This window comes from Brachycentrus maculatus, unplaced genomic scaffold (assembly GCF_059751285.1).
Source record: "Brachycentrus maculatus isolate JH-2025_06_01 unplaced genomic scaffold, ASM5975128v1 h1tg001102l, whole genome shotgun sequence".
Classification (NCBI taxonomy): Eukaryota; Metazoa; Arthropoda; class Insecta; order Trichoptera; family Brachycentridae; genus Brachycentrus; species Brachycentrus maculatus.
This window is the reverse complement of record NW_028281806.1, coordinates 104,448-176,536: the sequence shown is the minus strand read 5'-3', so window position 1 is coordinate 176,536 and position 72,089 is coordinate 104,448. Positions and strand designations below refer to the sequence as shown.

Here is a 72,089-nt window from a genome sequence, read left to right as displayed (position 1 = left end):
TAAACAGGGGTGTGTAATGTCACCGTGGGTATTTATATATTCAACCACCTTACATAATTGTATATTAAACATCCACTATGACATTACACATCCCTGTTGAACACCTTGAGAGATGTCAAACTTACCCTAATGCATGTCCAAAAAAAAGGAAATTTATATGATTAATCGTATAAATCTCCAGTTTTTTAAAGTTAGCAAAAAAACTAACAAAATGTGTCTTGGTTTATGTAAGGGTATGTTGGTGACACATTGGTGACAATAACATACCCGCATGGTCTGCAAGGGCATTGTAGATTAGTCTCTCCTAGAAAACGGTCACTCACTTAGAGCTACCTTGTTTATAATGACCCAAAGTCAAATTACTAGAAAGTTATTACTGATTATGACATAACACATCCCTGTTTAACGCTTTTAAAGAATGCCAAACATAGACCCGATGCATGCAAAAGTGAAAGACTCTAGATCTTGGTTCATGAACGGCCTTGCACGCCAGTGGGAGAGGGGGTGGGGGAAGTGGGGGGGGGTCGGTACCATGATCTGGCTGGTATCCTCGCTGGTGTCGTTGCCCTCGCAGGCGGGGCCGGGCAGCAGCGCCACGTTGCCCAGGTGCAGCACGGCCGCCAGCACGGCGTACAGCTCCCCGCGCTCGCGCTCGCTGAAACCCAGCGTGCTCAGCGCGTGCTCCGTCTCCCGGAAGGCCGCCGCGTCGTCCACGCCCGCGATGCCCGCGTCGCCGCCCTGCGACAGGTACTGGAACGCCTCGTAGCTCTCTGCCAACACATTCAAGACACATTAGCCTTGTGGTATGGTGATGTAACACTCTCCTCATCATTCATCCTTCACTTTGTTACTAGAACGCCTCCTGGCTCTCTGCCAACACATGCCATAGCATAGCATAGTAACATTCCCGACAGGTACTGGAACGCCTCCTGGCTCGTTACATACAGACCGATGCTCCGGATGATTTCAGGATTATTGATCATAGCGCAACAATGGATAAAAATGCCTAATCAAATACACATTTCTTCCAGTGTCTAAACAATAGTAGCCGAGCATACCCTGGAGGAACTGGGTCGGGTAGAGCCGAGGATAACACCCGTACTCTCTCATATAGAGATAACTTAGAAACTTCATTTGGACTTTCTCTACCATAAGATGGTCTGATGGCATTAGGAGAGTGGTGGGCCTGCACTGGAAGAGAGTCACGTCCAACAGATAACTGTGCAAGTCCAAAAGGGAGGAGCTAGTTCAACACTGGACACAAGAAAAAGGCTGAAAAAGAAGGTCATATAGCTCGTATGTCTGAGGATAGATGGACGAAGCAGGCGCTCGACTGTAGGCCTAGAAGCGTGGGTAGGCCGCAGACAAGATGGTCCGCTGGCATTAGGAAAGTGGCGGGCCTACACGGCTGTCCAAACTTAAAACACAGTAAGGGACATTTTTTTGTAGTACGTTTTTTTAGCGTTTTTGGACTAAGTAGAATCTACTTAGTCCAAAAATGCAAAAAAACGCACTTAAAAAAAAAATGTCCCTTACTGTGTTTTGAGTTTGGACAGCCGTACACTGGAAGAAAGTCTCCTCCAACAGAGAACTGTGCAAGTCCAAGAGGGAGGGACAGTATTCTCTTCAATACTGGACACAAGGAGAAGGCCGAGTGAGGAGTCGCGGGCACTCACCCAGCATGAGGTGCGGCATGGAGTCGCGCACGGCGCAGAGCTGGTAGAAGACGTGGTAGTTGCGCTCGCCGCGCGCCTGGAAGACCACGCGCGACTTCTCCAGCAGGTAGGTGCGCATGGAGGCGCCCACGATGTGGAAGTCGCGGCCGAGGTGGAGCTCGATGAACTTGCCGAAGCGGGAGCTGTTGTCGTTGCGCGTCGTCTTGGCATTGCCCACGGCCTGGGGATGATAAACACACACATTTAACTAACTAACTGACCATCACTCCGCTTCCCCGCAGGGGTAGGCAGGGAGAATAGAACGCCACACCACTCTGTCCTTGCAAACATTCTTCGCCTCTTCCACGTTCATGCATCTCCTCATACATACCCGCTGATTGTTTTGACTCCTAACCTGACCACTTTCAAGTATTTGGCATACTTGATCGTGCCAAGGTTTTCTCGGTCTAAATTTATGCAAGTTCAAATTAAATTCATTGACTCATGTTTTAATTATTGAATTAATTCACGTTTAAATCAATTAATATTCAAATTTATATTTGAGTAAATTTATTTATTTAACTTTATAAAATTAAACAACTTTGTTTTAACTAATCTTTTTTATTATTAGTAAACTTTAACCAACCGGTTTTGACAAGAACCTTGTCATCATCAGGGTTTATGTAATTCTAAAACATTAAAATACTCATAGTTACATAGTTGCATACATTCCCTTACCAAAAACTTCCACAAAGTATTTGCGAAAAACATTCAAGAAATAATTTATTTCATATAAATTCAAATTAAATTAATTCAATTAGTCTTTCAAATTTATTAATTCAAGTTCAAATACATTCAAATTCATAAATTAAATTTTCAACAATCAAATAAGCTTAAATAATAAAAATGAAAATGGTATTTTCTGGCGTTTCTCATGTGTGTGAATATAATCCAGGATTCGGATCTCACATACTAATATAAGAGTTTCTGCTCAATAAAAAGCTTCTTTACATCTCACCAATAGATGTCTCTAGTGAAGTTCTAGTGATACAAGAACAAGGTTTCTAAATTGGTTCATGTATATAGAACTTCCGAGAATTTGAGTTGTGTGGTTGTCAATAATGGGTAGAATTGGTGAATGTTACACGTGTGTAAAGTGATCACTTAAACCAGCCTATGACGGTCGTCAGCCCCGTAAATGCCCAGACTTCCATATTCTTCTTCATTTTTGATGAGATATCAAAAAATAATGTAAATGGAAGGACGGCCAAAACATCTCGGAACAACCAAATCAACCAGAGTATGAAATCTGGTTGTGTCAAGAGTCTACTATATAGCCAGCTGCCTCCGCACGCATACGTCTACACTAGACGTGTGGGTGCGGAGTGTGGGGGGCGTACCTCCATGATGGGGCTGGAGGCGAGCACCTTGCGCTCCACCTGCGTCTCCGAGGAGCTGCCCCCGACGGTGGCGAAGTAGCGCATGGCGTACTTGGCCGACACCGTCTTGCCCGCGCCGCTCTCCCCGCTCACTGAAACACACAAACGCACGTCAGGAGAGACCCCTCACTGGAATGCACACACTCGCCAGACCAGAGCTGCCCACTGAAACACACAAACGCACGTCAGGAGAGACCCCTCGCTGGAATGCACACACTCGCCAGACCAGAGCCGCCCACTGAAACACACAAACGCACATCAGGAGAGACCCCTCACTGGAATGCACACACTCGCCAGACCAGAGCCACTCACTGAAACACACAAATGCACGTCAGAAGGAGCCTCTCATTGAAATACACAAATGCACATCAGAAGAGACCGCTCACTGAAATACACAAATGCACATCAGACCAGAGCCAAACAAATCCAATTCCAAGAAGGATCTTTTTAATTTATTGTCTTCTGCTAAAATCAAATATTTGTTGTTTATATTAGCACTTTTAACCCTTACTAGTCCAATGTGGAATCTCATTCGACATCGATTGTCTCCTTTTAGGTCCCATGTCGGATGTTATTCCACATTTTTTTCATCATAAGTATTATTTATTTAAATTCCAAGCTTACATTTTTGTCACTCGTATCTATTACAACAGTATGTGGAGCAGAGGACATAATTTTTTTTTCCAATTCAACACTCATGGTGTTTGATAATGTCTTAATAAGACGAAATGCGTCACGCATTAACATATCGCTCACTCCTTTCAAGAACGTCATAAATCAAAAAACTTGATTTTTCAGGAGAACGTTTTTAATGTTTAAAAATATAACACAATGTATTAAAAATAAATATCAAGCCACTTATTGAACTTTTTACTGTGCAACAGATCTTTTTAGGTAAAACCTGAAGGTTTTTCTCCATTTGAAAAATATTTATTATATTTAAAAAAATAATTAAACAATACCTTTTCTTCAAAATGCAAAAATAGCACTTTCTGCCCTGTAGCGGGTAAATATTAAGTTAAAAATATGCCGCTTTTGCTGGGATATAGTACATTTTCTGGGCATTACGAAAACATGCACAACTCAAAATTGACGATTTTTGATTTATGACGTTCTTGAAAGGGGTGAGCGATATACATAAATAAATGTAGAATTCAATCCAACAAACCTTGTTTTATTTTGGATATATTACCCAACAATTTTATACTTCTTCTTCTTCTTCTTCTTATTATTATAGGCCTTACGGGCTGTTTTTAAGAGGGATTAGCCTCCTGCGACGTCGATTCCCAGCTATCGACCCATCTCTTCGGTGGTCTGCCCGGGAGTCGTCTACCATGGGGTTGGCCGTGCAGTGCGATGTGGGGGAGTCTGGATGGTTCCATTATCCTCACACGCGCATACCATTGTCTCCTTTGTTGCCTTCCCCACCTAACGACATCTTCCATCTCGCATATTTCCAATATTATACAATTTATGTAAATCCGACAGGGACAGACTGACCTATGATGCTCTGGTCGCGGTGCTCTCTCTCCAGCTTGGTGTACGCCTCTTCAGCCACGGCGAAGATGTGCGGGTCCAGGTCGCCCATGGCCTGCCCGCGGTACGCCAGGATCGTCTCCTCGCCTGCGGGCAGACGAAAACCGTGTCAGAAAATATGCATGTTTTGAATATTGAAAGCATTTACTTTATGGATCATATTGATATATTATTTCGAGAAATAAAAAGACTTTGTGTTCTGATCCACTTACATTTTTATTAACCAACTAGTTTCGGCAACAGCCTGTTGCCCTCTTCAGGGTTCAAATTAAACCCTGAAGAAAGCAACAGGTTGTTGCCGAAACTAGTTGGTTAATAAAAATGTGAGTGGATCAAAACACAAAGTGTTTTTATTTCCCGAAATAATAGAACATATCCATGCTTAATTATTTATTTATATATTAAATTTTTTACTGTATGACAAAACACTTACACAGTTCACTATGTGTAATACCAATTACACAGTTTACTTTGTGTAATACCACTTACATACCATAGTTCACTTTGTGTAATGCCACTTATACAGTTCACTTTGTGTAATACCATTTACACAGTTCACTTTGTGTAACACCACTTACACAGTTCAACGTGTTCTTGTCATACCACTTAAAAACTCTACTTTGTGTCGGGTTGTGGTCCTGTGGTTAGTGTCGCGGACTCTTAAGCCAGAGTTTCTGGGTTCGAACGCACTTTACCACAATTTGATACCTATTAAGTAAATAATAAAAACACAAATATTTCTCTTTTTAAAAAAAATGGAACTTCAGTGAATATATATAGTTGGCATATGGTATTCTTAATCAGATGTTCGAATAGTGAAATAAGGAAGGAATGCAAAGCTGAGACAAGCGTTACCGATAAAATTAAGAAAGGTGTGTTGAGATGGTTTGGACACGTGGAACGAATGAGTGAGGAAAGAACGGTGAAACAAATTTACGAGGCGAATGTAATTGGAAAAAGGAGCAGAGAATGTTACACGTGTGTAAAGTGATTTAACTAGCCTATGACGGTCGTAAGCCCCGTAAATGCTCAGACTCCCATATTCTTCTTCATCTATGTTGAGTTGTCCTATAATTGGAGGTAATACAGATTTGGACGCACTCAAAATGTATTTTTTTTTTATTATTTACAAAAATACTATTTCTGTGAGCCTAAGCGGCTCATTATTAGAAATACATAGGTATTAAGTTGTGGTAGAGTGAGTTCAAACCGAGAAACTAACCACGGGACCACAACCCGACACAAAGTAGAGTTTTTAAGTGGTATTACAAGAACACATTGAACTGTGTAAGTGGTGTTACATAAAGTGAACTGTGTAAATGGTATTACACAAAGTGAACTGTATGAGTGGCATTACACAAAGTGAACTATGGTATGTAAGTGGTATTACACAAAGTGGACTGTGTAATTGGTATTACACATAGTGAACTGTATAAGTGGCATTACACAAAGTGAACTGTGTAAACGGTATTACACAAAGAGAACTGTATAAGTGGCACTACACAAAGTGAACCTTGTAAGTGGTATTACACAAAGTGAACTATGGTATGTAAGTGGTATTACACAAAGTGGACTGTGTAATTGGTATTACACATAGTGAACTGTATAAGTGGCATTACACAAAGTGAAGTGTGTAAACGGTATTACACAAAGAGAACTGTATAAGTGGCACTACACAAAGTGAACCTTGTAAGTGGTATTACACAAAGTGAACTGTGTAAGTGGTAATATATCAAGTGAACTGTGTAAGTCGTATTACACAAAGTGAACTGTGTAAGTGGAATTACACAAAGTGAACTGTTTAAGTAGTATTACACAGAGTGGAATATGGATATTTAAAAGGATTTTGACCTGTCTTAGGCTGGTCGAGTGATCACATTACACACGTGTCGGGAAGTCGGCTTACCATATATGGGAAGTTCGTCGTACGGGTTTATGGCTACCAGGACGATGCCGCAGTACGTGTAGATGGCGTTCAGATCACAAAATCTGCAAAATCAAATGTTACAAGGTAACATTAATATCTTAACAAAGACGAAGAAGTTTATCAAGACAGGAATGTGCTCGTGGAATAATATTCTCATTATGAACGTAAATGATGTTTGACCGATTGTTTCATTGATGTCTCGACATAGACAAAGAAGTTTATTGGAGTGGGAATATGGTCGAGGCATAGCGCACTGATCCGCAGTGCCCTATGCACCAAAGATGATTATATGCGCTCGTTATCAACATAATTGATTTCAACACAATATTTCATTGATGTCTACAAATAGACGAAGAAGTTTACAGAGGTGAGAATGTGCTCGAGGATCATTTATATTTTCATTATAAATATAAATGATATGTGACCAAATATTTAATTGATGTCTAGACATAGACGAAGAAGTTTATCGAGGTAAAAAAAAAAAAAAAAATGTGCTTATGGAATAGTATACTCATTATGAACATAAATGATGTTTGACTCAATATTTCATTTTTGTCTCAACAAAGACAAAGAAGTTTAATGGGGTGGGGTTATGTACAATCTTTATCAACATCCATTAGCGCAATTTATTTTCAAGTCACAATTTCATTTATGTCTCAACATAGACGAAGAAGTTTATCGAGGTAGGATTATGATTAAGGAATAGTATACTCATTTCCAACATAAATGATGTTTGACACAATATTTCATTGATGTCTCGACATAGACGAAGAAGTTTATCAGAGTGCGAATATGGGCAAGGAATACTATACTCATGAACAAGAATACTTGGCGCAATATTTCATTGATCCCTCACATAGACGAAGAAGTTTATCGGAATGTGAATATTGTCAAGGAATAGCGCACTGATCTGCAGTGCCCTATGCACCAAAGATACTTATATGCACTCGTCACGAACATAATTTATTTTTGACTCAATACTTCATTGATGTCTAGACATAGACGAAGAAGTTTATCGAGGTAGCAATATGAACCAAAGCACCAAAAATGTCTATATTTTTTTCTAACCCTTATCCGCCCTCAACGATGCATAGAGCATTGCACCGTATTGGAAGCAGTGTTATCTTGATCATGAAATACATAAAGGCCTCGCCTACACGCAAGTAAAGATCGAGACAACAGCGCATCGATATGACGCAGTGCCCAATGCACGACCGAGGGTTGGACAAGAGCGGGAAGGCGGGAGAAGAGGCAAAGAATATTTCCAAATACGGAGCGGTGTGGCGTTCTATCCTCTCTGCCCACCCCTGCAGAGGAGGGCTGTAACTGCCAGTCAGTCCGTTGATTTCGTCACACAGGCCTCTGCAGGCGTTCTCCTGCATCTTGCAGGAATTGCGAAGCTGCAGATCCGTCATCAAAAGAATCCACAGACATATTTACAAAATATAACAAACACAGCTGAATATTGCATTCTTGTTTTGTTTAAACAATTCATTGGAAATGACAATATGACAATTGTTTGTGATATTCGAAAATTGTGTAATAAAACAAATACCGAAAAATTATGCGAAAAAAACCAGTTGAATGTGGAGTTAGGTGTATTTGAAAATAGAGAAAAAACTTTGTTTGAATTACTTGTTTGAGGTTTGTCAAGATAAGTCTCATTTGACTCGTGGGTGAGTGCTTAAGAGAGTTAGTCTCATCTCAATCGCAGATTGAGAAATCAAGAGAGTATCATCACACTCACAGATTGAGTAACAGACAGAGTTAGTCTAATCTCACTCGTAGATTGAAGTCTCCTTTGACTTGTGGGTTTAGCACTAAAGAGAGTAAATCTACAGAGAGAGTAAATAGGGTGTTTCAAATTGATGCGGAATGAGTCGAAACACATATCACAATATATTTTAAGAAAAAGTAATATATACTAAGTAAAAATTAAATATAAAAATTAAGTAAATCTTCTGAAGAGATTCTTGTCTGACTCCAGGGATTAAACACACAATAGAGTAAGTCTTGCATGCGTTGATTAGCTAACAGAGATAGTCTTACCCCACTCATAGATTGAGCAACTAACAGTGTAAGTCTCATCTCTAACAGTGAGTAACTAAGAGAGTTGGTCTCATCCCACTCGCAGATCGAGTAACTAACAGAGTAAGCCTCATTTCACCTGCAGATTGAGGTACTAACAGAGTTAGTATTACCCTACTCATAGATTGGGAAACTAACAGTGTAAGTCTCATCTCTAACTAACAGTGAGTAACTAAGAGAGTTGGTCCCATCCCACTCGCAGATGGAGTAAGTCTCCTCCCACTCGCAGATTGAGTAACTAACAGAGTAAGCCTCATCTCACCTGCAGATTGAGTTACTAACAGAGTTAGTCCCATCCCACTCGCAGATGGAGTAAGTCTCCTCCCACTCACAGATTGAGTAGACCTCACCTGACGCGCAGATTGTGCAGCACGGCCGGCTCGTGCAGGTAGGAGAGCGAGGTGAGGTCGTTCTCGCCGATGAGGATGCGCGGATTGCGCAGCGGCGGCAGCGCGTCGGGCGGCGCGGGCACGAGCGTCGTGCCGCCCGACTCCAGGCGCACGCGCAGCGGCGCGCCCTCCTCCCAGTCCGCCTCCAGCTCCGCGCCCTCCCACACCGACTCCGCGCTCGGCACCCATACCCGCGCCCCCTGCCACAATAGGACGATAATATAAAATATAAAGCATGGAGTTGGCAACAGAAAGATGAAAGTTGACTGGATGCAGTCGGAATGCGATCTCTCAGTGCGGCAAAACCATGTATGGTAGTTGTTCCAATGGAGATGAGCAATATCCATCAAACTAAGGAAGGTGTGCTGAGATGGTTTGGGCATGTGGAACAAATGAGCGAGGAAAGAATGTAGACGGAAATAGTCCGTCATAGGCTGGTTTAAGTGATCAGTAAATACCCAGACTTCCCATATTCTTCTTCATCTTTGATGAGATGTCAAAAATTAATATGAAAATAACACCTGTAATTGAAGATAATCCAGATTTTGTGAACAAGTATTTGGACACACTCAAAATGTTGTAAATAAATTGTCTGGTCAAATTATAAGCTTAAATAATAAAAATGAAAATGGTATTTTCTGGCGTTTCTCATGTGTGTGATTATAATCCAGGATTCGGACCTCGCATACTAATATAAGAGTTTCTGCTTAGTAAAAAGCTTCTTTACATCTCACCAATAGATGTCTCTAGTGAAGTTCTAGTGATTCAAGAACAAGGTTTCTAAATTGGTTCATATATATAGAACTTCAAAGAATTTGAGTAGTGTGGTTGTCAATAATGGGTAGAATTGGTGAATGTTATAAAATTATAATAATCCCTTTCCGCACCCCAATGGTGCATAGGGCACTGCTTCATATAAAGGCAGTGTTATCTCGATCGATTACACATGAAGGAAAGGTGATCAGCCCTCCGCTTCAGGTACCAGTCCAGTGTAATATTGAATAAATATTAGAGTGAAAAAATCACTTATATTTATTGAACCCCCCTGGGAATCGAACCCGGGACCTCCAGAACGGTAGCCGACCATGGTGACCATTACACTACGGAGGCGGACATGTGTGTAAAGTGATCACTTGAACCAGCCTATGACGGTCGTCAGCCCCGTAAATACCAAGACTTCCATATTCTTCTTCGCCTTTGATGAGATGTCAAAAATTAATAAGAAAATAACTCCTGTAATTGGAGATAATCCAGATTTTGTGAACAAGTATTTGGACACACTCAAAATGTTGTATTTAAAATACTGGCCAGGTCAGGAGTCGTTATAATGAGCAGGCATGAAAATGTGAAAGAGCTGAAGAATGTTTGCAAAGACAGGGCGGTGTGGCGTTCTATTCTCTATGCTTGCCCCCGCAGAAGCTATGCGATGGTTAGCTAGATAGTTTAGACAATCGTATGTTTATTTATCTTTTCCATACATAGTTTAATTTATATATTTTTTAAATAAACCTTAACAAACGGACCTTATCAATTCCTGCATACAGCCGGAATTCATTTTCAAGATAAGACTCATTACTCATGAAACAATTATTCACGTTTGGTGATTCAGAAGTAAATGCCAGCTTATTTTTCAACCAAACTAACTAGCCACAATGATTAAGGTAACACCTGTTTTTATACCACTTGAGTTTATACTATATTAAAGACCACTAGTTTCGGAAGCTAAGCTCCCATCGTCAGGTCTGAATAATAACTAAAATAAGTAAGTAATAACTTTATCCGCTCCCTAGGTGGAGCATACGGAGTCCACAAACTGTCTCCAGGCTTTTCTGTCGGCTGCCAGCTCCCTCGCATTCTCCCAAGTCAGATCCGCGTCCCGAAGTTCTGACGAGAACTGCCGACGAATTGTCAGCAGTGGTCGTCCCGGGCGGCGCGAACCTGATGCCTTGTAAAAGAGGCAAGCTTGATTAAGGCTCTCAGGGGGCATGCGGAGTACATGGCCGAGCCAACTGAATCGCCTTTTCTTGACGACAGTTGTGACCAAGATTTGCTGCGTCCTACGCCTTATCTCTTCATTCCTCACAAAGTCAAACCACCGCACGCCTAAGATTCTCCGCAAACACCTGTTCTCAAAGCTTAGTACACGGCTGCTCTGGGCCCTTGTAAGGTGCCATGTTTCACAGCCGTATAAGAGAACAGGAGCAATGCAGGCATTGTATAGGCGGCATTTGGTCTTCACCGAGTATAAATCCGATCTCCAGACAGCCTTCATACTGTTAAATGCGGACTGTGTGAGTCCTAATCGCACTCCCAGTTCCTTTTGAAGGCTGCCATTTTCAGTCGCGTACACCCCCAAGTACTTGAAACTCTCGACCCTTTCGATGCGCTGGTTACTGGTTAAAATAAGTGGTACATAAACAAGTGTTTTCTTCAATCATTGTAACATGTCTTGCCACAAAGTTAATGCCGAAACAATAAATAAAACTAACGTTCATAATATGTAAAAATTGTGATTTCATACAAATAAAATATTTTTAATTTGTTTAACCGTTCTTTCTTCACTCATACGCTCCACGTGTCCAAACCATCTCAACACACCTTTCTTAATTTTATCGATAATGCTTATCTCAGCCTTACATTCTTTGCAAAATAGACTATTTCTCTCTAATATTGACTTTTGCTTCAAAATCTTTGAGAATTTCAGCATAAATTTCACCTTGAAGTGTGTACTTTCTCAGCATTTCTTCTCCATGTTATAATGGATAAATGTAAACGCTGTGTTTCACTCTCTCTCGCTGCTCGCTGATGGTGTGTGAAGGAGATGTGTATTTACCAGTGCTAAATATTTGTTATTTTATTATTATTTTATGTTTAAGACTTTTTGTTTCTTTATTAGTGTATTTTTATATTAGATACTGTATATTTCTAAAATAGACTTAGAAAGGAGAGTGAATGCTGGGAACAAAGTGAATGGTGCACTGAAATCAGTTTTAGCAAATAAAAACCTATCAGCGGAAGCTAAACTGGCAGTGACCAACGGAGTCCTGGTTCCAACTCTGATGTATGGAAGTGAAACATAGAGTTGGCAAAAGAAGGATGAAAGTAGACTGAATGCAGTCGAAATGCGATCTCTCAGAAGAATGTGCGACAAAACGATGTATGATAGATGTGCGAATAGTGAAATAAGGAAGGAATGCAAAGCTGAGATAAGCATTATCGATAACATTAAGAAAGGTGTGTTGAGATGGTTTGGACGTGTAGAACGAATGAGTGAGGAAAGAACGGTAAAACAAATTTATGAGGCGAATGTTAGCGGGAAAAGAAGCAGAGGAAGACCGAGAAAAACATGGCACGATCAGGTATGCCAAATACTTGAAAGTGGTCAGGTTAGGAGTTGTAACAATCGGCGGGTATGTATGAGGAGATGCATGAACGTGGAAGGGGCGAAGAATGTTTGCAAGGACAGAGTGGTGTGGCGCTCTATTCTCTCTGCCTACCCCTGCGGGGAAGCGGCGTGATGGTTAGTTAGTTTTTTTTTAATATTTGTATTATGTTAAAGGCATTAGCCGTTCAAAAAATAAATAAACTCGGTGTGTTATCGATGCGCCGGTGGAGTTAGGACTTAAGGATTAAGAAAGATATTTGAAATCGAAGGGAAAATACTTGTACTGAGGTGTCAATAATTGCATAATTGCAGTTTTAAATCAGGCAGACGTGCAAGCGACGCCTTTTTAGCAGAAAAATACATGAAAAAAAAGGAAAATATAAGCCTCTGAGGCTAAAGAGAGCGTGTGAAAAAAAAATAGAAACTAAACGAACGAACCTTTGTATACAGTTCTTTTGTAGTCATATTTGAAGGAATTCCACTTCAGCCGCTAAGTGCAACCGCGTAAACCCATCTCGGACATCAAAACGCGTCGAAACGCACTTAAATTTTTCAATTCAAAGCAACAAAACACATTTTACAATTCTATTGTCATCTTTCGTAGGTAGTGATGACAGCTGTCAAATTTTGACTGGGGTTTTTCGCGTAAATTTAGAATTTCGCCGTCGGACTTTTACGCCGGCGGTTTGATTGATATATCTGAGATAAGTGTGTAGGATTCGTTGTTGTTTTTTTTATATTTAAAATTAATTAATGCGAGCACATGGCGACACGGAACACTAGTTCAATTCGCGTCACGAATCACGAAATATCGCGAGTAGAGGTAATCGACTCGTGGGAAGTAGACGGGTTCACTCGCCAAAACAAGGTTGTCACCTTAACTTAAGTTTTTTTTTAAACATTTATCAACACATTTTATTTATTTATTTAAACTTCATGTACAGAAAATAAAAAAGTACATTGGCGGGCTTATTGCTAAAAAGCAATATCTTCCAGCCGCCAACCAAAAACAGACTAGTGATATTGATAAAAACGTTTGATACCATATATTTACAGCTGTTTGCAATCAGAGGGTAGATAGTACTTGAGCATTAAAAACAAACATAAATTACAAATTAAAATTTAAAAATACATTAATTTCAAACATGATAATAAGGAGGGCAAAGGAAAAAGGGAGTTTAGGGAAGAAGGTAGAGGGAAAAACTAAGGGAGGAGGCTTGATGGACAGTTAGGATACTAATGATAGATTGTAATGTCTCAGACGTTTCTTAAAAGTTATAAGAGAAGGTGCATTTGTTTACGCGGAGAGGTAATTCATTCCATAGTCTGGCCGCTTGGACAGAGAAGGAATTACTGAAGAATGATGTGTTATGGCGAGGAATGGAAAGTGTGCTTTCTTAGCGGGAGTGCAAAAATTGATATCGGACTTTCTCTGCAGAGTGGGTCCTTTTAAGATGACGAAAAAATTTTGTTTTTCATTAAATCGATGTATTATGAAGAAAGAAATTATGTTTAAAAAAATGAAGTCGTGAGACTTATTGAATTAAGAAATAAATCAAAATGAGAAATAGAAATTAATTATCTGGAAATTATAAATATGACTTATATATGTAATATGTTTTTTTTTAATAAATAAATTATATGTTGGGAGTGCCAACCCTACATTTTCATGAAATGTCAAACAATACAGGTAAGGTAAAAAGAGAACACTCCAGCAAAAGGTAAAATGCCTTTATTTGCTTTTATTCTGTGCTTAGTACTAACATTTTGTACTTTTTGATATATATTTTTATGACATAACTAATTAGTACGGATTACGCAAGCGCAATGCCTTCCTCGTGGCAATGAAAACACACTATCCGTTTATAAAGAGCGCTGCACACGGCCGATATGTAGCGGTGAACTCTGCCCCGAATACTGACGTTTCTGCTTTGGGGTGAATAGAAACGACGTTTGTGCTTTGGGGTAAATAGAAACGATTTTTTAATATCGAATTATGGCTTTATGTATAATTGATATGACTTTATGATCATACACAGATTTTTCGAGTCTACTAAGTTGTATTTTATTGCAAGGAAACACATAAAAATTATATTGTGACAGTTGTTTCGCCTAGTTATGGCATTTTCAAGCAAATGTGAAGTTCATTTACAACATTTTGAGAGTGTTCAAATACTTGTTCACAAATCTGGATTATCTCCAATTATAGGAGTTATTTTAATATTTTTTTTGACATCTCATCAAAGAATTCACATAAGAGATTCTACTTAATAAAAAGCTTCTTTACATCTCACCAATAGATGTCTCTAGTGAAGTTTTAGTAATTCATGAACAAGTTTCTAAATTGGTTCATATATAAAGAACTTCCAAGAATTTGAGTTGTGTCGCGAGTGTTTTTGCCTAGAATTTTCACTCATGAATTACATGAAATTACAGTAACTCTAAACATAAAGAGTAAATCCACTCACAAGTAGGCATAGGCTATGAAACTTATAAAGTTGAAGCCTGAGTAGGGACATGATAAACGGTGTTGCATAAGCCGTAGCTAGATTTCAGAGTCACTTGGACGTTAGGTAATTTTAAAAAAAAGAGTAGTGTGGTTGTCAATCATGGGTAGAATTGGTGAATGTTACACGTGTGTAAAGTCACTTGAACCAGCCTATGACGGTCGTCAGCCTCCTAAATGCCCAGACTTCCATATTTGTCTTCATCTTTGATGAGATGTCAAAAAATAATATTAAATTCAGATTCGTTTGAAAATGCCATAACTAGTCGAAAAAACTGTCACAATATCAATTTGTATGTGTTTTTATAAACAATAAAATACAACTTAGTAGACTCAAAAAATCTGTGTTTGATTTAAAAATTAATACATAAACTAAAATCTAGTCTGCCTCCGTAGTGTAATGGTCAGCACGCTCGGCTACCGTTCTGGAGGTCTCGGGCTCGATTCCCAGGGGGGGTCAAATAAATATAAGTGACTTTTTTCACTGTAATATTTACTCAATATTACACTGGACTGGTACCTGAAGCGGAGGGCTGATCACCTTTCCTTCGTTTGTAAACGATCAAGATAACACTGCGTTTATATGAAGCAGTGCCCTATGCACCATTGGGGTGCGGATAAGGGTTTTATTATATTATTATTATTAAAATGGAGTTCTACAAATTAAAAGCCAGATCAATAAATTAATTGAATTATGGCGTTGCGTCAAGTGGATGATTTCACTCGAAATAAATACTTTTGATCATTTTATTTTGAGAAATAAAAAGACTTTGTTATTTGATCCACCCACAATTTTATAAAAAACCAACTAGTTTCGGCAACAACCTGTTGCCCTCTTATATTATGTTTGTATATATTATATAATAATAATAATAAAACCCTTATCCGCACCCCAATGGTGCATGGGGCACTGCGTCATATAAACGCAGTGTTATCTCGATCGTTTTCACATGAAGGAAAGGTGATCAGCCCTCCGCTTCAGGTACCAGTCCAGGGTAATATTGAATAAATATGACAGTGAAAAAATCACTTATATTTATTTTACCCCCCTTGGGAATCGAACCCGGGACCTCCAGAACGGTAGCCGAGCGTGCTGACCATTACACTATGGAGACAGACAGGATATATTATAAATATAATATATTTTATGACTAAAGCCCTTTCCGGTCCATAAAAAAAAATGAAAAAATTCCATCAGGTCCACAATAGATTTACAGCATTACAGGGTAAAACAATACATCCCAAGTTTTTTTTTAAATAAAACTTCTACTACTACTCCTACTACTACCATCACGCCGTTTCCCCGCAGGGGTAGGCAGAGAGGATGGAACGCCACATTCCTATGTCCTGACATACACTCCTCGCCTCCTTCACATCCATACATCTAGTCATACGTGCCCTCTGATGACGCAGACTTTTGACACCGCCAGATTGTGAAACTTCTTGTGTTAAAAAATAATTTTTATTTTGAATGTATACAATCTTGTCTCTTATGATTACATTTTGTAGACATCTAATGTATGGTACCGGTGAAAACAGTCACCGATGCAAAGGCCGGGCTTTCTCTCGCAAGTGACGCAAATGTAACAGGTTTCATTCCTCCAAAACGGAACATCTCTGGATGGCCACACCTAAACGACAGAATTTGATTGATAACACGACACCACTCGATCTAAAGAGTACCACTACACCGGCCGTCAAACTGCTCGGCGTGTTCTTAGATTCTGATCTCTCCCTTGAGACTCAAATTAGCAAAACAACAAGTACATGTTTTTATCAGCTAAGGCAAATTAAAAGCATTCGCAAGAATCTGCCAGTTGATGCTGCCCGTCAATTGATAAATGCGTTTGTAATATCGAGAGTAGATTATTGTAACGGTATATACACGGGTCTACCAAACAATAAAATGACTCGACTGCAATCAGTGTTACAATAATTAAAGAAAACACTTCGTTTTTTACCACTTGAGTTTTATTATAGACTACATGTTTCAGAAGTTAAACTTCCATCATTCAGGTCTGTATAATAACTAAAATATAAAATATAAAATTTTTCTATAAATAAGGAGAGGGGAAAGTAAGGGGAAGGGGTTAGTCAAGGGACGGAGTTTGAAAACAAAGGAAAAATAGAAAGCAATGGCGAAGAATTTTGAAACAATATATTATTTAATAAATTGTTATTAGAATTCAGGTTTTTTTGTATTTCTAAATTTTCAAGATAATTCATAATTTGGCCTTTATATGGAACAAGGTGTAATAATTTTAATTTATGAGAGTGTTAAAGCAATCAGCGTTAAATGCAGCAGCGAGACTAATTTTCGGAATTTCTAAATTCAGTCACATCACCCCACTACTTCACAAACTCCACCGGTTACGCTTTCCCGAAAGGGTTGAGTATAAACTCTGCCTACTCATGTATAGATCAATACACAATATGGCTCCAGAGTATCTTAAGGAGCTGTGTATTCCAGATGAATTGGTTGATAGACGTCTCACGCTTCCATCGGCTACAACATCCATTGCAATGGGCAAAGTGATCTTACCGGCTCGCAACCAACGCACTAAATTTGGCGAGCGTGCCTTTGCTGTTGCAGGACCGACGGCGTGGAATGCTCTTCCACCAATGGTTAGAAATAGTGAGAGTGAGATGGTCTTTAGAAAAAGACTAAAAACACATTTGTTTGCTAAATCATTTCCACCATAAAATTTTGCCCAATTCATTCACAGTGAAGCGCCCTTGACGTATTTTTTTTACGAAAATGGCGCTATATAAGTTATCCAAATTTATTATTATTATTATTATTACTCTTTCCTACCTCCAGGAATTTTTTGCTGAGCGTAACATTTTTCCATACACGGGGGCTATTGTGGATGGAATCGTCATCACTGCTTCTCACGGGTCGAGTGTAACTGATGCCGGTAGCCGGACATCCGAGTGACGGTACCGAGCCAGCCCCCAAAACTAACCTTTTGTATCATTCTCAGGTAGAAAGTTGTGAACATTATAAACATTCTAGTGTTTATGAAAATCATTGAATCCTCGTCCCAGTATACCGCACATTAAATACGAGTGAGAAAGAAATATGTTTGCTTGTATTTTAACAGTAAACTGATGAAGAAAAAAATGTCGAATGACATTCGATATAGAACTCACCGGAATAAAGTCAATGTCAAATGACATTCGACATAGGACTGGAAAGGGCTAAACATACATAATAATAACCATATCCGCTCCCTAGGTGGAGCATACGGAGTCCACAAACTCCAAGCTTTTCTGTCGGCTGCCAGCTCCCTTGCATCCTCCCAAGTCAGATCCGCGTCCCGAAGTTCTGACGAGAACTGCCGACGAATTGTCAGCAGTGGTCGGGAACCTGATGCCTTGTAAAAGAGACCCCCTCCTTGATCCCCACCTTGTCGCGGTGAGGGGGCTTGCGTGCCTCAGTGATTCACCAGGCTATGGCGGCAGTCTTACTACCAGAAGGGTCTCCCATGCCGAGCAGGTTGGTGAAGAGAGGCCAGACAAAGCGGGAAACAAGGTTGAGCCGACCTGTTCAGGCCTCGGGAGCGCAGGGCCAATCACTCTGCCTCCCTAAATCTTTCGACTACGTTAAGTCCACGAAATGCCTCGAAAACATACATACTTGATATATATAAAAGAAACACTATAACTCAAAAAATCTGTGTTTAATTTAACAATTGATACATAAATTAAAAATGGCGTTCTACAAATTAAACGCCAAATCAATATATGGATACATTGGCATGATCCGGATCAGTGGTGCCTGAAGAGGTCCTGGAAGCGCTGCGCGTCGTCCAGGTCCGCCCGGCCCGGGGCCCCCGCCATGGCCTCGAAGCCCATGGGAGGCGCGTCCTCGAACATGGCCGTGAAGAGGGCCCCCCCGGCCTCCGCCCCCGCGGCCAGCTCCTCGTCCGACAGCGCCAGCTCCGCCGGCCGCGCGCTGAAGGCCATCCCCTGATCACCCTCTCCTTCTGCCCGATCGCAGAGCTCGGCCGTGTACGAATTCGGTTCTATAAAAAAATATATTAATTATTGTTCCTTTTTGTGTGATTTTTTTTAAATTACCTAACGTTTAAGTGACTCTGCTTCTCTCAATCTAATAATAATAATAATAAATCCCTTACCGCACCCCAATGGTGCATAGGGCGCTGCTTCATATAAACGCAGTGTTACCTCGATCGATTACACATGAAGGAAAGGTGATCAGCCCTCCACTTCAGGTACCAGTCCAGTGTAATATTGAATAAATATTAGAGTGAAAAAATCACTTATATTTATTATACCCTTCTGGGAATCGAACCCGGAACCTCCAGAACGGTAGCCGAGCATGCTGACCATTACACTACGGATGCGGACGAAATCTAGCTACGGCTTATTCAACACCGTTTATCATGTCCCTACTCAGGCTTCAACTTTATAAGTTTCATAGCCTATGCCTACTCGTGAGTGGATTTACTCTTTATGTTTAAAGTTACTATAATTTCATGTAATTCATGAGTGAAAATTCTAGGCAAAAACACTCGTTTTTTTTGTGATCAAGATAACACATTTTTATCAATGGATCATTTTCAATCAATTGTAATTATTGGCTGATAAATTAATATGAAAAATCACAAGACTATCGGTAGCATTCCTATTAAAATCTGTAGGGAACTAAGGGAGATATGAAGGTTTAAACTTTACATATTTTAACCTTTCCCTTCCGGTGCTAAAATAAAACGCGCGTCCCGGTGTTGGGTAGTCACTACACAATAAAAAATTAGCCATTTTGAATACAGAAATCCATAGCTAATCCCCTTAATTAATTATAAATGAAGTAAAAATTTTGTCCGCCTCCGTAGTGTAATGGTCAGCACGCCCGGCTACCGTTCTGGAGGTTCCGGGTTCGATTCCCAAGGGGGGTAAAATAAATATTAGTGATTTTTTCACTGTAATATTTATTCAAAATTACCATGGACTGGTACCTGAAGCGGAGGGCTGATCACCTTTCCTTCATGTATAAACGATCAAGATAACATTGCGTTTATATGACAGTGCCCTATGCACCATTTGGGTGCGGATAAGGGTTTTATTATATTATATTATAGATTTATTTGCTGGAAACATTAAAAAACCATCTGGCAACGCTCACGAAACAAGTGCAGGTCTGCTCTTGTTGGGAGCTCAAGAGCAACTTATGATGGACAGCTATTGCGTATTGGGTGCGCTGTTGTTACGTTCAACAGATGGCGCTGCCATGGCGGTAATTTTTTTTTTTTAATGAAGGCAGGGTGATCAGCCCAGCACTGAAGAGCAATGAAAATAATTAAAATCAACAAAACAACAATATTGAAAATGCTAAGTGACATCAGCTGCAAAGAAGCACGATGTCCGCCATGAGCAATAGTGTCGCATGGTTCAACCTATTTTTTATGAAGGCAGAGTGATCAGTCCAGGGAGACGCTGTAGGGAGGCGACAAGGCGGGAGCCACTCACCGACGGCGTGCGTGTGTCGCAGGTGCGTGTTGAGCTCGGCGCGCAGGCGGAAGCGGCGCGCGCAGAGGGCGCACGCGTGCGCGCGCTGGCCCGAGTGCACGAGGCGGTGCGCCTTGAGCGCGTACGGGCGCCGGAAGGCCAGCCCGCACGCCGAGCACGCGTACGGCCTCTCCCCGGTGTGGATCCTGCACAGAGCCCACAGCATTATGTTAGGCCGACGAAGGAAGTTTAAATTAACTGGAGATTCTTCAAAATAAAGCTATGGAAATAGTGTTAACAAAAAATAGATAAAAGAATGTAGAAAAAATTAGAGAGAAGAACTCAACTGGTTAACTTTAAAAAAAAGACTAATGTATAATATACTTCTTTTTACATTTTTGACATCTCAACATAGATGAAGAAGAATATGGAAGTCTGGGAATTTACAGAGCTTATGACTGTCATAGGCTGGTTTAGGTGATAACTTTCCACATGTGTAACATTCACTACCATTCTACCCATGGTGTAAATTAAGTGTAAAAATAGTTTGTATTAAATGTGTGTCCGCCTCCGTAGTGTAATGGTCAGCACGCTCGGCTACCGTTCTGGAGGTCCCGGGTTCGATTCCCAAGGGGGGTAAAATAAATATAAGTGATATTTATTCAATACTACCATGGACTGGTACCTGAAGCGGAGGCCTGATCACCTTTCCTTCATGTGTAAACGATCAAGATAACACTGCGTTTATATGACACAGTGCCCTATGCACCATTGGGGTGCGGATAAGGGTTTAATTTAATTAATAAATTAATATATTAAAAGTAAAAGTAAGCATGAAGACTTAAAGGTGTAGAAGAATCCCGCTTCGGAAAACTCCTTCAGACACATGGAACAGATCAATATCCAATGTGATATTGTTCAACATAGCGGTAGCTCTTCCTACAGGCATAACCATCGGCAGGTTGGTCCTGTGTATAGGAATGGGAAACAATCTATGCCGACGCTGTCTTAGGTAACTATCGGGAACATACAGACCAATGCTTCGGATAATTTCAGGATTATCCATTATACCGCGCAACAATCGATAAAAATGCGTAATCAAATACACATTCCTTCTAGTCTCTAAACTATTGTAGCCGAGCATACCCTGGAGGAACTGGGTCGGGTAGAGCCGAGGATAATAGCCGTACTCTCTCATGTAGAGATACCTCAAAAACTTCTTTTGGACTTTCTCTACCATAAGAGAAGGCATAGGCTGGTTTTAGTGATAACTTTCCACACGTGTAACATTCACTACCATTCTACCCATAGTGTAAATTAAGTGTAAAAATAATTTGTATTAAATGTGAAAAAACCTAACTCATAGTCCGGGAGAGGGCGGTGGAGTAGGAGTAGGGGAGGAGGGGGTGAGGATGATGTCTGCACGTACCGCAAGTGCTCATTGCGCATGCCGTGCGTGCGGAAGGTGCGGGAGCACGCGTGGCAAGCGTAGGGCCGCTCCCCGGTGTGGCGGCGCGCGTGGCTGCGCAGGTCGCTGGCGCTGTAGAAGGCCTTGGGGCACTGCTGGCAGCGGTAGTTCACCTCGCGCATGTGCACGCGCCTGCACAAGAGAAGGGACTCAGTGTGAGTGACCGGTTACAGAATATAGAGTGAGTGAGTGAACAGTGACAAGGGACAGGACACAGAGTGAGTAACAAGGAACAGGATAGAGAGCGAGTGATAAGAGACAGAATATAAAATGAGTAACAAAGGACAGAATATAGAGTGAGTGAGTGAATGAGCAATGAGCAGTGACAAGAGATAGAATACAGAATGAATAACAAGGGACAGGATAGAGAGTGAGTAACAAGGGACAGAATATAGAATGAGTGACAAAAGACAGAATATAGAGTGAGTGAGTAAAGACAGAAAATGCGAGTGAGTAACAAGGTACAGGATACAGAGTGAGTGGTAAGAGACAGAATATAGAGTGAGTGAGCAGTGATCAGTGACAAGTAAATCCTAAGATACTTGCCTGGTGTGGGTGTTGAGTCCGGTGGCGTGGACGAAGGTCTTGTGGCACTGCTGGCACGGGTGCAGCGTCTCCCCCCTCCGCCCCTCTCCGTGGCTCCTGCGGGAACACCAACCCATCCGGGAACAATGAAACCATCAGGGAACAGTACGACGCAACATAAGGAGCATCCCACACATCCAGACGGTGCACAAATCGGGAGTGTGGAGTCAAATGCAAACATTATTCGATCTTGGATTTCTCCAAACCCTCAGACACACCCAATGGTGCATAGGGCACTGCATCGTATTTACGCAGTGTTATCTTGATCGTCGGACAGGACCCCATAAGATGGATCCCAAGAATTATACGATGGAGACCTTGGGAGACCAAAGGAGGCGTCGGAAGACCACAAAAAAGATTTTCAGGGCAATATTAAGCTAGTAAGATATCAAATAGTCAATGATCACATTATTGTACAACAATAACGTGATCATTGACTATTTGATTCAATTCAATTCAATTTATTCAATAATTAATATATACATTACAAACAAACATTTAAGGCGTATACATTAAAAAAACAAATTAAAAATTACGCAAGAAGACTCTTGTTAAATGTGTAGAAGAATCTCGCTTCGTAAAACTCCTTCGGACACATGGAACAGATCAATATCCAATGTGATATTGTTCAACATAGCGGTAGCTCTTCTTACAGGCATAACCATCGGCAGGTTGGTCCTGTGTATAGGAATGTGAAACAATCTATGCCGACGCTGTCTTAGGTAACTATCGGGAACATACAGACCAATGCTCTGGATAATTTCAGGATTATCGATCATACCACGCAACAATGGATAAAAATGCGTAATCAAATACACATTCCTTCTAGTCTCTAAACTATTGTAGCCGAGCATACCCTGGAGGAACTGGGTCGGGTAGAGCCGAGGATAATAGCCGTACTCTCATGTAGAGATAGACTTACCTCATGTGCGTTTTCAGCCCGACCTTAGTGGTGTATCGCTTGTCACACTTTCCGCAAGCAAACAGACCTGGAATGCATAATCACATGCATCAATTTCTACGTAAAAACACTTAACTGATATTGCTTTTAATTAAAAGGATGCAATGTTTAGTTCCAATGGTAAATAATATAAGGAAAGAATGCAAGGCTGATATAAGCATTATCCATCAAATTAAGAAATTTGTTTACAACATTTTGAGTGTGTCCAAATACTTGTTCACAAAATCTGGATTATCTCCAATTACAGGAGTTATTTTCATATTATTTTTTGACATCTCATCAAAGATGAAGAAGAATATGGAAGTCTGGGCATTTACGAGGCTTACGACCGTCATAGGCTGGTTTAAGTGATCACTTTACACACGTGTAACATTCACCAATTCTACCCATTATTGACAACCACACTATTCAAATTCTTGGAAGTTCTATATATATGAACCAATTTAGAAACCTTGTTCTTGAATCACTAGAACTTCACTAGAGACATCTATTGGTGAGATGTAAAGAAGCTTTTTACTAAGCAGAAACTATTATATTAGTATGTGAGATCCGAATCCTGGATTATAATCACACACATGAGAATTGAGAACAAGGTTTCTAAATTGGTTCATATATATAGAACTTCCAAGAATTTGAATAGTGTGGTTGTCAATAATGGGTAGAATTGGTGAATGTTACACGTGTGTAAAGTGATCACTTAAACCAGCCTATGACGGTCGTAAGCCCCGTAAATGCCCAGACTTCCATATTCTTCTTCATCTTTGATGAGATGTCAAAAAATAATAAGAAATTTGTGTTGAGATGGTTTGGGCATGTGGAACGAGTGAGTGAAGAAAGGATCATCAAAACCCTTACCGGCACCCCATGGTGCATAGGGCACTGCATCATATAAACGCAGTGTTATCTTGATCGTTAACACATGAAGGAAAGGTGATCAGCCCTCCGCTTCAGGTACCAGTCAACGGTAATATTGAATAAATATTTGAGTGAAAAAATCACTTATATTTATTTGATCCCTGCCTGGGAATCGAACCCGGGACGTCCAGAACGGTAGCCGAGCGTGCTGACCATTACGCTACGGAGGCGGACAAAAAAGAAAAAAAGGATAGTACAACAAAATTTATGAGGCGAATGTGGTTGTTGGTAATAGAAGCAGAGGAAAACTTGGCATGATCAGGTATTTCAAATTCTCCAAAGTTGTTGGAATCATTGGTTTGTACGAGTATAAGGAGATGGCTGTATGCGGAACAGGCGAAGAATGTTTGCAATGATAGAGTGGTGTGGCGTTCTATTCTCTCTGCCTACCCCTGCGGATAAGCCGTATGTAGATTAGTTAGCTACAACATCCAGATCAACCTAGTTTGATGAATGGATGTAAGGTACTGATGGCGTGAAGCTACCAGGAGTACAGAACGGCGCAGGAGGTATTTGGTACCCATGCTAGTTAGTTAGTTGATTATTATTATTTACTATAGTACTAGGAAGGGATACATACAACCTTCCAATACAATTCAATAACACACATACATACGTTCTGATATTCCACACATCCCTTCCATACAAACTCCATGAAGCTACCAGGAGTACAGAACGGCGCAGGAGGTATTTGGTACCCATGCTAGTTAGTTAGTTGATTATTATTATTTACTATAGTACTAGGAAGGGATACATACAACCTTCCAATACAATTCAATAACACACATACATACGTTCTGATATTCCACACATCCCTTCCATACAAACTCCATGAAGCTACCAGGAGGACAGAACGGCGCAGGAGATATTTGGTACCTATGCTAGTTAGTTAGTTGATTATTATTATTTACTATAGTAGGTACTAGGAAGGGATACATACAACCTTTCAATACAATTCAATTACACACATACATAACTAACTAACTAACCATCACGCCGCTTCCCCGCAGGCGTAGGCAGAGAGAATAGAGCGCCACACCACTCTGTCCTTGCAAACATTCTTCGCCTCTTCCACGTTCATGCATCTCCTCATACATACCCGCCGATTGTTACGACTCCTAACCTGACCACTTTCAAGTATTTGGCATACCTGATCGTGCCATGTTTTTCTCGGTCTTCCTCTGCTTCTTTTCCCACTAACATTCGCCTCATAAATTTGTTTTATCGTTCTTTCCTCACTCATTCGTTCTACATGTCCAAACCATCTCAACACACCTTTCTTAATTTTATCGATAATGCTTATCTCAGCTTTGCATTCCTTCCTTATTTCACTATTCGCACATCTATCATACATCGTTTTGTCGCACATTCTTCTGAGAGATCGCATTTCGACTGCATTCAGTCTACTTTCATCCTTCTTTTGCCAACTCCTTATTGGATACATACAACCTTTCAATACAATTCAATAACACACATACGTTCTGATATTCCACTCATTACTTCCATACAAACTCCATGAAGCTACCAGGAGTACAGAAGGACGCAGGAGGTATTTGGTTAGTTATAAAGTAGAGTTACCTGGTTTGGCTGACGATGATGGAGGATGTTCAGACCTCCTGTGCAGGAACAGCTGGGCCTTGGTTTTGACGGTAGTTCCACACTCCGGACAAGAATATTGGAACCTAGATTACAAATAATCGATGGTCAAGTATTTTTATTCTAGTTCTACTTATAATACCTATATCCTGTCCGCCTCTGTAGTGTAATGGTCAGCACGCTCGGCTACCGTTCTGGACGTCCTGGGTTCGATTCCCAGGGGGGGTAAGAATAAATATGAGTGATTTTTTCACTGTAATATTTATTCAATATAACCCTGGACTGTTACCTGAAGCGGAGGGCTGATCACCTTTCCTTCGTGTGTAAATGATCAAGATAACACTGTGTTTATATGACGCAGTGCCCTATGCACCATTGGGGTGCGGATAAGGGTTTTATTTTATTATTATATCCTTATAGCCTTTACTATGAACTAAATTATATTGTATACGCACACACAGGCCATGCCTTTGTGGGATATTTTTTCGTATTTATATTTTATTCATATTTTTTGTATTTGAATTTATGTCATGTTTTGTATATTGCAAAAGAATTTAAAATAAAGAAAAAATAAAATAAAATAGATGCAGCATAGAGGAAAATGGGTTTGGTCCACTCCATTTTCAACAATATTTTGAGTGTGTCCAAATACTTGTTAACAAATCCGTATTATCTCCAATTATAAAAAATAAAAATAATAAACCCTTATCCGCACCCAATGGTGCATAGGGCACTGCGTCATATAAATGCAGTGTTATCTTGATCGTTTAAACATGAAGGAAAGGTGATCAGCCCTCCGCTTCAGGTACCAGTCCAGGGTAATATTGAATAAATATTACAGTGAAAAAATCACTTATATTTATTATACCCCCCTTGGGAATCGAACCCGGGACCTCCAGAACGGTAGCCGAGCGTGCTAACCATTACACTACGGAGGCGGACAAAATTATAGGACAACTCAACATAGATGAAGAAAAATATGGGAGTCTGAGCATTTACAGGGCTTACGACCGTCATAGGCTAAGTGGTTAAGTGATCAATTTACACACGTATAACATTCTGATAAATAAAAAGACTTCTTTGTCTCATCAATAGATGTCACTAGTGAAAATTATAGTGATTCTTGTACAATATTTCAAAATTGGATCGTATATATGTATAGAACTTTCAAGAATTTGAGTAGTGTGGTTGTCAATAATAGGTAGAATTGGTGAATGTTACACGTGTGTTAAGTGATCAGTTAACCAGCCTATGACGATTGTAAGCCCCGCAAATGCCCAGACTTTCATATTCTTCTTCATAGTATGATAAATCACTCCATTTTCTCTATGCTTCTGAAACGTGAACCATAAAAGCAGCAGAAAGAGAAAAATCGCTGTCAAAATGTGGTGTTGGAGGCGCATGCTCCGAATTCCATGGACAGCTAGACGCTCCAACGAGTCCATTCGCCAGGAACTACACTCGGACGGCTTGACTCTGGCCAGTGTCTGTACCCGACGGATTCTCCAGTTCTTTGGACACTTTGCGCGTGGCTACGAGGATAGCCTGGAACGGCTGGTTGTGATGGGTAGCCTGGAGGGGAAGAGAGGGAGAGGAAGATGCCCACACGATGGACCGATGGAGTTAAGGGAGCAGCAGGCACCTCGGTGGTTAGATCTACATGCAGTGCAGGCAAGGGATAACTGGAGAAGGGTCATTGCTTCCACAAGGGTCACAACCCTCAGTAATGAGGAATAAGACGGAGAAGAATAGAAATAACGGGAATATAATGTATGTAGCAAAAGAAGAAGTAGACTGAATGAACACTTCAAAAGGACCAATGTGGCATTACGTTTAGACGCAAATATAGACCTTCGGGACATACTTTTCTATTGGCGGAAGAGAAATTTCATCTGCGGGAGCTGACCCGTTCTGTTGTCCGTGTACTTTCTTCCTGTGGTATGCGATTCCCCAACTGCAAACCAAAATAAATAATAAATTACATATATTTGTCATCTCTGCAGGTGTTAAACAGGGATGTGTAATGTCACCGTGAAATAGTAAATGGGGAAATTTTATAACAGGTATGTAGATGATGATTTCCTTTAATTGGGAAGTATGTTTTCTAGGGATGGAAAGGAGAGTGAACGCCGGGAACAGGGTGAATGGTGCACTGAAATCAGTTATAGCAAATGCAAGCCTATCAGTGAAAGTCATATACTGTGGAGTCAATTCTAATGTATGGAAGTGAAGCATGTAGTTTGCAAAAAAGTAGACTAAATGCAGTCGAAATGCGATTTCTTAGACAAATGTGCGGCAAATCAAAGTATTTTGGATGTTGGAACAGTGATATAAGGAAAGAATGCAAGGCTGAGATAAGCGCTATCCATCCAACCAAAGAAGGTGTGTTGAGATGGTTTGGGCATGTGGAACGAATGAGTGAAGAAAGAGCAGTAAGACAAATTTATGAGGTGAATGTAGACGGAAATAGGAGCAAAGGAAGACCTGACACGATCGAGTATTTCAAATACTTGGGCAAAATCAGGTCAGGAGTGGAAATAATGAGAAGATGAAGAAGCATAGATTGTTTGCAAAGACAAAGTGATGTGGTGTTCTATTCTCTGCGCCTACCTCTGCAGAGAGCGGCATTCGATTCAGTTAAATTACAATTCAATTTATTTATTTCAATTAATATATACATTACAAACTACAAATAAATTAAATCGTATACATTAAAATAAAATATATGCAAGAACTATTGCTAAAGGTGTAGAAGAATCCCGCTTCAGAAAACTCCTTCAGACACATGGAACAGATCAATATCCATGATGGTTAGTTAGTTTCTTTAACTCACAACCTGACGTTGTGAGTTAAAGAAGTTAAATCACCTGTTGGGAAACTCGTCACCACAAGTCCGGCACTGGTACATGTGCACGTTGTCCGAGTGCTTCTGCCTCCTGTGGACCTGCAGATACGTCCAATGCAAGTAGGATTTGCCGCACACCTGTAATGAATAATGTCATTTTTAGTCTTTCCTGCAGTTGGCACTAGGCCTGTGCCCAACGAGTGTTTGGCACAAAGCGCGTGCCAAACATATAATGTTAATTTCTACAAATCGACTATTGACATCTCACTTATATATTCTGAAGGGGACTGTAACCGAGGCTCTGGGGGGACTACAACCGAGGCTCGGGGGGAACTATAGCTGAGGCTTGGAGAGAGTATTGCCGAGGCTTGAAGGAGACTTTCCGAGGCTCGGGGGGGACGATAGCCGAGGCTTGGAGAGAGTATTGCCGAGGCTCGGGAGGAACTATAGCCGAGGCTCGGAGAGAGTATTGCCGAGGCTCGGGGGGAACTATAGGCTCGGGAATGCGGAACCTACCTCACAAAGGAAGTGCCTCACGACTGGATAAGTGTCCGTCACAGGCGTGGAGTGCTTGGAGCGATAGAACCCGTGCGTCGTCTTGTGCGTGGTACATCTGGAAACCAATGAGGAACCATCAATCTCCGATGCGATATTCTTCGTGGTCAGTCTATTAATGCTTCGCCCAGTGACGTTATGCTCGTCCGTGGTGATGTCACGTTCGTCCGCGGTACATTTGTCTATGGCACTCTGGTCGGGCACCGATTAATGCTTCTCCGCAGACGTAGGCAGAGAGAGAGAAAAGTACGCCACACCTCTCTGTCTTTACAAACAACCTTTGTATCTTCCACATTCATGCATTTTCTCAACTTCTGACTCGACCACGCCTGAGTGTTTAAAACACTTATCACGCCAAATTTTCCTCGGTCTTTTTCCGTTTCAACTACATTTGCCTCATAAATTTGTTTTACTATCCTTTCTCTGCCCACTCGATCCACATGCCCAAACCATCTCAACAAACCTTTCTTAATTTTATCCATAATGCCTTGCATTCTTTTCCTTATTTCACAATTCAACCATCTCTCATCCATCAGGGGTGGCCAGAGAGAATAGAACGCCACACCAATTTGTCTTTGCAAACATGTGTAATGTGGACTCACCGCGAGTAGGAGGAGAAGGTCGCCCCACACACGTGACACACAAACGGACTCATCAACCCTTTGTGAACATTTCTATGGGCGTCCAGAGACTGCGGTCTCCAATACACTCTGGAAACAAACACATAGTTTTCCATCACCGACAAGTCTAAGCAAAAGTTGAATTTGTGTGGAAAGAGTGAACGCCTCTTTGCCTGAAAGACAGTGATATTGGAGTGATGTATAACCATATACTTGAAGCGTGGAATGGGAAGGTATTACTTAACTAAGGAGGTTGATAGTTTCGTTTCTTCTTGGAATTTTTTGGTCACAAATAGCATATCAAACGCGCTTTGGGCGTTATCTTAGTTGGCACAGACTGTATAAGAAACACGATTCAAGTACTATCCTAGTTGGCATAAATCGTCTACCAAACGGGCATTGGGCACTGTACGGCACAAACTAATTACCAAACATTCCACAAATTGTGTTCTAAACACACTTTGGACACTATCCTAGTTACCACAAATTGTACTCTAAGCACACTTTGGGCACTATCCTAGTTGCCACAAATTGTGTTCTAAACACACTTTGGACACTATCCTAGTTACCACAAATTGTACTCTAAGCACACTTTGGGCACTATCCTAGTTGCCACTAATTGTGTTCTAAGCATACTTTGGACACTATCCTAGTTGGCACAAACTAATTACCAAACATTCTTTGGGCACTATCTTAGTTGGTACAAACTGTGTGCCAAACACGCTTTGGGTGTTGTTTTCTAAAAGTGCTCTGAGCGCTTTCTTAGTTGGCACTTGTGTACAAAACGCGTGTTGGGCATTTTTTTTTTTTTTTTTTTTTTTTCTTTATTTAAAATTCTTTTGCATTACATAAATTCAAAAACAAAAAATATTATATAAAAAATAAAAATGAATACAAAAAAAGATCCCACAAAGGCATGGCCTGTGTGTGGGTACACAAAATAAATAGTCATAGTACAGGGTATAAGGGTATAGGTTTCTAAGTATAATTAGTTAATACAAAATACAAAAAACTTAATTTAAATACAAAAAAAAAAAAAAATACCTGAATCTCAGTGAGCAATTTTTTATTATTATTTTTTTTAATTAAAACTTAAACATAAAAAAATGACAAAGTAAAAAAGTAAAAAGCTAGCGATCATGTGCTAAATGAAAAAGGAACTTAAATTATCCTAGCTGGAACAAAATGTATCCTAAATGCGCCGTAAACACTATCCAAATTAGTACCTACTGCGCTGTGGGCAATAACTAATTTGACACTAACTGTGTGCCAAATGCGCCGTAAAAACTATCTCAGTTGGCACCACCTGTGTGCTGACCCCAAGTATAATTTTTTTAAATTAAACCATATCCGCTCCCTAGGTTGGAGCATATGGAGTCCACAAACTGTCTTCAGGCTTTTCTGTCGGCTGCCAGCTCCCTCGCATCCTCCCAAGTCAGATCCGCGTCGCGAAGTTCTGACGAGAACTGCCGACGAATTGTCAGCAGTGGTCGTCCTGGGCGGCGCGAACCTGATGCCTTGTAAAAGAGGCAAGCTTGATGGGGGCTCTCAGGAGGCATGCAGAGTACACACTAGACGGAGTACACAGACCCCAAGTATAGGGAAAAAATAAAAATTTACTTAAACTAACAATGGTATTCAATGCTACCTTAATTTATATATAAAACCCTTATTCGCACCCCAATGGTGCATAGGGCGCTGTGTCATATTAACGCAGTGTTATCTTAATCGTTTACACATGAAGGAAAGGTGATCAGCCCTCCGCTTCAGGTACCAGTCCATGGTAATATTGAATAAATATTACAGTGAAAAAATCACTTATATTTATTTTACCCCCCTTGGGAATCGAACCCGGGACCTCCAGAACGGTAGCCGAGCGTGCTGACCATTACACTACGGAGGCGGACGAAAATATATAAATATATATAAGATTGTAATTAAATCAATTTTCAAGGTCAAATACAAGTTTTTAGTTACTTTTCGCAGTATTCACAGCGGTACGCTCTGTCGATCTCTACCAACTTGATCCAGCGCCTCGACTGTACGGTCAACTGTGACAACTTCGCGGCTCCCTCTGCGTCTTGCGACGACTTCCGATCCTCTGCGGCGAACGACTCATCCCCATTCGTCTCTTGGTCGTTCAGTTTGTCGGGAAATATGTCGGGATCGTCCGGGTCGTTCTCGTCAAAGTCCGGACAGTCTCCCGTTTCTTCCAGGTGTTCCTGGACAAAAATAGGGATAGGTAAAATTTACAACATTTTGAGTGTGTCCAAATACTTGTTCACAAATCTGGATTATCTCCAATTATAGGAGTATTTTCAAGGAACTTCCACATAAAAATTATATTGTGACAGTTGTTTCGCCTAGTCATGGCATTTTCAAGCAAATGTGAAGTTAAATTCACATCCGTCTACAACATTTTGAGTGTGTCCAAATACTTGTTCACTTTGAGTTATTTTTCGTATTATTTTTTGACATCTCTTCAAAGAATTAATATAAGAGATTCTGCTTAGTAAAAAGCTTCTTTACATCCCACCAATAGATGTCTCTAGTGAAGTTCTAGTAAATCAAGAACAAGGCTTATAAATTGGTTCATATATATATATATATATATATATATATATAGAACTTCCAAGAATTTGAGTAGTGCGGTTATCAATAATGGGTAGAATCAGTGAATGTTACACGTGTGTAAAGTGATTAAACCGGCCTATGAAGGTTGTCGACCCCGTAAATGCCCAGACTTCCATATTCTTCTTCATCTTTGATGAGATGTCAAAAAATAATATGGGTAAAATTAATACTATGTGTGACGGTGCGATTTTTCTGGAGCCAAAGAGCGCTCAAACGCTCTAAATGCTAATTTGTTCAAAGTTTCAAATCTCCAAAAATTATACACAGATTGCTTGAAATTTTGACACAACTTTGCATTCGCACATGTTTCCATCTAACTAACTGACTAACTAACCATCACGCCGCTTCCCGCAGGGGCAGGCAGAGAGAATAGAACGCCACACCACTCTGTCTTTGCAAACATTCTTCGCCTCTTCCACGTTCATGCATCTCCTCATACATACCTGCCGATTATTTCGACTCCTAAACCTGACCACTTTCAAATGTTTGGCACACCTGATCGCGCCATATTTTTCTCGGTCTTCCTCTGCTGCTTTTTCCAATTACATTCGCCTTACAAATTTAACTCATAACTAACTGACCATCAGCATTTTTATTCTCGAACGGTAGGTACATATCGTATACAGCAGGAGAAAGTGACCAACTTACAAACAGTAAAATGTTCAGGAGGGCCATTTAAGTCACTTTTGCTTGGCAACAAAATAACCATCAATGCAGTTAGTCATTTTTAACAAGTTAATATATTATACTTTCAACTTTGAATTTCTTTGGATTATTTTTCAGGGCAATATTAAGCTAGTAAGATATCAAATAGTCAATGATCACGTTTTTGTAAAAAATGCACTTTGTCACTTTCTCCTGTACGACTACGATATACTCTGTTTCTTCTCAGTTTAAATCCATTATCCTACAAAACCCTTCTCCACCTTTCCAGACCATTCTGCAAATCTTCGTATATCACTTCTTCATCTACGTTGAGATGCCAAAATGTGGTATCTATGGCTGTTACCACACAACTCGCGCACAAGGCACAAGCACTTGCACACGCCCGAGCTGTTACCTCGGCGTGGGCGGCGTCCCGGAAGACGCGCTGGCAGCCGCCGCAGGACAGCACGCGCGCCGCGACGGGCTCGGAGCCGTGCGTGAGCAGGTGCATGCGCAGGCGCGACCCGCGGTTCAGGAACTTCAGGCAGATGTGGCACTGGAACGGCTTCACCTGCGACAAGAGACCAGACCTTCGGTTCAACTCCCGAGTCAGGTATAGCAAATATACAATTGACTCGAAAATATTGCATTGGACACTACCCAAGCAACCACAGACTGTGACAACATGCGTTGGACACTACCCAAGCAACCACAGACTGTGCCAACATGCATCGGACACTACCCAAGCAACCACAGACTGCGCCAACATGCATCGGACACAACCCAAGCAACCACAGACTGTGCCAACATGCATCGGACACTACCCAAGCAACCACAGACTGTGCCAACGTGCATTGGACACTACCCAAGCAACCACAGACTGTGCCAACATGCATCGGACACAACCCAAGCAACCGCAGACTGTGTTGTATTTACCACTACTTTTACATTTGCGACTGTATGCACATACAGACACGGAGGCACAGACTGTCTTCCAAGTGCACTATGGTACTTGTGTAGGGTCTCACCTTGAGATGGGTGACCTTGTGCTCGGCCAGGGTCTGGCGGTCCAGGAACCTCTTCCCGCACTGCTCGCACTCGTGCGCCCGCTCCCCGGAGTGGCACTTCAGGTGGCTGCTCAGGGACGCCCTGAAACCACAGGAAACATCTTAACCCCTTGTCTGATTTGCCCGAATACAATTCGGGTTGGTATTTTGAAGACACAGTGATTTGCCCGAATCCAGCTCGGGTCATTCCCCCACCAGTCTAGATTCTTCCATTCTTCCGAATCGACATGATTCATTGTTTCCCTGACAGGTATTGTCACGACACGTTCATTATTGTAGACCAAATACAGATTAATTGTTTTTTGTACTGGGCTCAAGTAACACATCAAAGTTCAAGTAGCCCCGTTCTACGGTACCTCAAAAATTTTGCGGAACACTGCTCTAAGCGCCTCTTAAAAACAGCCCACAGGACCTACACCAAGAAGAAGAAGAAGAGAAGAAGATTAACAAAGATTAGTAACATAAGCCTCCGTAGTGAAATGGTCAGCACGCTCGGCTACCGTTCTGGAGGACCCGGGTTCGATTCCCAGGGGGGGTAAGAATAAATATGAGTGATTTTTTCACTGTAATATTTATTCAATACTACCCTGGACTGGTACTTGAAGCGGAGGGCTGATCACCTTTCCTTCATGTGTAAACGATCAAGATAACACTGCGTTTATATGACGCAGTGCCCTATGCACCATTGGGGTGCGGATAAGGGTTTTATTATTATTATTATAGTAACATAAAGACATAAGTAAAAAGGATTTAGGCACTCGGTACGAGGTACCTATCCCTCGTGGCACTGACCGCAGCAGGAAGTCCCTCTCGCAGCCGGGGTGGGGGCAGCGGTGGCGGCGGGCGCGCGCGTGCGCAAAGTGCACGTGATCGTACAGCTCCTCCTCAGCGCCGAACCGGGCGTCCGGGCACGCCGGGCACGCCAGCGCCAGCGAGCACTGCAGGTGGCGCCTGCAAGCAGACGAGCATCGCACGCTCAGGGCAGGGTCGAATGGGAGATATTAATGTTTCTTGGAGGTGTATAAAGAAGGCGATGAGTGAAGAAGGATGTGTTATGCGGAGGAATGGAAAGTGTAATATCCTGAGAAGTGGATAGACCATGATCGGGGTTGAAAGATTGTTTTTTTAAATTTTTTTATTTGGGTTTACAACAGCAACATATCGCTCACTCCTTTCAAGAACGTCATAAATCAAAAAACTTGATTTTTCAGGACAACGTTTTTAAAGTTTAAAAATATAATACAATGTGTTAAAAATAAATATCAAGCCACTCTTTGAACTTTTTACTGTGCAACAGATCTTTTAAGGTAAAACCTGAAGGTTTTTTCTCCATTTGAAAAATATTTATTATATTTAAAAAAATAATTAAACAATACCTTTTCTTTAAAATGCAAAAACAACACTTTCTGCCCTGTAGCGGGTAAATATTATGTTAAAAATATGCCGCTTTTGCTGGGATATAGTACATTTTTTGGGCATTTCGAAAACATGCACAACTAAAAATTGACGATTTTTTATTTATGACGTTCTTGAAAGGAGTGAGCGATATGTAAAACAAAACAATTGAAAGATATACATTAAACAAGCCAATTATAGCTAACCACAGAAACATAAAGATTAGTATAACATATTTAGTGTAGATCTAGCAAATAAATTAATGTGTATGTGTGTGTAATGTTGATTCAGTATTGCAGAAGATGTACTCACAGATGGAACTGAAGACGCACTTTGGTTGGGAAGACCTTGCCACACGAGTCACACGAATACTTGTGTCCCGAGGTCAAACTTCTCCTGGCCTTGTTGGAATCACCTTTTCCGTAGCCGCAGTGATGTCTTGCCAGTCTCTCTGCTGAGCTGTAGCGCCTCCTGGAACATTCATCTTGCAGTAGTAACAGCGGATGATAGTGAATTAGCTTGCAGTTGTAACAGCGGATGATAAAGTACTAGCTTGCAGTTATAATGGCAGATGATAATGTATTAACATACAGTTGTAACAGTGGATGATAATTTACTAGCTTACAGTCGTAACAGCGGATGATAATGTACTAGCTTACAGTTGTAACAGCGGATAATAATGTATTAACATACAGTTGTAACAGTGGACGATGATGTACTAGCTTACAGTTGTAACAGCGGATGATAATGTACTAGCTTGCAGATGTAGGAGTGGATGATAATGTACTAGCTTACAGTTGTAACAGCGGATGATAATGTACTAGCTTGCAGATGTAACAGTGGATGATAATGTACTAGCTTACAGTTGTAACAGCGGATGATAATGTACTAGCTTGCAGATGTAACAGTGGATGATAATGTACTAGCTTACAGTTGTAACAGCGGATGATAATGTACTAGCTTGCAGATGTAACAGTGGATGATAATGTACTAGCTTACAGTTGTAACAGCGGATGATAATGTACTAGCTTGCAGATGTAACAGTGGATGATAATGTACTAGCTTACAGTTGTACCAGCGGATAATAATGTATTAACATACAGTTGTAACAGTGGACGATGATGTACTAGCTTACAGTTGTAACAGCGGATGATAATGTACTAGCTTGCAGATGTAGGAGTGGATGATAATGTACTAGCTTACAGTTGTAACAGCGGATGATAATGTACTAGCTTGCAGATGTAACAGTGGATGATAATGTACTAGCTTACAGTTGTAACAGCGGATGATAATGTACTAGCTTGCAGATGTAGCAGTGGATGATAATGTACTAGCTTACAGTTGTAACAGCGGATGATAATGTACTAGCTTGCAGATGTAACAGTGGATGATAATGTACTAGCTTACAGTTGTAACAGCGGATGATAATGTACTAGCTTGCAGATGTAGCAGTGGATGATAATGTACTAGCTTACAGTTGTAACAGCGGATGATAATGTACTAGCTTGCAGATGTAACAGTGGATGATAATGTACTAGCTTACAGTTATAACGGCAGATGATAATGTACTAACATGCATTTGTAACAGTAGATGATAATATACTAGCTTTCAGATGTAACAGCGGATGATAATGTATTAACATACAGTTGTAACAGTAGATGATAATGTACTAGCTTGCAGTTGTTACAGCTGATGATAATGTACTAGCTTGCAGTTGTAACAGCGGATGATAATGTACTAGCTTGCAGATGTAGCAGTGGATGATAATGTACTAGCTTACAGTTGTAACAGCGGATAATAATGTACTAGCTTGCAGTTGTAGCAGTGGATGATAATGTACTAGCTTACAGTTGTAACAGCGGATGATAATGTACTAGCTTGCAGTTGTAACAGCGGATAATAATGTATTAACATACAGTTGTAACAGTAGATGATAATGTACTAGCTTGCAGTTGTTACAGCTGATGATAATGTACTAGCTCGCAGTTGTTACAGCTGATGATAATGTACTAGCTTGCGAGTCTAACAGCAGATGATAATGTGTAGTTGTAATCTTGGATGATAATGTACTAACTTGCAGTCGTAACAATGGAACTTGCGAGCCGTCACAACTGGCTGGTCTTCAGTCTGTGAGTCGGTTTCCGCTTGAATTATCCATATGCAATCCTCAGTATCAGAACCCTATAAAAGGACACAACACTATAATATAATTTGTGAACAAAGATTTGGACACACTTGAAATGAGTTTTGGCTTATCGTAGTCTAGAATCAGAAAGCAATATTTTGAACTCCTACCTTGTGTTCTGATGTTTGGAGTGAGTCTTCATCATCTGAAATGATAATACCAAAAGTTACCAATAAGTGACCGCTGAATCAATTAACTTTGTATCTTCGGTTGGCACACAGTTTGTGAAGCCTTGGATAGCGCCCAACCCATGTTTGGCACATTGTCTGTGACACCTTGGATAGCGCCCAACCCATGTTTGCCACATTATCCGTGACACCTTGGATAGCGCCCAACCCATGTTTGGCACATTGTCTGTGACGCCTCGATTAGAGCCCAACCCATGTTTGGCACATTGTCTAACACGCCTTGGATAGCGCCCAACCCATGTTTGGCACATTATCTGAGACGCCTTGAATAACGCCCAACTTCTTCTTCACAACAATCTTCGCCTCTTCCACATTCACACATACCCGCAGATTATTCCCACTCCTGACCTGACCGCTTTCAATCATTAGAAACACTCGATCATGCAAAATTTTCCTCGGTCTTCCTCTGTGTCAATCACTGATACGACATGAGTACGTAATATAAAGGGACATACCGTCCTTGTTGGCTATGCTGATCAGGACCCCCGTGCCCTCGTCCAGCCACTGGGCTCCGCCCCCGCGCCCCCGGGCGCCCAGCGCGCGCCGCAGCTGCTGCAGGTCCTGCAGCCGGCCCTCTTCCCCTTCCTCCTCCGCCCTGCAGTGCTCCTTGCGCATGTGCGCGCCCACCTCGTCAATGGAGCTGTACCCTGGAACGTCAGGCTTATTAGTTGTTGTATGATGTGTTGGTCGATGGGAATGGGGTTTGGTAGGGGGTGTGATTTAGCATCACTGGTAAACGGCAGTGCCTCGAGTAGATTGGCAATTTGGGTAGGTATTGGCTCACCTTTTGGGTGGGTATTACCTCATCTGTCTATGTTGGATAGGTATAAGCTTATCTATTGGGTAGGTATTATCTCACCTTTCTAAGTTGGGTAAGTACTGGCTCACCCGTTGGGTCCATATTAGGTCATCTGTCCAAGTTGGGAAGGTAGGTCCATATTAGCTCACCTGTTGAGTAGATATTAGCTCACCTATTGAGTGGGTATTATCTCACCTTACCAACCAAGTTGGGTAGGTATTAGCCCACCTGTTGGCTAGGTATTAGCTCACATGTCCAAGTTGGGTGGATATGAGCTCACCTGTAGTGGTATACGGTATTGTTTTGTTTTTGGTATTTTTGTTTTTGATATTTCTTCTTCTTTTTCTTTTTTCCATGTTCGCTCCCTAGGTGGAGCATATGGCCTACACGAGACGTCTCCAAGTCACTCTGTCACGCGCCATCTCCTTGGCTTCCTCCCAGGTCAGTCCGACGTCTCAAAGTTCCGCTGAGTATAGTCGGTGAATGGTCGTCAGCGGCCTTATTTGATATTTATCAAGTAAATTTCATTTTAAAATAATAATTTATGATTTAGGATTGATACTTGCCGTATTCGCAGATGACGCAGGGGAACACCGGCTGGTTGGAGACTGTAAGCTTGTGCTGTGCGCTGTGAGCTACCGGCAGCTGCGAGAAGCCCTGCCCGCACAGCCTGGCACAGAATATGAACAACAATTGTTTATCGAATCAAAAATATAACATTTCTTGAATGTTTTTCGCAAATACTTTGTGGCACATTTTATAAAATTAAACAACTTTTTTTAACCACTTTTTTATTATAAGAACACTTTAACCTACCCGTTTTGACAAGAACCTTGTCATCATCAGGGTTTATTAAAACATTAAAACATAAGGTAACATTAATATTTGGTAAGGGAATGTAGTTAATTAAGAGTATTTTAATGTTTTAGAATTTAATAAACCCTGATGATGACAAGGCTCTTGTCAAAACTGGTAATAAAAAAGTGTACTGATAATAAAAAAGTGGTTAAAACAAAGTTGTTTAATTTAGTAAAATATAACTTGGATGGCTTGTCTCTGGCCAATATCTGTACCCGACGGATTCTCCAGTTCTTTGGACACGTTGCGCGTGGCAACGAGTATAGCCTGGAGCGACTAGTTGTGATGGGTAGCCTGGAGGGAAAGAGAGGGAGAGGAAGATCCCCACACGATGGACCGATCAAATTAGGGCATCAGCAGGCACCTCAGTGGTTGGAGCGGTACGTGCAGCGCAGTCAAGGGATAGCTGGAGAAGAGTCATTGCTTCTGCAAGGGTCACAACCCTCAGCAATGAGGATTAAGTCGGAGAAGAAGAACATCGTTTATCGAATTGTGATATAAGGAAAGAATGCAAGGCTGAGATGAGCATTATCCATCAAACCAAGGAAGGTGTGTTGGGTTGGGAAGAAAGAGCAGTAAGACAAGTTTATGAGGCGAATGTAGATGAAAATAGGAGCAGAGGAAGACCTGTCACAATCAAGTATGTCAAATACTTGGGCAAAATCAGGTCAATTGGGAATAATGATTGAATGAAGAGGCGTAGATTGTTTGCAAAGACTGAGTGATGTGGTGTTCTGTGAATCAAATGACTAAATTTTCTCACCTGCAAGAATACGACGGTATCTCCGCACTATCGGCTACGTTAGTCACAAAATTATCTTTAAAAATATCAAAATGGCCGTTTTCTTTTTTCACGATGCAGGACTGATCCGTCGCGCTGACGGCCTCGCTCCTACCGCTCACGGAACGGTTCAGCAGCTTGCGGTTCGAGGGTTGAGGCGGCAGCCCATCGCGTACTCGCTTGTAGATTGTCTGAACGTTGTTCCTGATCACGAGGTGATCGCAATCCCCGAGAGCCTCTGGCTTCGTTTCATACTTGACGTAGTTCTTATTCAAGCACGGGGAGCATATCACCTTCGGAGAGTCAAACAGCTGTTTCGCGGCGTGTTTGACCCGGCTCTTTTGGATTTTCGGGTCCAAAATATATGCGACGTACGCGTTTGATACTATATACAAGCCGCAGACGTGGCACTTGTTTTCGTTTGACTGTTTTTTCGGTATCGCGTCACTCACGTTGGATTCTGTTACCTCGTAGTGCGTTATCTCGCTGTCCACGATTTGAAACGCGTTCTGGTCTTCAGATTCAGAGCTACAGTCGTTTGGTTGGATATTATACAAGACGAGATTATCAGAATTTGCAGGTGAGTGATTGGAGTCATTGTTACTCGCGTAGTATCCTTGTGCGTCGCTTATTACGTAGACCACTTCTTCTTGCTCATTTTCCGCATCCGTCAATGTGACTATTTCTTGAGTTTCGTACTGTTCTTGCCTGATTTCTTCGTCTCTGGCGTCCGGTTGGAAGATGATTTGGGATTTTAAGATGAACTGGTATATGTTGTCGGACAGCGAGACCTCCGTTCCGCCCGTGATGGTCGCAATGTCCACATCTTTCCCTAAAATCGACCTACAAACAAGTAACACAAATATCAATAATTTGAGTAGACTATTTAATCAACCAACTAACCATCACGCTGCTTCTCCCAGGAGTAGGCAGAGAGAATAGAACGCCACACCAATCTGTCTAAGCAAACATTTGCATCTTCCACATTCAATTCATTTATAATTAACATACACATTACAAACTAAAATTTAAAGCGTATACATTAACAAAAATCGAAAATAAGCAAGAATACTATTGCTAAAGGCGTAGAAGAATCCCACTTAGGAAAACTCCTTCAGACACATGGAACAGATCAATATTCAATGAGATATTGTTCAACATAGCGGTAGCTCTTCCTACAGGCATAACCATCCGCAGGTTGGTCCTGTGTACAGGAATGTGAAACAATCTATGCCGACGCTGTCTTAGCTAACTATCGGGAACATACAGACCAATGCTCCGGATAATTTCAGGATTATCCATCATACTGCGCAACAATGGGTAGAAATGCCTCATCAAATACACATTCCTTCTAGTCTCTAAACTATTGTGGCCAAGCATACCCTGCATTTATATATCTCTTGATACATACCCGCCGATTATTCTGACTCCTGACCTGACCACGCCTGAGTATTTGAAATACTTGATCATGCTGAAGAGATGGGTCGACAGCTGGAAATCGACATCGCAGGATGCTAGTCCTCCTTAAAAACAGGCCACAAGGCCTACACCAAGCAGAAGAAGAAAAAGAGAAGAAGATCATGCTAAGTTTTTCTCGGTCATACTCTGCTCCCAACATTTCTGCTTCAGTTGAATTAAGTAAGTTAATTTTTTGACTATCAAAGACTGTCATGAAATAAATGTAGGATTTTTCCCAATTACATACTAGGACAGTGTTCCGCAAACTATTTCTATTCAAGGTACACCTACCAAATTACTAAATTTCAGAGGTGCATATTTACCATATTATTATGGTAACATATTTAACATATCGCTCACTCCTTTCAACAACGTCATATATCAAAAAACTTGATTTTCCAGGAGACCGTTTTTAAAGTTAGAAAATATAATGAAATTTATTAAAGATAAATATCAAGCCACTTATTGAACTTTTTACTGCGCAGTTTTAGGTAAAACCTGAATGTTTTTTCTCCATTTGAAAAATATTTAGTTTAGTTTAAAAAAATAATTAAACAATACCTTTTCTTCAAAATGCAAAAATGACACTTTCTGCCCTGTAGCGGGTAAATATTAGGTTAAAAGTATGCCGCTTTTTCTGGGCAATTGTGTTTTTTTCACAAACCTAGACCTTTTTTCCGCGGCACACCAACTAATCACCGCAGTATACCAGTGTGCCGCGGCAAACACGCGGCTGAACAATGTACTAGGAGACGGTCACCTTAGCCTGCATTCTTTCCTTATCTCGCCATTCCAACATGTATCACACATGGCTTTGCCACACATTTCTTTAGACGCTTCAAGTAATTTGAGATCCATACCTCGCTCTCTCCATGAAAGTGTGGAAATCATCCTCGGGCAAGACTTCGATGGAAGTCTCTTCATCCAGATGGTTCTGCAGGCACAGGATGATGCTTGAAAATGACATTTCATTCATTCTGAAACAAAGGGAAAAAATTGATCTAGAATAGCGAGACAGGACCCCACAAGATGGACCCCAAGGATTCTACGATGGAGACCTTGGGAGAACAAAAGAGGTGTCGGAAGACCCCAAAAGAGATGGTCTGATGATGTTGTCGCTGTGGGGGGTAGAATCTGGCTGCAAGCAGCAACTGACCGGAGGAAACAGAATGAAGGGGAAGAGGCCTATATCCAGCTGTGGAGGCCAGAGGGCTCATAAAGAAGAAGAAGAATGTTATTCTCATCATACAATGTATTAACAATTTCAAATTCATAATAATATGTCGTCACTGAGTGTTCTTGTGCTAAGGGCACATTTTGCAATGCTTTTAATACGACTACCACTGCCCTGCAGAGGTAGGCAGAGAGGATGAAATGCCACACTTGTCTGTCCTGACATACAATCCTAGCTTCCTTCACGTATATACATCTAATTATACATGCTCTCCGGTTACGTAGACTATTGACACAACCATATTTTAGCTTGCGATTGATTTGGTCGTTCCAAGTCTTTTTTGGCCATTCTCGTACCGTTCTCCCATTTACATTCGTCAAATATACTTTCTCAGTCATTCTCTCTTTATCCATTCGCTCCACATGTCCATACCGCCTTAAAGAACTTTTCTTAATCTTTTCAATCATCCCTAGTTCAGTCTTACATTCCTCCTGTCGGGTTGTGGTCCCGTGGTTAGTGTCGCGGACTCTTAAGTCAGAGTTTCTCGGTTCGAACCCACTCAACCACAATTTGATACCTATTTCTAATAATGAGCCGCTCAGGCTCACAGAAATAGAATGAAATTGAAATATTTGTGTACATAATAAAAATATTATTTTTTGACATCTCATCAAAGATGAAGAAGAATATGGAAGTCTGGGCATTTACGGGGCTTACGACCGTCATAGGCTGGTTTAAGTGATCACTTTACACACGTGTAACATTCACCAATTCTACCCATTATTGACAACCACACTACTCAAATTCTTGGAAGTTCTATATATATAAGCCAATTTTAGAAACCTTGTTCATGAATCACTAAAACTTCACTAGAGACATCTATTGGTGTGATGTAAAGAAGCTTTTTATTAAGCAGAAACTCTTATATTAGTATGTGAGATCCGAATCCCGGATTATAATCACACACATGAGAAACGCCAGAAAATACCATTTTCATTTTTATTATTAAGCTTATAATTTGACCAGATAATTTATTTACAACATTTTGAGTGTGTCCAAATACTTGTTCACAAAATCTGGATTATCTCCAATTACAGGAGTTATTTTCATATTATTTTTTGACATCTCATCAAAGATGAAGAAGAATATGGAAGTCTGAGCATTTACGGGGCTTACGACCGTAAGATCACTTAAACCAGCCTATGACGGTCGTAAGCCCCGTAAATGCCCAGACTTCCATATTCTTCTTCATCTTTGATGAGATGTCAAAAAATAATATGAAAATAACTCCTGTAATTGGAGATAATCCAGATTTTGTGAACAAGTATTTGGACACACTCAAAATGTTGTAAATAATAAAAACATATATGTTACGGCGTAATATTTGTAGCAACATGAACTATGACCCCAAGCGCCCACTAGGGGCAGGGCGGGGTGTACGCGGGGAATGTTTACGTTATATCCCGTATGAGACGAATGCAGGGGATGCTACACACACTTGTCATTGTACTGTCATGGCGACCTGTTGAATAAACCGATTGCATCCTAATTACGAGTTATTATTACCTTTACCCGAGCCCCGTAATAATATATTTCTCTTTTTCTTTTTTTTTCTCTGATATCATTATTTTTACTTCTGTCATACGTCGATTTTTCCACACATTCGTCTGAGGGAATGCACAACAGCGGTGTTCACTTATTTTATTAGTAATTTGTCTGTCATCAGTCATACAAGCATGTATGACATGGCCGAATGATGCAATCTATTTCAGATCTACCCACCTCCATTATCCATTTATGAATAGCTCTTTTATACTTAGTTTCATTATTTAATGACTTTATGGATAATCGAAGCAGGTAATTCAGTTTGATTTTTTTTAGATGGGAATTGCATTAATTATTTTCCTGGCTTATAATGTTTTTGTCCGCCTCCGTAGTGTAATGGTCAGCACGCTCGGCTACCGTTCTGTAGGTCCCTGGTTCGATTCCCAGGGGGGAGTCAAATAAATACAAGTGATTTTTTCACTGTAATATTTATTCAATATTACCCTTGACTGGTACCTGAAGCGGAAGGCTGATCACCTCTCCTTCACATGTTAACGATCAAGATAACACTGCGTTTATATGATGCAGTGCCCTATGCACCATTGGGGTGCGGATAAGGGTTTGAATGAATGAATAAAATATATATAAAGTTAAAAAAAAACTATGTCCACAACATTTTTAATGTTAACGAAAATGTGAACGATTGTTTTTAGAGACAGGGTAGTGTGGCGTTCTGTTCTCTCTGCCTACCCCTGCGGAGAAGCGGCGCAATGGTTAGTTAGCGAAGCGGAGGGCAGATCACCTTTCCTTCATGTGTTAACGATCAAGATAACACTGTGTTTTTATAATGCAGTGCCCTATGCACCATTGGGGTGCGCGGATAAGGGTTTTAAGTTTTTAAGGTAATCAAACCCAAGTTTGAAACTAAGCAAGCTTTAAAATAATGAGATTAGTATATCTTGCAGCATAAAAAATTAATATTACATTCGATGTAAAATTCCTTTTTTATACGAGTTTTCTTTTTGTTATATTTTTTTACAACAGTAACAGTCGGCGGGTATGTATGAGGAGATGCATGAACGTGGAAGAGGCGAAGAATGTTTGCAAAGACAGACTAGTGTGGCGTTCTATTCTCTCTGCCTACCGCTGCGGAGAAGCGGCGTGATGGTTAGTTAGTTAGTTAGTTTTTTTTTTTACAACAGGTATTCAAAAATTTGTAAATACAATATTACTCTAGTATAGGAGATAATAATTGCCAATAAAAATATTTCGACATTTTTTATTGGCAAAGGGCTTGAAAGATACCCATATTAATTTATGTTGTACCAAGATTAGAATTTAAAAAAAAAAAGTAATTAATTTATAAGCGGCCTGTAATCCGCTGTCATGGCTGACATTTCGTATGGAGTTACGGCCTGTGAATATTTTGACAGCTGGATATTATATTTTAGCGGGAATATCTTCATAGAGTTTTATTGGTAAAAGGAAATCACATTATGGACGTAATATTTCACACATATTTTTTAAATACTTACATTAAAAAGATATTCACAATTTAATAACAGCGGCAATATACAAAACAACACCATGATAGGTTTTTCTTTTGAATTAGAGATAAAGTACAGGGCATGATTCTAATCAAAGTTCAAGAAGTAGGTCTGATCTTAGGTATATGTCTCTCTATACATACCGAAAACTAACCATCACGCTGTTTCTCCCGCAGAAGTAGGCAGAGAGAATCGAACGCCACACCACTCTGTCTTTGCAAAGATTCTTCGCCTCTGCCACATTCATGCATCTCCTCATACATACCCGACGAAAGTGACTCCTGACTCGGTCGCTTTCAAGTATTTGACATACCTGATATCATACATACCATATTTTTCAAATATTAGTGAAAACCAGACGTTTAGTAATTAACAACAGTACATTATGATATCTTGTTTTACATAATTATGCAAACGATACTTTATAAATTGTCCAATAAATTTATTAAAAATCTTTGTTGACCTATCTGCCATAACTGGTGCATAAGGCACCACTAAATTGACGTGGTATTCACTGATATTTAAAAGAACAAGGTCCGTTTCATTACCTCATTTTCCCGCGAGGTAGCATTTTGAATTATCTCTGCCTATTACTTGAGTCATATCACATCGATTTGTTTTCATAGAACAAACGTTTTATTTGGTGTCACTCTTTTTTGGATACCAAAAAAAGAGATACATATAGTGACGTATTTGTACCACTTCTTCATGTGTTGGATAGAAACGTCAAAATAGATGCTGCGCGTCGCCGATTACAATTTTCGTGGCTTTGATGTTTTAGTCTAGTCATGCGTGGATCATGCAGTAGAGACATCTAGATACTCTGTTTAGATGACGTATAAAACTAACCCGCATTTCACAAATCGATGGAGATTTATGTGATTTCAGAAATATATTTTGTGTGTATGTGGTAATTAAATAAAAAAACATATTTTCAAATCGCGGTCTTTCCTTTTTCATACATAACCACTCTATTATAGAGGTAAAACATTAATGAAATATAAACTTTTACGTAGTCATTTAGTAAGGAAAATAAATAAACGCCAAACGCCATAAATCTTCGCCTCTTCCACATTCATACATCTCCTCATTCATACTCGCTAATTATTTTGACTCCTGACCTGACCACTTTCAAGTACATAATTGAAATACTTGATTTTGTCAAGTTTTCCTTATTCTTCTTTTACTTTTTAAATATTATATCACTAGGTATTGTTATTAGCATCGCCAAGACTTAAAATAAAGTGTTTATACAATACAAAGAGACCCTGAACATGTTGTGAAACAAGCAATTGTAATGGATCTTCTTTGAAAGACGGAGACCAATAAATTCATGGATGCTGAAGGCATGGCCTAGGTGACGTTGTCTATGACAGAAGGACATACAACCTGAGGACGAGGAGAGCTGACCCCAACAGTCTACAAAGAGTTGGGATGGAGATTGGAAGAAAAAGAAGACAAGGTAAAAAAAAACTATCCAATTATTAGATTTTAGCTTTGTACTGATTTCTTAGTGGAACTGCATTTTATATAATAAAATAACAACTGTGTAATTTTTTCCACATTAATTTTATTGACCAGCAACCGGGTTTCGTCGTAGCCGACTTCACCAGTCTGATGATGTTGGTTATGACGAAACCCGGTTGCTGGTCAAATAAATTTCATGTAGAAAGAATTTCATAGTTGTCATTTTATTATATCCAATTATGACGTCATGTGCAGAATGCGATGAATATGTTGTCAACCACGAACAGACCTTATAATGTTTACACTACAGCACGTTCGGCATTTCATCTGTATGTGTATTTATCAATTTATTCAGAGCTCCAAGCGGCCGGTGAAATGTGTCGGTCGGTTCGCAGCTAATAAACAAACAATGACCTTTACCACTAACTGATAATATCTCTGTTTAGACTATCAATTGACAATAGTCGATAGTTGATAATAATAGAAGACCCAGTCTCGACATGGTGGACCTCGGGAGCGCCCCCGACGACGGGCTCTTCGAACACGGCTTCTCCAACTCCGTCTTCATCATTCCTGGCATCATCGTCATCGGACTATCAGGTGAGGCATTCATCTAACATTTGTCATTTGTTTTTTTTTCTTGCAGCCATTTTTTCCGACCTCAAACGCGCGATTTGCCAGAGATTAATGTGAATTTTTTCCAACAATATGTTGACAAATTTTTACGTTTTTTTGACACAATGTGTCGATGTTTTGGTGTTTTTATCACTCACGATATGTGTATCCACCCCACGAAATGTAATTTACCAGTAAAACATACTATCAAACAGCATATAACGAAATACATCAACGTTTGTAAATGCCATAACTGGGCGAAACAATTGTCACAATATTCATTTTTGTGTTTTTAATAAAATACAACTAAGTATACTCAAAAAATCTGTGTTTGAATTAAAAATTAATACATAAAATACATCAAGTCTTAAATTGTCTCTTAAGTAGAATTTTGAATATGTGAATTTTTTGCATAAAATTTGTGATTTTTCGTGATTTTTGGACATAATTTTGTGACAAATTTTTGAAATTAATAGTTCTTTTCAGACACGAATTGTAGTCATTTAGTCATTTTAGATGCTAAAACTTGATATTTTAAATAAAATAAAAACACCATTTATTTTTAGTGTCGAATGTTAAGGTTTTAAGTCATTTTTGGTCGCAAATTCTGTATTTTTTTGTTTTTTGGATACAATATGTTGACACAAAAGTTGTTATTTTAATGTCAATTTTCGACACTATATAATTTTAGTCATATGTGGTCACAATGTATTCAGTTTTCTTCATGTTTGTCCCCCAAGGTAGAGGTTTTTAAGTATTTTTTCCACACATTATTAAATTTTATTCAACAAAAAAAAATTATATATGCGTAATAAACAATATTCAAGGCGTATATATTAAAAGTAAGCAAGAAGACCCTTGTTAGAGATGTAGAAGAATCCCTTATGGGAATACCCCCTCAGGCACATGGAACAGGTATTGTTCAGCATATCTTCCTACAGGGATAACCATCGGCAGGTTGGTCTATATATACGCCTTATCCGCACCTAATGGTGCATAGGGCACTGCATCATATAAACGCAGTGTTATCTTAAGGAAAGGTGATCAGCCCTCCGCTTCAGGTACCAGTCCAGGGTAATATTGAATAAATATTACAGTGAAAAAAAATCACTTGTATTTATTTTACCCCCCTTGGGAATCGAACCCGGCACCTCCAGAACGGTAGCCGAGCGTGCTGACCATTACACTACGGAGTGCGGTCCTGTGTATAGGAATGGGAAACTATCTGTTGGAAGTCTCCATTGTAAACTGCCAGTTTAGCTTTCGCTGTCAGAGTTATATTTAGTACTACTACTACTACTACTACCATCACGTCGTTTCTCCGCAGGGGTAGGCAGAGAGGATGGAACGCCACATTCTTCTGTCCTGACATACACTCCTCACCTCCTTCACATCCCTACATCTAGTCATACATCGCTCACTCCTTTCAAGAACGTCATAAATCAAAAAACTTGATTTTTCAGGAGAACGTTTTTAAAGCTTGAAAATATAATACAATGTATTGAAAATAAATATCAAGCCACTTATCGAACTTTTTACTGTGCAACAGATCTTTTTAGGTAAAAACTGAAGGTTTTTTCTCCATTTGAAAAATATTTAGTATATTTTAAAAAATACTTAAACAATACCTTTTCTTCAAATTGCAAAAACAACACTTTTTGCCCTGTAGCGGGTAAATATTATGTTAAAAATATGCCTCTTTTGCTGGGATATAGTACATTTTCTGAGCATTCCGAAAACATGCACAACTGAAAATTGACGATTTTTGATTTATGACGTTCTTGAAAGGAGTGAGCGACATGTCCTCCGAGTACGCAGACTTTTGACACCTAGTAAATTTACTAAAATAAGTACTTTGAATATAAATATTTTCCACATAAATTTTGCAATACATAATAAAATGCAATTAAAGTAACATTTTATTACGTATTTTCATCATTTAAATATCATATTTAAGATTCATAATAAATAATTCGCTGTCAGCAGAGACTTGCTCCCTCACAGCACCACCTCGGATTGACCGGCGTTGTCGTTGGAATGACATACGTGTATCGCGTCGTGCTGTGTTGTGACACGTTTGCAGTCATTGGGGAACATGTGGCACGCTCCTCCTTATCTCCCAATACAAACACAACAAGAAAATTATCTAGACTTAACTCTTTAAAAACCGGTGTCACATACAAATTTGATTTTTTGATGTCTACTAAAAAAAACACATTAAAAAAAAGATTTTATGTGTTCTTTAAACCTTTCCACTCTTACAACTGATCAGCTACTATGATCAAAAAAACGCGACGTTTTTCTAACATTAAAATAAAAAAATTAGTTTATGTATTAATGATTAAAGAAAACACTTCGTTTTTTACCACTTGAGTTTTATTATAGACTACATGTTTCAGAAGTTAAACTTCCATCATTCAGGTCTGTATAATAACTAAAATATAAAATTATTCTATAAATAAGGAGAGGGGAAAGTAAGGGGAAGGGGTTAGTCAAGGGACGGAGTTTGAAAACAAAGGAAAAATGGAAAGCAACGGTGAAGAATTTAAAAAAATTAATTAAAAAAAAAAAAAAAAATATTTAATTTAATTCTTCACCATTGCTTTCCATTTTTCCTTTGTTTTCAAACTCCGCCCCTTGACTAACCCCTTCCCCTTACTTTCCCCTCCTTATTTATAGAACAATTTTATATTTTATATTTTAGTTGCTATACAGACCTGAATGATGGAAGTTTAACTTCAGAAACATGTAGTCTATAATAAAACTCAAGTGGTAAAAAACAAGTGTTTTCTTTAATCATTGTAACATGTCTTACCACAAAGTTAATGCCGAAACAATAAATAAAAAATTATACTGTGACAATTGTTTACCATAAATTATTGCTGCACGTGTTAAAACTGTCACTTAGAATTGTATAGCTACATAAGGACCGTAGTCCATTTGATCTTCGCATTCGTTGGATAATGCCCTAACAAGGTGAAACAATTGACACAATATAATTTTTTGATGTGTTTTTGTTAGTAAAATACAACTTAGTAGACTCAAAAAATCTGTGTTTGATTTGAAATTAATACATAAATTAAAATGGAGTTCTACAAATTAAACGCCAAATCAATAAATGATACTTTAATTCCCTAACTTTGGGACACTCTGTCTGGCAATTCGTATGACCATGTGAATTAAGATGAACTGTATTTATCTGAAATATTTGTTGGTAGAATAAAGTTGGGTGATAGAAAAATCAGTGATTAAAGTTATACCTGCGCCGGGCCAGACATTGTGGCCCACGGAGCTGCCTACTAGAATCATACGGGCCAGAATGTCTGGCCTACAGAGTGGTAAGAGTTAACAGTAAAATACAATTTAGTAGATTAATTTAAATAAAGTGAATGTTGTCGGTAAGTGTCGGGTTGTAGTCCCGTGGTTAGTGTCGCGGACTCTGTAGTCGGAGTTTCTCGGTTGGAACCCACTCTACCACAATTTGGTACCTATTTCTAATAATGAGCCGCTTAGGCTCACCAGAAATAGTATGAAATCGAAACATTTGTGTAAATAATAAATATATATAAATAAAACCCTTATCCGCACCCCAATGGTGCATAGGGCACTGCGTCATATAAACACAGTGTTATCTTGATCGTTTACACACGAAGGAAAGGTGATCAGCCCTCCGCTTCAGGTACCAGTCCAGGGTAATATTGAATAAATATTAGAGTGAAAAAATCACGTTTATTTATTTGACCCCCCTGGGAATCGAACCCGGGACCTCGGGAACGGTAGCCGAGCGTGCTGACCTACACTACAGAGGCGGACACATAATAAAAACACAAATATTTCTCTTTTAAAAAAAAAAACATAAAATAGAAGCAGAGGAAGAAGGTAGATTCAACATAGAATTGTACAGAATAAAAAAATTAAAAAATGTGACTGGTTTTTCAAGTGTAAATAATGTGACCACTGATAAAAATATTACCTAATTTTTTTCTTCGTAATCTCACATTTGAAGTTTAACTTGCAAGTGTAACGGTAGTTCTTCGTAAGTTACAAATGCCAATCATATTGTAATTCGTAAAGTGACATCTTCTCCTTCTAACCCGCACCCGACGGTGCATAGGGCACTGCATCGTATACAGGCAGTGATATCTTGATCGTTGAATGCGCGGAGGAATGTGACCAGTTCAGGGTGATATTAAATAAATTAAACAGTTGTCTCAATATAGATGATGAAGAATATGGAAAAGGCGATTCAGTTGGCTTGGCCACGTACTCCGCATGCCTCCTGAGAGCCGCCATCAAGCTTGCCTCTTCTACAAGGCATCAGGTTCGCGCCACCCAGGACGACCACTGCTGACAATTCGTCGGCAGTTCTCGTCAGAACTTCGGGACGCGGATCTGACTTGGGAGGATGCAAGGGAGCTGGCAGCCGACAGAAAAGCCTGGAGACAGTTTGTGGACTCCATATGCTCCACCTAGGGAGCGGATATGGTTAATAAATAAAAAAAACTAAATTCTAATAATAATTTATTAAATAATATATATTATTTCAAAATTCATCACCTTTGCTTTCCATTTTCCCTTTGTTTTCGAACTCCGCCCCTTGACTAACCCCCTCCCCCTAACTTTCCCCTCTCCTTATTTAAAGAACAATTTTAAATTTTATATTTTAGTTATTATTCAGACCTGACGATGGAAGTTTAGCTTCCGAAACTAGTTGTCTTTAATAAAACTCAAGTGGTAAAAACAAGTGTTTTCTTTAATCATTGTCACACTGGACTTAGTACCTGAACCACGTAAATAACGATGAAGATAACACTGAATTCGACACAGTGCCCTATGCACCATCGGGTGCAGAGAGAAGACTAATTTTATCACGCATTTGACGCAAACGGAAAGGTTAAAGATCAGCCCTCGCAACGGAGACATTTCGCCATCGTAAAATCAGTGCACAATGTCCGAACAAGACATGGTATCGGAGGTTGGTGAGGGGACGATCGATCCCTCGTTTGACCCGTCCGCGGACCAGAAGCCCTTCAAGATGCCGTCGCGCGACGAGCTGCTCGGGATGCTGGACACGATGGGGCTCTCCGACGCGGAGAAGGAGGACCTGCGGGCGGCGCTGATGGACGACAGCCCCCTGGGCGCCCCGCAGGTGTTCTGGTCGCCGCAGATGTTCGTTCTCTTCGCGTTTCTCTTGCTGGTGGCTTCCATCTTTGGTAATGTCGGCCGATGGGCCCTTTGTGTATTTTTTTAATTATTTTTTTTAACTTACTAATTTTTTTCTCTTTTTTGTGTCTATATTAGGTTAAAATCATTAAAAACAATAAAAAATGTATTATAAAAGAACTCCACCGACAAGACACACAAGGTGGCTTGGTGGGTCTCAGAAAAAAAAATAATAATAATCCTGAATACGTATAAATTGTACTACTACTACTACTACCATCACGCCGTTTCCCCGCAGGGTTAGGCAGAGAGGATGGAACGCCACACTCTTCTGTCCTGACATACACTCCTCGCCTCCTTTACATCCATACATCTAGTCATACATGCCCTCCGATTACGCAGACTTTTGACACCGCCAGATTTTAGGTTCTGATTGATCTGATCGTGCCAAGTCTTTTTCGGTCGTCCACGTTCTGTTTTCCCTCTCACATTCGCCACATATATTTTCTTAGTCATTCTCTCGCTATCCATTCGCTCCACATGTCCATACCACCGCAAAGAGCTCTTCCTAATCTTTTCAATTGTTCCTCGTTCAGCCTTACATTCCTTTCTTATATTGTCGTTTTTAATTCTGTCATACAATGATTTTCCACACATTCGTCTGAGGGAGCGCATTTCAACAGCATTCACTCTGCTTTCATCCTTCCTTTGCCAGTTCCATGTTTCGCTTCCATACATTAGTGTCGGTACTAGCACGCCGTTGTGAACCGCTAGCTTGGCTTCCATGGACATATTCTTATTCCCAATCACTTTTTTAAAAGCACCATTTATTCTATTCCCTGCATTCACTCTTCTCTCAATATCCTTATCCACTTTTCCATCCCTTGTGAACATGCTTCCTAGATATAAAAATTCTTGCACCTGTTCTTAAATGTATACAAATAAAAAAAAAACTAACTAGTTATGATGGTTAGTCATTTTTTTTAACCCATCCGCATATCAGTTTTTTTTCTTCAAAAATATGTATACAAAGACACTAATTGAATGTACCCCCGCAAGTATGAAAGTTGCCCCGCCCGGAGGGGAGGTGATATGGTTTGTCAAACAATGAGGCGCTAATATTTTGCACCTGATAAAACGAGAACATACATAGAAATAATCTTTAAATGCAGAAAAAGGTAGTACGCACTAAACAGTCTGATTTTTGTGGTACAAATCAGTCCGACAAATCAAGCTTTGTTCCGCAAAGCGTGTGATGTGGCACACTGGTGTTTATAAATACAGGTTTCACTAAATATATATATATATATAGCCCAGCCAATAGATTTTTGTCACGATGTTGGTTTATTGGCTAATAAATAAATTATTCATTTTCATCCTGGCTTAGCATCTCTAAAGGTGTTAAGCAGGGATGTGTAATGTCACCGTGGCTGTTTAACCTATACATGGATAATTGCATGAAAGAACTGAAAGATTTAAATGTTGGAGCCAGAATGAATAATTTGACTGTCTGTTGCCTTTTGTATGCTGACGATGCTGTTCTTCTTGCCGATAGCAGAGAAGACCTGCAGGCGTTGGTGACAAAAGTGTATAATGTGTGCAAGGAAATTTCATTCACAGGATAATTCATTCACAGTGAAGCGCCCTTGAGGTATTTTTTTTACGAAAATGGCGATATATAAGTTATCCAATTTTATTATTATTATTATTATAAGGAAAGTGACTTATTGATGAATGTTAGCAAATCCAAGATTATGGTTTTTGAAAGAGAAGAATGCAGATCTGAATGTGAAATATTGGTAAACGGAGAGATTCTGGAACAGGTAGATGATTTTGTGTATTTGGGTAGTATGTTTTCTAGGGATGGAAAGATTGATAAAGATATAGAAAGGATAGTGAATGCTGGGAACAAAGTGAACGGTGCACTGAAATCAGTTATAGCAAATAAAAACCTATCAGAGGAAGTTAAACTGGCAGTGCACAACGGAGTCCTGGTTCCAACTCTAATGTATGGAAGTGAAACATGGAGTTGGCAAAAGAAGGATGAAAGTAGACTGAATGCAGTCGAAATGCGATCTCTCAGAAGAATGTGCGACAAAACAATGTATGATAGATGTGCAAATAGTGAAATAAGGAAGGAATGCAAAACTGAGATAAGCATTATCGATAAAATTAAGAAAGGTGTGTTGAGATGGTTTGGACATGTGGAACGAATGAGTGAAGAAAGAACGGTTAAACAAATTTATGGGGCGAATGTAGTTGGAAAAAGAAGCGGAGGACGACCGAGGAAAACTTGGCACAATCAGGTATGTCAAATACTTCGGAGTCGTAATAATCGTCGGGTATGTATGAGGAGATGCATGAATGTAGAAGAGGCAAAGAATGTTTGCAAAGACAGAGTGGTGTGGCGTTCGATTCTCTCTGCCTACCCCTGCGGGGAAGCGGCGTGATGGTTAGTTAGTTAGTTATAAACACTTCACGAGTCTAATACAATCCTTTATAGGTTGAGTATGTTAAATTAGATATTCCTCCCGTCTGACGATGATCCATAGTTTCGTCGGATATCTATAAATTGTTGATAAGCTCTGTTATGTAATTATTTGAAATTTATATAAGAATTATCAACAGTTTAATTTTTTACTAAACATTTAATTCAACACACAGTTTTAATCTTGTGCAAGTCTAAAATCAATCAGATAACACAATATTACGTTTGTCACCTTATCAAATTACGCCATGTCTAAAGTGACCATACGTCCCGTTTTGAACGGGACCGTCCCGTTTTTGAATAGCCTGCCCCGTTGTCCCCAAGTGAAGTTTCAGGACGTCGAAATGTCCCGTTTTCAAAAAAGAGCAACACAAGGTAACAATTTTTAAAAAAGTGGATAAAAACGACGATAGTTTGTAGAATAGCCGTTTCATAAAACTTTGCTGAACAAATCCTAGCTTGATTTCGGTGCATATGGCTATAGCAGGTGGCTGGTGAGTCATGTGCAAAGACTAACTAATTTATATAAAGACTGCAGACTCTTTATATAAATAATAAAACAACAGAATTTTTTCATATTCATATAATTGATTCCTCTTATTTTCTTTATCAAAATTCCTCTTCTTTTTATTAATACATAAAAAATACATGTTTTCTTGAAAACACATGCTATTACGTAAAAAATGGTAGATGTCCCGTTTTAAGGACAAAAATAAATGTTTAGTTTAGCCATGTCTGAATTTCCCAACGTCGTATGTGACTCGTGAAAAACGGTAGGCATCAAATATTTTATTTTTATTTACGGCTAATGCGTTTAACAATATTAACAAAAATGTGTACAATAACAATAAAGAATACACTTATACAAAATTAAAAATATCACTTACGATAATCGTCGCTATCAATAACGATACATATTCAAAACAATTTGCCACGTAAACAATTGTTACGTACTAGAAAAACATCTGAAAATGTTGGAAAAACTGGTGCATCAGTCAAGAATATCAAACGAGAATGCTTGGTATCATCAAGCAGCGTTAAACATGACCCAATTTATATATATATATATATATATATATATATATATATATATATATATATATATATATATATATATATATATATATATATATATATATATATATATATATATATATATATGTATATATATATAACTGTCGTCAAGAAAAGGCGATTCAGTTGGCTTGGCCATGTACTCCGCATGCCTCCTGAGAGCCTTAATCAAGCTTGCCTCTTTTACAAGGCATCAGGTTCGCGCCGCCCAGGATGACAATTCGTCGGCAGTTCTCGTCAGAACTTCGGGACGCGGATCTGACTTGGGAGGATGCAAGGGAGCTGGCAGCCAGCCGACAGAAAAGCCTGGAGACAGTTTGTGGACTATATATATATATATATATATATATATATATATATATATATATATATATATATATATATATATATATATATATATATATATATATATATATATATATATATATATATATATATATATATATATATATATATATATATATATATATATATATATCGTAGTCATACAGGACAAAGTGACCAAGTACAAAAATGTGATCAATTGACTTTTTGATAACTTACTAGCTTAATTTTGCCCTGAAAAAATCCCAAAGGATTTTAAACTTGGAAGCATAATATATTGACTTGGTAAAAATTACTAACTTCATTGATGTTTATTTTGTTGCCAAGCAAAAGTGACTTAAATGGCCCTCCTGAACATTTTACGTTTTGTCAGTTGGTCACTTTCTCCTGTACGACTACGATATATATATGTGTGTGTGTGTGTGTGTATATTCGCATAAATCAATCATTATTTGATATATTTAATAAGAATCTATTATCCTTATCAATAATTGATAAATAATATCTCATTTTATCAATCGTACGTGGCCATTAGTTATATATACACCTTCGGACGTACAAAAGCAGTTGCCGTGATTTAAAAAAAATTATAAAACCTTCCGCCGCAATGGAGGTCGACCAAAACGTGGACCATCTGGTGGACGTCGTGTCCAAAATGACGCAAGAGGCGGCCAGACTGCGCGAGATCTCCAGCCAGATGGCTCTGCAGAAGGCGTCCGGAGATCCGGCGACCACTCTCAAGGCATTGGAGGGGCTGATCAAGCAGCTGAGCGGGGGGGAGGGGACCCTCTCCAGCCTCACGGCACAGCTGCAAGGGATGTCCGACCGCTACGACCTGCTCTCCTCCAACGAGAAGGCTGAGTTCGACTCGAAGGCTCGCGAGCAGCTCGGAAGCAAGATGGAGGAGATCAAGGGCATCGCCGCCAAGCTGACGAGCGATATCGTCAACAGCAAGACCGTGGAGCAGCTCACCGCGAGCGCCTCGGACAGCCTGCCGTGGACGCTGCAGCAGTACAGCGCTGGCACCATTATAATTTGCGCTATAGTCCTCCTTGTGATATTTGGTTAGTTTGGTCTTTTATTGTGGCACTCCACGCTGAAGGTCGGTAATCCTCACAGCAATTTCGGTGCTGCAATGGAGCCACTCTATCATGTTGTCAAGCCAAGATAATTATAACTAACTAACTAACTAACTAACTATCACGCCGCTTCGCCGCAGGGGTAGGCAGAGAGAATACAGCGCCACACCACTCTGTCCTTGCAAACATTCTTCGCCTCTTCCACGTTTATGCATCTCCTCATACATACCCGCCGATTGTTACGACTCCTAACTTGTTGTGGCTTGATATTTATTTTTAATACACTATATTATATTTTTAAACTTTAAAAATAATCACTTGAAAAATCAAGTTTTTTGATAGAAGACGTTGTTGAAAGGAGTGAGCGATGTCTGAGTTGGAATCCTTGGAGGAATTTCAGGAATTTTTATTACGAGTCAATGGGAATCTAGAAAGGATATTGGAGTAGCCTAGAATAAAATTGAACATTTTCTCGAACCACACTACTCAAATTCTTGGTATTTTCTGGCGTTTCTCATGTGTGTGATTATAATCCAGGATTCGGACCTCACATACTAATATAAGAGTTTCTGCTTGATAAAAAGCTTCTTAACATCTCAACAATAGATGTCTCTTGTGAAGTTCTAGTGATTCAAGAACAAGTTTTCTAAATTGGTTCATATATATAGAACTTCATAAAGACATAGAAAGGAGAGTGAATGCTGGGAACAGAGTGAATTGTGCACTAAAATCAGTTTTAGCAAATAAAAATCTATCAGCGGAAGCTAAACTGGCAGTACACAATGGAGTTCTGGTTCCAACCCATATGTATGGAAGCGAAGCATGGAGTTGGAAAAAGAAGGATGAAAGCAGACTGAATGCAGTCGAAATGCGATCCCTCAGACGAATGTGTGGCAAAACGATGTTTGATAGATGTTCGAATGATGAAATAAGGAAAGAATGTAAGGCTGAGATAAGCATTATCGATAAAATTAAGAAAGGTGTGTTGAGATGGTTTGGACATGTGGAGCGTATGAGTGTAGAAAGAACGGTTAAACAAATTTATGAGGCGAATGTAGTTGGAAAAAGAAGCAGAGGACGACCGAGGAAAACTTGGCACAATCAGGTATGTCAAATACTTGAAAGCGGCCGGGTCAGGAGTCGTAATAATCGTCGGGTATGTATGAGGAGATGCATGAATGTAGAAGAGGCAAAGAATGTTTGCAAGGACAGAGTGGTGTGGCGTTCGATTTTCTCTGCCTACCCCTGCGGGGAAGCGGTGTGATGGTTAGTTAGTCAGTTAGTTAGTTATAGAACTTCCAAGAATTTGAGTAGTGTGGTTGTCAATAATGGGTAGAATTGGTGAATGTTACACGTGTGTTAAGCGATCACTTAAACCAGCCTATGACGGTCGTCAGCCCCGTAAATGCCCAGACTTCCATATTCTTCTTCATCTTTGATGAGATGTCAAAAAATAATGTGTTTATTATAAATAAATTGAACTTTTAAAATGTCAATTTTTCTCCTTTCTGCTGGTTTTAACCCGTACATTTCTTTGTTGCAGCATTCTTCGGGTACAAACTTTACAAGTCTCTCAAGGACAAGGAAGTCAAGCGAGAGGAAAAGAGGAAGCTGAAGCAGCTGAAGAAGAGGAAGTAGACGCGATGTTGCGACATTCGGCCGGCGGACGGGGAGCTCGGGGCGATATCGGGAGCATTCGGCAAAATTGGGGAAATTAGAGGGATGTAAGGAACGTTTCTGGGGTGTCATTGGAAGTCTAGAAAGGATATTGACAACATTCATTGGAATGTTGAATCTTGGATAGAACACTCTCCTTATCATTCATCATTCACTTTGTGTAATACCACTTAAAAAAAATACTACTTCGTAACTACAGGTTTTGGAATAATCATTCCATCATCACGTCAAATGTAGATTAAAATTAAATGTTTACAGTCTGACAATTTATTAATCTTTTCTTTTAACCCTTATACGCACCGCATTGGTGCATAGGGCACTGCATCATATAAACGCAGTCTTATCTTGATCGTTGACACACAAAGGAAATGTGATCAGCCCTCCGCTTCAGGTACACCAGTCCAGGGTAATATTGAATAAATATTAGAGTGAAAAAATCACTTATATTTATTTGACCCCCTCCTGGGAATCGAACCCGAGACCTCCAGTACAGTAGGCGAGCATGCTGACCATTACACTATACAAAACACATTTATACAAAAATCAAATTTTGGCATAGAGAATAAAATACAAATGAATCACAATGCTTAAGTAAGAATTTCATTTTAATCTACATTTGACCTGATTACGGAACGATTATTCCCAAACTGGTAGTCACGAAGTAGTGTTTTTTAAAGTGGTATTACACAAAGTGAAGTATGAATGATAAAGAGAGTGTTATATTACCATACCACAAAGTTAAAAATGCTTTTAATATACAAAATATCTTGGATAGATTTTACTAACGTTTCTAGGGTGTAATTGGGTATGTAGGAAGATATTGAGAACATATCGCTCACTCCTTTCAACAACTTCATAAATCAAAAATTGTCAATTTTCAGTTGTGTATGTTTATGGAATGCCCAGAAAATGTACTATATCCCAGCAAAAGCGGCATATTTTTAACTTAATATTTACCCGCTACAGGGCAGAAAGTGTTGTTTTTGCATTTTGAATAAAAGGTATTGTTTAATTATTTTTTTATACATACTAAATATTTTTCGAATCGAAAAAAAAACATTCAGGTTTTACCTAAAAAGATCTGTTGCACAGTAAAAAGTTCAATAAGTGGCTTGATATTTATTTTTAATACATTTTATTATATTTTTAAACTTTAAAAACGATCTCCTGAAAAATCATGTTTTTTGATATATCACGTTGTTGAAAGGAGTGAGCGATTTGTCTGAGTTGGAATCCTTGGAGGAATTTCAGAAATTTTTATTACGAGTCAATGGGAATCTAGAAAGGATATCGGGAGAGCCTTGGAACAAAATTGAACAATTTCTCGAAAGTTTTTTGAAAATACCTTGTGGCACATTTTATAAAACTTTATAAAATAAAACTAAAAATTTTTTTTTGACCACTTTTATTTTTTACCCTGTCATCTTCAGGGATGTACGTATCCATCCCTGAAGATGACAAAGTCGGAGAAAAGTACGGAAAGTGAAAGTAGTTGAATACAATGCGTTAGTTTTATTTCATAAAAATGTTGAATTTATTTATATTTTGTACTAAATATATTTTAATTGTGAAATACTAAAACTTTCATTTTATTTATTATCTTACTAAGCACAGAGGGGGTATCTACGTATATTTTTGAATGAATATTTTGAATGTCATTTGACAGGAGATTGGACTAAAAGTGTCGGGTTGTGGTCCTGTTGTTTCTCTCTACCACTCTACCACAATTTGATACCTATTTCTAATAATGAGCCGCTAAGGCTCACAGAAATAGTATGAAATTGAAATATTTGTATAAATAATAAAAACACAAATATTTCCCCTTTCTATCAACAAGAAAAAGACAGTCTGTTGACGTTATTTGAGATGCCTTGTCCGGATTGGCTAGTGTACCGCGTGTAAAGGCATCGCCAGAAATCTGGAGTTTTTATGCGATCACAATCTCCAGTTTAGTTTGAGTCATTTCACGTATTGGGCTATTTTTCATACCGCTCGCACTGTTTTGTATACTGTTTGGTATTTTATTATTTGAATATATTAGCATTGTATAGGGATGATACCTCGGAGGGGAAGACTATTTTTTAGAGTTTACAATGCTTCTAAAATTGTGAAATACGGAATACTTAATTAAAAATTATGATTATAATTTATTTTTGATGATCAAATGTCATTTATGATTTCTTTGAAAATTTCAATGGAAAATATTATTTGGTTTAGAAATTGTGTCAATTTTAAGAAAGCGATATATTTTTGCGCTAATCGCGAAAAACGTCCGCTATAGGCTAGAGTCTATTGTTCGAAGCGCCCGACTACAATGTGTTAAGAATAATTTTTTTTTTTTTAATTATTTAAAAAATATTATTTATTACCATCTTCCTGATGTATGTAGTGAAGCATGGGGTTAGCAAAAGAAGGATGAAATGCATTCTCTCAGACGATTGTGCGGCAAAACATTGTGTTTTAGATGTTCGAATGGTGATATAAGGAAATAATGCAAATAATAAGCATTATCGATTAAATTAAGAAAGGTGTGTTGAGATGGTTTGGACATGTGGATCGAATGAGTGAAGAAAGGATAGTTAAACAAATTTAAGAGGTGAACGTAGTTTGGTAATAGAAGTAGAAGAAGACCGGGGAAAACTTGGCATGATTGAGTATTTCAAATACTTGAAAGTGGTCAGGTCAGGAGTCGGAATGATCAGCGTGTATTGTCCCCAACCGTAGTGTAATGGTCAGCACGCTTGACTACCGCTCTGGAGGTCCCGGGTTCGATTCCCAGGGAGGGGGGGGTTAAATAAATATAAGTGATTTTTTCACTCTAATTTTTATTCAATATTACCCTGGGCTGGTACCTGAAGCAGATAGCTGATCACCTTTCCTTCACGCGTTAATGACCGAGATAACACTGCGTTTATATGATGCAGTGCCCTATGCACCATTGAGGTGCGGATAAAGGTTTAAGAGATGTATGAGAAAATGTATAAATGTGGAAGAGGCAACGATGATGGTCACAGTTAGCTACAACATCCAGATCAACCTAGTTTGATGAATGGATGTAAGGTACTGATGGCATGAAGCTACCAGGAGTACAGAACGGCGCAGGAGGTATTTGGTACCCATGTTAGTTAGTTAATTATTATTTTTACTTTAGTACTACGAAGGGATACATACAACCTTTCAATACAATGCAATAACACACATACGGTCTGATTTTCCACTCATCACTTCCATACAAACTCCATGAAGCTACCAGGAGTACAGAAGGTTGCAGGAAGTATTTGGTACCTATGGTTAGTTAATGAGTTTTTGTTTTAAATGTTCCTGATTATATTTTTGTTACTATGGATTCATTCTACCTTTGAAATAAATGTTATCTGCTGTTGTTATCTTTTTTCTTTGTATGTTGTTCCTTGTGTGATTGAATGAGACGAAAATAGATTGTGTCAACCTTGAACTATCACCTCGGACCTCTGTTTTACGCACTTGAAATGTTGTTACATAATTTGTGGTCGTATCTAATATAAAAATATACTAATAAAGAAACAAAAAGTCTTGTAACATAAAATAATAATAAAATAACAAATATTTAGCACTGGTAAATACACATCTCCTTCACACACTTTCAGCGAGCAGCGAGAGAGAGTGAAACACAACGTTTACATTTATACATTATAACATGGAAAAGAAATGACTTACCCCTCTCCTTATAGAACAGTTTTATTTATTTTATATTTTAATTATTATTCAGACCTGACGATGGAAGTTTAGCTTCCGAAACTAGTAGTCATTAATAAAAACAAGTGTTAATCATTTTAACATGTCTTACCATAAAGTAAATGCCGAAACAATAAATATAATACAGTGAAACCTCTACCTATCGTTTTTAAAGGGACCTATTCAAATAAACTATGAATGCGGGAAAACAATGAATGCGGGATTAAGAGGTCAATACGCAAGTAGATATGACCGAGTAAAGATACTGTCCTCCCAATCTGCATAACCATTCGTAGGCTTAAATTCTAAGAAGAATACATGTTTCAGATGCAAATGTATTTATTTAAAAAAAAAAAAACCTGAGTAGAATTTTAAAAAAATACTAAAGTTTGTTGATCAAAATTAGGTTTTTTAACTGTTTTATTTTCGTAAGTCAACAGTATATTTTCGGCTTTGCAAATAGTATTTTTTTCAGCATCGGTTATTGAATGTGCGTTGTAGAAAGTTTTCTTTCAAAGAGTGCGCACGCTTCTGGAAATGCAGGTACAGGCAGCGGCTCCTTCTCATCTATATCGACCTCTCCTGCTATCGGTTACACGAGCTTTCGATAGTTTCTATCCCATACGTTGCCGTTGAATGTAAGAAAATTGAAAAGAATATATTAAAAACAGACAAAATGTATCAAATATGAAGCTTAATACAAACGATAAATGCGGTGAATGGTGATAGAGAAACGATCGATGCGATCTATTTTAGTATGAAATTAATTCGGGATGGAAGAAATAAACGACACATCCGGGAAAACGATTATTCCAGGAACGATAGATAGAGGTTTCACTGTATTTAACTTTATTGACCTCTCGATGAAAAAGGATATATCGCTCACTCCTTTCAAGAACGTCATAAATCAAAAATTGCAAATTTTCAGTTGTGCATGTTTTCGGAATGCCCAGAAAATATACTATATCTCAGCAAAAGCGGCATATTTTTAACTTAATATTTAACCGCTAGAGGGCAGAAAGTGTTGTTTTTGCATTTTGAAGAAAAGGCATTGTTTAATTATTTTTTTCAAAAAACTAAATATTTTTCAAATGGAGAAAAATACTTCAGATTTTACCTAAAAAGATCTGTTGCACAGTAAAAAGTTCAGTAAGTGGCTTGATATTTATTTTTAATACATTGTATTATATTCTTAAACTTTAAAAACGTTCTCCTGAAAAATCAAGTATTTTGATTTATGACGTTCTTGAAAGGAGTGAGCGTATGCATGTCTGGGTAAGAATATGGAATTTCATAAATTGATTTAGAAGTGTATAATGTGTGCAAGGAAAGTGACTTATTGATGAATGTTAGCAAATCTAAGATTATGGTTTTTGAAAGAGAAGAATGCAGATCTGAATGTGAAATATTGGTAAACGGAGAGATTCTGGAACAGGTAGATGATTTCGTTTATTTGGGTAGTATGTTTTCTAGGGATGGAAAGATTGATAAAGATATAGAAAGGAGAGTGAATGCTGGGAACAAAGTGAACGGTGCACTGAAATCAGTTATAGCAAATAAAAACCTATCAGCGGAAGCTAAACTGGCAGTGCACAACGGAGTCCTGGTTCCAACTCTAATGTATGGAAGTGAAACATGGAGTTGGCAAAAGAAGGATGAAAGTAGACTGAATGCAGTCGAAATGCGATCTCTCAGAAGAATGTGTAACAAAACGATGTATGATAGATGTGCGAATAGTGAAATAAGGAAAGAATGCAAAGCTGAGATAAGCATTATCGATAAAATTAAGAAAGGTGTGTTGAGATGGTTTGGACATGTAGAACGAATGAGTGAGGAAAGAACGGTAAAACAAATTTATGAGGCGAATGTTAGCGGGAAAAGAAGCAGAGGAAGACCGAGAAAAAAATGGCACGATCAGGTATGCCAAATACTTGAAAGTGGTCAGGTTAGGAGTCGTAACAATCGGCGGGTATGTATGAGGAGATGCATGAACGTGGAAGAGGCGAAGAATGTTTGCAAGGACAGAGTGGTGTGGCGCTCTATTCTCTCTGCCTACCCCTGCGGGGAAGCGGCGTGATGGTTAGTTAGTTAGTTAGATTTAGAAGTAACTATGTGGTAAGGAAGGAATTCATGGGTGAAGCAAAAGATAACACGATTTGAAGGCATGAAACCTACAACCTGAGGACGAGGAGAGCTGACCCCAACAGTCTACAAATACGAAAATTTGGGATGGAGCCAGGAAGGATGCAAAAAAACAAATGAAACATCTCACTGCGCATTGAAAAGGAAATGCCATGAACAAAAAAGCGTAATTTCAGCAGTGGATAGAACACTCGGGTTGCATAGCCTTACTCATTCTCTTTTAATCCCTTTTTGAAAAAAATATTTTAAAATCAGCTCAAAAAAACACATCTGTCAAAAAATATACTATTCAAAATTTCCAATGAAAATGCAAAAAGTATCATAATTTTATAAATTGTATACCAAATTTAAAAGTTATATTGGCTTATAAACATATTCAATGCTAAAACAAAAATAAAAAATATAATTTTAAATTCGTATAAAATAAATGGGGTATACACAGTATGATATTGATAAATTTGAATACAACTCAAAACATCTTAATAGATGAGTTTATTGAAAATTTTATACGATTCAAAAGTGATAAATTATCTTTAATGATTTTTTGTCTATTAATTGTATTTAAACATTATAATAATTTGATTTTGTAGCAAAGTTATTATTTTCATTTGTGTGCTCGTGAGTGTGCCGCATTATAATACCAAGCGACGCTCCCAGGACGGGGATCCGGATCTTTGTGCGACCTAATCAGTTCGTTAAAAAATAACGAGTCCCAGTTTTTCAGATCTTCCAATCGTCGCTTAGACGTATAGATATAGTTAAACGTAGAGATCAGGGTTTATACCAGCGAGTGTTTTTGCCTAGAATTTTCACTCATGAATTACATTAAATTATAGTCACTTTAAACATAAAAAGTAAATCCACTCACAAGTAGGCATAGGCTATGAAACTTATAAAGTTGAAGCCTGAGTAGGGACATGATAAACGGTGTTGCATAAGCCGTAGCTAGATTTCAGAGTCACTTGGACGTTACGTAAATAAATTTAAAAAAAGGTTTTTATCAAAATCGAGTTATAGAAAAACCAGTTTTCGTATGTTTAAAAAAACCGACGAGCCCTGGAAGCCAATAATGATGATAAATTCAAATTATCCGGTTCAAAAGATCCGATTCGTTTGTCGGAATTTCGACCCGGTTCTGTGAGCCGGTTCCCGTTGCACTGGCTGAGAACACGGAATAAATTCAACATGTCGCCGATTAGATAAAAAAAAGTACGTTTGTGAGCTCAATTTACCCGACGGGCACGCTTCTCACGCAATAGCCAAATAAAAATTATTCGCCCCGAAATTTGAAATATTCAGTATGTCGACAGATATCATTGTTTATACGATAACTAATTAAACACGTTTCAAAATGTGGTTTGCAGACGTCGCTGTTGGTTTGCGAGAACAACGCCGTTTAAATATATGCCCTATACACCCGGCATAATCAAACAACATATCGTGTTCGTGTGAATAGTAAATCAAGGTAAACCTCGAACGTGTTTTCGCATTGAAATAAGATAGAAAATCCAAACAAATAACTGTGTATAAATTTCTAGTATGTGATATAAACCTGTGTTCATTTTTTTGTCGTGCCTTACTAGTGTAAAAAATAATAAAATAATGTTTATTCAACCATTTTTTTATTACATTTTGATGACTAAACGTAAATTAGAGCAAACGTTTACCATTTTTCCATAGTACATATCTTAAATTTCGTTGAATAATAACTAGCATACAAATTTTATCACTGACAAAATTCTCTTTTCGGAGCAAAAGATCAATTAGTTTTCTTATTTGTTATATTTTATGCATTTAATTTATAATAGACTGCTAATTAAGTGAAACAATGCTCATTTTGAGCGTGAATTTGTTAAATATCGTTCTTTTGCGTAAACCAAAATTTGTTTGTGTCAATATTTTTAGGTTATTTCGGTGATTCCACCTGTCAAATGAAAATGGCGGTTCCAATTTTAATTTGAATTTTGAAGGTTGATTAGTTTCACTGTTTTAGGTACCTAAATATTCATCAAAAAATGGTGTTAGTTGTTTATATTTAAAGTATATTCTATTATCGAGAATGAAAAAGATTGATTTTTATATGGCGTTTCAGGGCGGCACCATGTCGCTGGTCATCAGTATGGAGGACTCGGAGGGGCAGGATGTCAATATGGAGGTGCTTCCCCATGAGCTCTTCCACACCTTTCTGAAGAGAGCCAGGTAACCTAACCTAACCTAACACACACACATTTGTTGCTAAGTTTTGAATCCATCACAAATTGTAATGTGTGTTTGTTTGATTTTTCAGTCAAATTCTGGGATACGAAGTACCTCTCTCCAGTATAGTGGGGGAGAGTCACGTCTCCCTGTCGGACAACGTGTACGACTTCCTCATGCAGATGGCGGTTCCCGAGGAGGACGAAGAGGAAGAGGAGAAGGCGGGGGGAGGGGAGGGGCCGCAAGACCGAGGCGAGGTGCTGAACCATGGCCAGCAGCCGCCCGACCGGCTGCTGCAGCAGAGCCAGGAGGGGATCCAACTCCTGGAGCAGCTGGAGGAGATGGAAGAGCTGGGAGAGATGCCGGAAGTGGGCGAGATGAAGGAGACAGAAGAGGTGACCCCCTCTGACGATGACAAACCCGACTTCATCAGCAGTTTAGAGCGCAGTACCAAGAATATCCTGGTCGAAACCGTCAAGTCGACCGCAGACGCCGAACGGAAGACAATCGCCATCAAGCGAGAGGAGGATTCGGAAGACGACTATCGCTCGGCCGACGACAAGTCCTTCGAATCCGGCGCGTCCGACATGGACGAAGACGAAATCGAGTTCTTGGAGGAGCACTTGGAGGAGGAAGAAGAGGAGGAATATCTCGACGATGAGTTCAGCGATGATGACGATGACTCGATGGATGTTCTTACAACTGAGAAACCGAAGGTACTAGCCTTCGTTCGGGCGGAGAAGCAGATCAAAACTCCGAAAATGGTGACTTTTGCTAAAGAAGTCGTCAATGGCAAGGACAAACCCAGTGGCAAGGGGGCCGCAGCTAAAACAAAGACTGTAGACCGTGAACGCGAAGTCAAATTCGAACCGCCACCGGTCCCTGAAGACGAAGAAGACGATTTCATGGAAGTCGAATTTCTAGACGAAGAAATCCTGGAGCTAGATGAAAAAACTCACTCCAAAACTGTCCGCGAACCCAATCCCATGGACCTGGAAGACGAACTCACGTCCTACACCATCGTGAGACACGATAAAGCGGAAGCCCACGCCAAAGCATCGCCTAAGCACGCTCGAAATCAAAAAGAAGCTTCCGCCAGCGCTAGAGGCATTGAAAAAGCGCCGAAGGAAGAGATCGTGAAAGTGGAACAAGTCTACACGAGGGAAGAGCTCCTCGACCTGCTGGAAGGTTCGGAGACCTCCGATTCGGACGTCGAAACCAAGATCGTATCGCAGAAAGACAAGTTCAAGATGGTGAAGACTGTCAGAAAAAAACCCGGCAAAAAATTACCAAACATCGAAATGAAAATGCCGAAAGCGAAGAAGAGGTTCGGCGACGCCACTAAAGACGTCGTCGCCTCGTCCAGCCTGTCCAACTCCGAGACGAAGATGATCCTGGACCTGATGAAGGGCGTCAGCCAGCCGGAGGTCAAGGTCATGATGCTGAAGGGCCGCGAGAGGAAGGCCAAGACGGGCAACGGGCTGCACTCCGCGCCCCACAACCTGCTCAAGTACTCCAAGGTCAAGATGGAGGATGCGGACGAAGACGTGGACGGCGACCTGATGTCGGCTGACGATGACGACGCCAGAGCTCCCTTCCAATGCAGGTAACTCGTATATTAACCCTTCATTTCGTGTGATGTATAACTTTAACCTTTCCGAGAGTATGGACGTAAATAAACGTCGGTGCGAATTTTCCTCAAAGGAGTATGATAATAATAATAATAAAACCCTTATCCGCACCCCAATGGTGCATAGGGCACTGCTTCATATAAACGCAGTGTTATCTTGATCGTTTACACATGAAGAAAAGGTGATCAGGTACCAGTGCAGGGTAATATTGAATAAATATTACAGTGAAAAAAATGTCCCTTACTGTGTTTTAAGTTTGGACAGCCGACATGTTTCAATGCAAAAAAAATGTCCCTTACTGTGTTTTAAGTTTGGACAGCCGACGTGTTACAATGCATTCCGCATCATTTTCAAACACCGTATGTCGGATAGATTTTACCACAAACTGACTGCCGAATCAATTAATGAAAATATAAAAATTGAAGCGTATTTAATTTCCAATTATGTACGTCTATAATATTTTAAAAAGCAATTGAGAAATACCAAATTAGAACCCACTTAGCGCGCGAGCCTGATTCGTTGAGTATGAAGCGGTCAATAAAGTTGAGTGTTAGGAATATGTTACCAATATTCAAATAAGTCTATCGTTTCTGTGACATCATTCATTACCAACTTACGAAAACAACCTATTTACGGAGGCGAATTTTCGGAATTTTTTTATTACGGAGGCGAAAAAAATATTGATAATATCGGCTGTTATAAACACTTCACGAGTCTAATACAATCCTTTATAGGTTGAGTATGTTAAATTAGATATTCCTCCCGTCTGACAATGATGCATTGTAGTAAGAATAACAGTTTCCCGTTATATTGGTAAATTTTTTGGTAATTCTGATTACGACTTGTTTGCAGGTTGTGCGGCAGCAAGCTGTACCGCACGGCCGAGGCCGTCACACACTCCCTGACGCACAAGATGCCGGACCGAGCCATCTTTCCCTGCATCATTTGCCAATATGGTGAGCTCACCCATTCCCTATTATTATTTTATAAATAAAGAGATTTATGAAATAAGTGATAGCAGTTGAAGTACCTTATTTCGAAATTCAAAGTACGAATTATGTATTTGTATTTTACTTATTTTGTCAGAAAAATCAAGATACAAAGTTTGTCAAAAAATTCAAATGACATATTTTGTCAAAAAATACAAATTACGAATTTTGACAAAAAATACAAATTACAAATTTTGTCAAAAAATACAAATGACGAATTTTGTCAAAAAATTCAAATCACAATTTTGTCAAAATGCAAAAAAAAATACTACCTCAAGGGCGCTTCACTGTAATTGAATTGGGGAAAAGTGATGGTGGAAATGATCTAAATCTAAATACGCTCAGTTTTATACTAAAGACGTCGTAATTCAAATCCCGCGCCGTCGTTCCCGCGACCGCAAACACCCAATTTTTTTTCAAATCACATCTCTCGCCAGGGTTCACCTCGTTCCCGGAGGTGCGGCGCCACGTCCGCTCGGCGCACGGCGCTGCGGAGCCGAGGGGCGGCCGGGCGGGCCCGCTGTGCAGCAAGCGCGGGGCGCCGCCGCAGGAGCCCCAGCAGGAGCAGGACCTGCAGGTGCTGGAGGAGTGGCTGGACGAGGAGGAGATGCTGCTCTTCGGGGGCTGCCAAGGTACGGAGACCAGCTCTGCGTTAATGGATGGCCGTTTGAGCTCGCAAATAATTTTTAATATTCTCATATTATTTTTTGACATCTCATCAAAGATGAAGAAGAATATGAAAGTCTGGGCATTTACGGGGCTGACGACCGTCATAGGTGTTTTTACAGTTTACGTGTGTAAAGTGATCACTTAAACCAGCCTATGACGGTCGTCAGCCCCGTAAATGCCCAGACTTCCATATTCTTCTTCATCTTTGATGAGACGTCAAAAAAATAACTCCTGTAATTGGAGATAAAGTATTTGGACACACTCAAAATGTTGTGTTTAATATTTTTATGTCTGCGGTGAGTTTATATTACTTCTTCTTCTTCTTCTTATCATAGGCCTTGTGGCCTGTTTTTAAGAGGGATTAGCCTCCTGCGACGTCGATTCCCAGTTGTCGACCCATCTCTTTGGTGGTCTGCCCGAGAGTCGTCTACCATGGGGTTGGCCGTACAATGCGATGTGGGGGAGTCTGGAAGGTTCCATTCTCCTCACATGCGCATACCATTGTCTTCTTCGTTGCCTTCCCCACCTAACGACATCTTCCATCCCGCGTATTTCCCTGATCCTGGCGTTTCTTATTCTATCTCGAAGACTCTTGCCTGTTATGCTTCTCAGAGTCTTCATTTCTGACACTCTAAGCGCATT

The 72,089-nt window shown here is 39.6% G+C and overlaps 3 protein-coding genes and 1 pseudogene across 5 annotated transcripts in view; 2 read left to right on the top strand and 2 right to left on the bottom strand.

Annotated features, from left to right (window-relative positions):
* Window positions 1–13,242, bottom strand: part of LOC148299532 (unconventional myosin-Vb-like) — a 58,076-nt gene extending 44,834 nt beyond the window's left edge. The window contains exons 1-7 of the mRNA XM_088275963.1: window positions 12,858–13,242; window positions 8,996–9,234; window positions 6,537–6,619; window positions 4,595–4,717; window positions 3,056–3,186; window positions 1,677–1,896; window positions 532–770 (exon numbers count right to left, since the gene is read on the bottom strand). Of these exons, the coding sequence (XP_088132089.1) occupies window positions 532–770; window positions 1,677–1,896; window positions 3,056–3,186; window positions 4,595–4,717; window positions 6,537–6,619; window positions 8,996–9,234; window positions 12,858–12,884 (1,062 nt within the window). The 5' untranslated portion in view covers window positions 12,885–13,242. The remainder of the gene's footprint in view (window positions 1–531; window positions 771–1,676; window positions 1,897–3,055; window positions 3,187–4,594; window positions 4,718–6,536; window positions 6,620–8,995; window positions 9,235–12,857) is intronic.
* A 5,351-nt stretch (window positions 13,243–18,593) lies between these two features.
* Window positions 18,594–46,284, bottom strand: LOC148299531 (uncharacterized). Its single transcript, XM_088275965.1, has 22 exons — window positions 46,208–46,284; window positions 42,814–42,930; window positions 40,478–41,338; window positions 39,423–39,526; window positions 38,513–38,704; window positions 37,980–38,014; window positions 37,759–37,865; window positions 35,996–36,154; window positions 35,081–35,239; window positions 34,250–34,370; window positions 33,637–33,792; window positions 31,920–32,164; window positions 29,925–30,032; window positions 29,284–29,380; window positions 28,790–28,905; window positions 27,787–27,876; window positions 25,905–26,008; window positions 23,373–23,439; window positions 22,412–22,507; window positions 21,827–21,997; window positions 20,419–20,603; window positions 18,594–18,953 (listed from the first exon to the last, which is right to left on the bottom strand). Exons 2-22 carry the CDS (start codon window positions 42,927–42,929, stop codon window positions 18,697–18,699), a joined length of 3,546 nt encoding a protein of 1,181 aa, XP_088132091.1. The 5' UTR covers window position 42,930; window positions 46,208–46,284; the 3' UTR covers window positions 18,594–18,696.
* A 1,718-nt stretch (window positions 46,285–48,002) lies between these two features.
* LOC148299530 (uncharacterized) lies at window positions 48,003–62,425 on the top strand. Of its 2 annotated transcripts, XM_088275973.1 has the most exons (3): window positions 52,309–52,337; window positions 53,195–53,514; window positions 59,973–62,425. In XM_088275973.1, the coding sequence occupies exons 2-3, from the start codon at window positions 53,250–53,252 to the stop codon at window positions 60,065–60,067; spliced, it is 360 nt and encodes a 119-aa protein (XP_088132099.1). In that variant the 5' UTR covers window positions 52,309–52,337; window positions 53,195–53,249; the 3' UTR covers window positions 60,068–62,425. The 2 variants fall into 2 exon arrangements, with proteins under 2 accessions (XP_088132100.1, XP_088132099.1); XM_088275974.1 differs by lacking the exons at window positions 52,309–52,337; window positions 53,195–53,514 and adding an exon at window positions 48,003–48,286 and having other exon boundaries at window positions 59,973–62,420.
* A 4,717-nt stretch (window positions 62,426–67,142) lies between these two features.
* LOC148299529 (uncharacterized) overlaps window positions 67,143–72,089 on the top strand; it is a 28,572-nt pseudogene continuing 23,625 nt past the window's right edge. The window contains exons 1-5 of the transcript XR_015839065.1: window positions 67,143–67,427; window positions 68,055–68,161; window positions 68,250–69,764; window positions 70,642–70,745; window positions 71,216–71,410. The product of XR_015839065.1 is annotated as an uncharacterized LOC148299529 (transcript). The remainder of the gene's footprint in view (window positions 67,428–68,054; window positions 68,162–68,249; window positions 69,765–70,641; window positions 70,746–71,215; window positions 71,411–72,089) is intronic.

Bases quoted from the DNA above. Each gene is read 5' to 3' on its own strand.
- LOC148299531 (XM_088275965.1), bottom strand. From the start codon at position 42,929: ATGAATGAAATGTCATTTTCAAGCATCATCCTGTGCCTGCAGAACCAT. The intron at 29,381-29,924 runs GTGAGTCCACAT...ATTGGTTTCCAG, and splicing joins ACCTTCTCCTCCTACTCGCG to ATGTACCACGCACAAGACGA. The intron at 22,508-23,372 runs GTAAGTCTATCT...GTGTTCCCGCAG, and splicing joins GGGCTGAAAACGCACATGAG to GAGCCACGGAGAGGGGCGGA.
- LOC148299530 (XM_088275973.1), top strand. From the start codon at position 53,250: ATGTCCGAACAAGACATGGTATCGGAGGTTGGTGAGGGGACGATCGAT. The intron at 53,515-59,972 runs GTAATGTCGGCC...TCTTTGTTGCAG, and splicing joins GCTGGTGGCTTCCATCTTTG to CATTCTTCGGGTACAAACTT.